Source organism: Lissotriton helveticus, chromosome 5_1 (assembly GCF_964261635.1).
Source record: "Lissotriton helveticus chromosome 5_1, aLisHel1.1, whole genome shotgun sequence".
In the NCBI taxonomy this organism is placed as follows: domain Eukaryota; kingdom Metazoa; phylum Chordata; class Amphibia; order Caudata; family Salamandridae; genus Lissotriton; species Lissotriton helveticus.
The window spans coordinates 1,360,123,476-1,360,195,564 of record NC_136065.1 but is presented as its reverse complement, the minus strand read 5'-3'; positions in this window follow the sequence as shown (position 1 = coordinate 1,360,195,564).

Here is a 72,089-nt window from a genome sequence, read left to right as displayed (position 1 = left end):
GTCCCATATCATAAGGCATGTCGTGGAGTTAAGATTAAGCTTAATAAAGTCTACAATATCTAACTTAAGTTGTGAAATAAATAAAGTATTGATAAATAAATGCCTGGGAAAAGAAAATGTACGAGGTATTGTGTGGTTCTTTTCGGTGTCGAAAATTAGTAATATAGGATTATGATCAGAGTTAATTCTAGGGCAAAGTTCAATAGTACTAATGCTCATTACTCTGTCCGATGCCCAAACCATGTCAATACGAGAACAGAGCCTGTGAGGGGCAGAGTAATATGTATAGCCAGGCGTAGTAGGAAAAACGCATCGCCAAACATCTTTAATGTTGTGAATGCGCCCTAACTCTAGAATGGCTGCCTGAGTTCTCCGCATTCGATGAAGGGCATTGCCCCTCGTGGTGTCAATCTTGTAGTCCATTATGCAGTTGAAATCACCCATTATAATTCATTCGCCTACCCACTGCAGCAGTTCTACATTCAACTGATCAAAAATATAGGCATCATCGAAATTTGACCCATAGACTATACAGAAGACATATTTAATTTTTTCAATCAATAATTGAACAATGGCCCACCTCCCTTTCTTATCGCAAGTGGTCTTTCAAACTTCTACCTTAAAACGTTTATCTTTTAGGATAGCAACCCCCCTTATTGATGCATTAAATGTCGAGCAAGTTATCACCTCATACCCCAGGTGTCCCAAAATGTTCCTATCTGCATAGGCAACATGTGTCTCAGATAAAAACCAAAATTAGGCTTATACAGAGTTATTTCTTCCCGAACCAAACGTCTTTTCCTTTTACTATTCAGGCCAGCAACGTTCCAGGCCAGACATTTTATTTGAAGCATTTAATAAAAGAAAACATTACATACATCCTGTCAATCCTATCAATCTGTAACATTATAATACATAGTACACTTCTCTCAAGCTGCTCTGAATTTTCATTTTCCTGTGATGCTTTTTTCAAACAACCCCCCCTCCACCTACCCCCCTCCCCAGTCACCCCCATCCCTCCTGCCCCCTCCCTCCTCCATTTATGGTAGGGTTACTACAGAAGGCTTTCACAGATCTCTCCGACTGGGATTGGGACTCTCAGTTACAGAGAGTCCATAGGTTACCAATAACCCAGAGAAATAAACAAAATAAATTCCCTCGCCCATTTCTAATTCACTTCGGGAATTATTTGTTAATGTAGACCGTTACTTTAAAAGCAAGGCCCAATCTACCAGTTACGGTAGGTGAAATGTCCTTTTTCGTCAAATCGGACCTTAGTAAGGCCACAATGGCCAGACGGTGGCAATTACGCAAGCTAATTGACCCATTCAAGGCTCTAGGGGGACAAGCATATCTGCAGGAACCGGCCAGGCTAAAAGTTATTAAGGGAGGGCACACTTACTTTTTCACAGATGCAAGGGAAGCTGAGGATGTATTAGTCTCATTCTCGTAACTGAGAGAGATACTATTTGAAGTAAAATATTTGTTTCTTTCCAGTTGGGCAGGGAGTGGGTGAAGCCACAGGCTGCTTCTTGGGGTAGCTGCCACTACAGTGGCAGAAAGCTGTATTTGGGGGGGGGGGGGTGCCCTCTTGATGGACAGGGTTTCATTTTGAAAGAAGAAAAAAGAAAAAGCTCAGCGAACGTCCTTTTCTAAATGGTGTTGTCCAAACTTGCCATTGCTCACATTTATAAGGTGTGTAAGATGGCCTCCATGTTTACAAGCAGCATGCTGGACATTTTGGAATGGGACAGCAATGACACACTAAGCACAATACCATTCCAAGATAGCCACGTGATAAATGTAACACTGCATAACGTATACTTTTTGTACTGTTCACAGATTTAAATATTCCTTCTAAATTTTGTGGCTATTGTAGAATGGTAAAACAATGCTAAAGTATAGCTAATACCAGTCAAAGTTGGCCACCTAAAGCAGTGGTGGGGTGGGATTTGACCCTCTCCAAAAAACCATTGGCAATGGCTACACATTTTTTTAAAAGAGACAATTCAAAAGATGGCTGCCTGTATCAGGAAACAATTTAAAAAAGATGGCCATCCTAGGCAGTGGCTGGGCAGAATACAACACCCTGTTAACAGCAGTGCACCTAGCAAGTGTTCTTGTAGCAGTGTATTGGTAGCAGCTGAACCCTAAAAACAAAGCATTGATAAAGGTAAAACATATTTTGAAACATAAACAAATAAAAGAAGACAATTGAAAAGTAAAGGGCTTGTCACCAGCAGGACGTCAAGTCCCTAAGGCCAGAACTCATCTTGAGCAGGCTGAGACTACATTTTCTCTATTTTCACCTAATCATTGGCATGGCTGCCTTTGATGCAGTGGCCATCTGTCCTTGTCTTTCCAAGTACCTGTGAAAGTGTCAAGGCACTCAGACAATGACATTGATATGACACCTGATGGAACACCATTCTGGGACAAGTGCCTTGTTAAATTTATTTCAAGGTCAGTCAATAATAATAACATGAACAATGCAGACTGGATTGACATGTTTTTACCTTGTCTGTTTATAAGAGAGCATATATGACTAACATATTCATGCTCACAGGTTATGTTAGACATTCCTACGGTTATTCATCAAAGAAGAGGGATGAGGAATTCTTGTCCCGTTCAGTTCCCCAAGGGCAATATCTTAGTAATCAATAAGAAAAGGACACTTGTATCTACAGAAACCATTGGTTCTCTTTGACAACCCTCATAGACGCTGAAGATTGTAACGATGCGGTATATTTGTTTTTCCGCCCCTCATCTAGCGTCATGGCATAGTCATTGGGTGGTCAAAGGTAAAGTATGCCTGCCTCACCCGAGGCACCTCTGGAGAATGTAGAAGTGTCCAGAGATCAAATGACACCTCCAGATGGAAAGGGTCCAAAGGCCAAACTACGAGGGTAAATATAAAAAACAGTATGTTCACCAACACGACAAATTTATTAGAAAGGGTGAGTACTGTTGACTAAAATAACTGGGTATATTCGATAATCGTGTGACGGGATTATCATATATGATATTGATAAAATGTCGACATGTTTCAGCTCCTGATGGCCCAGCCGGGTCTACAGAGCTTTCGTCAGGACAAATACAAAGGGGGGGATTTACTTACACAACTTGTGCAGTATTCATGTGCTTACAGGCAATCACAGATTCATTTTCCTGTATATTTGGAAACAAAAAACAAAACATCATATTGTTCACATATGTATATTAGGCATACTTGACTGTTCATTTGTGTCACAGTCTCTAGCACAAAATTCTAGTTGATAAGTGCCGTTTTTAAGGGTGCATAATACTAAATGCACTCAAACTGTTAACGAGCGGTGAAAAGGTGGGAAAGAGAACAACAAAGTGGCAAAGGTCTCGGTCAGAACGCGACCACTCGAGCTTCAAGGATGCTCTTGTATGTTATGTCACTGTAAAGCTCGTGATAAACTTGTGCTGCTCTGGCGTCATAAGTAACATGAATCCAGTGCAGCTAGGTTTAGTTCAAGGGCCTTCCAAGCTGTACGTTAAGGACATCGATTATAGTTGTAAACAATACCCAAATTTTTTCATAGGGCGATTTATAAGTATTTTACGTTTTCAATGCCTTCTTAGCCCGATGATAGTCATTATATGTTAGTACAATGCACCACAGACATATTAGGGTTACAGTAGGGTCAATGTGATGGAATACCTGATTGCTTAGAGAGTTCCTCCTCTTCAGGGTGCTTAGAGTCGCTATTAATCGTGATCTGGACTACAAGTAATAGAAACGATATATAAATATCATAGTGAGCCTGGGGAGCACAGCGAGTACTGCGCTCGAAGGTTTCTCACTTACCCACGTGAACGTGCCGAAATTTACTGTGCTGGCTCTGCCCCTGGAAGCGCCGAGCGCGGGCAGGTCGGCACCTTTTGACGTTGCAAAATAGACATAGACGAGGTCTGTAATGTGAAAGACAGACTCGCGTCGTGATTATAGATAATACACTAATTAGTGCACAGTTATCTTGGTCTGACTGAAATTAGATAGAGGTGCTTTAAGCGGGCCATTGAAATTTTTAGGTCAATTAAAAGAAATATACTAAAGAGATCGGGCTGATTTGTATTATTAAATTTATTTAATTAAGCTAAACATAGACGAGGTCTATAGCGTGGAGAACCGACTAGCGTCGTGATTCTAGACAGTACGCTAATTTGTGCAAAGTTATCTAGAACAGATCGAAACGCTTAAAGCGGGCCAATTATATTCATAGACATTTTAAGAAATTTATTACGGAAAAGGGCCGATTTTTATTATTAAATTAAACTGGAAGGGGTGTCTCCATTGATATACAGGACATTTCTTTACATATGGCCACTGTCTGTTAAGTTGCACCTCTCTCAAGGGGCACTAGGCATAAGGTGCTAAATCTAAATCCCAAGTTCAGACAAATTGGAAGGGTAATGATGGTGTCTGTGCTATGCGTGGTAGTGCTATTACCAGGAACAAGGGGGGATCAGTAAAAATGATGCCAAGGAATATTATCGTTCATCCCCGACACATGGGTCTTCAGTTGATTCACCCATCTTTGTTCCTTTTCGAAAAGGATTTGTTCAGCATTCGTGTCTCTTTCTTGAAGCATCTCAAGGACCGTCCACCTCAGGTCGTCACATGTATGGCCTGCTTCAACGTAATGGGCACATAATTTCGTTGTGTTCTTTTTTAATCTCACATTGCTTCTGTGTTCTCCAATGCGGATTTTAACCTTCCTACGGTTATGTCAGAAACTACCATTTCAGATACGCCACAGAATGAGAGGCCCATCAAGCAACCACTTAGGAGGAGAGGTCCTCCGCCCCAGATTATTGTGCAAGCTACAGCCAGAAGGTCCTGATCGAGACTGCCAGACTGCTGTGATGCTGCAACATCCTGTTCTACACTGAAAGCTGATACCAAGCAAAGTATGGGAGGAGAAAAGCAGATGCTGCTGAGTATTCTCCTTTCGAGGGAACACTTTCTCCTGGCTACTGACAACCACAGCTTCTTGCTGTAAAGAGGTATGCAGTGTGTTGATTCTCCCTAGGAAACTCTAGATGCACGTTACCCTACTCTATGCTCTCATATTATAGCGCATAGAAGTAGGATTTATGCCTAGATGCATCAAACAGAATTGCATTCGCAAACGGTGTGAATCGCATTTTTCGGCCGTTTGCGAATGCAATTGACTAATTTGGAATGCATCATGCATTTCGCAATTTTAGGAATCGCAACCATGTTGCGATTTCTAAAATTGCGATTGCATTTAAGAAATCGCAATTAGAGATTTCTTAAATGCAATGCATGATTATTTTTAAATTGCGATTTCGCAGTTTGGAAGGGGTAAAATAGCATGAAATTGAACTTCATGCTAATTTACCTAAAACTATCAAATATGCACAAATTGCATTTTTGGAAGTTTAAATTTACACACACACATGCCCTTGGGGCATGTGTGTGTATAAATTGCATTTGAAATTACATTTCAGGGGTGCAGGGAGGGGTTCTTTGAACCCCCCCCCTGCACCCTTGAAATTGCATTCACATTTTGCGAATTGCAATTTGAAATTCGCAAAATGTGATTGCCTTCCCATTGATTCCTATGGGCCTTTCGGCCCATAGGAATCAATGGGAAGGGTTTTCCTTAATTGCGATTCGCAAATTGTGAATTGCAATTAAGGAAAAATACCGAATCGCAAAAATAAATGCGAATTGTTCATGCATTGCCGTTTGCGATTTCTAAATTGTGATTCCTTAATTTTCGCAATTTAGGAATCGCAAACGGCAACAATGATGCATCTACCCATTAGAGTGTTAGGTTTCTAGATGATATTTCCATGAAGGTAGAAATGTTCGTATTGTCATTGTTGCTCACAACATGCTTTAGTGCTGTTTTAAAATATTCGGTGTGGTTATTTAGATGTGCTCACCAACAGGGAGAGCCTGTTGAAATTGACACTTTTAAGCATACATGACCCGATTCACAAAGAGCCTCCTCCCTCGTGGCGGAGGCTACATAGTCATGATGAAGTCTCCGCAACTGAGGAGGAATCTTATTGTGGGGATTCCCCATGATTGCGGAGGCTCATTCACAAGTGTGGAGGATCTTTGTGAATCCAGTCCAGTGTGTCTTTTCTTAGTGCATTACTTTTCTGTGATATTGTAAAGAAAGAAAGTGTGCTTTCAAGTTACCACTGTGTCCCTGAATCCCTGTTTAGGGACTGTTAGTAACCTAGAAAGCACGAACATCACATAATCTATGTATTGAATCGTGTGGGTCTATAACAACCTGATTGCTCACAGGCATTTAACTAAGTTCCCTTGTGACACCTGTGGGTGTGAAAGCAAACCTTATATAGCCAGAGTCGGAGTTTACATAACAAGCCCGTGAATGGAAGACCACTATTGTTAGGGAGGATATGCACATCTGATTAGGCAAAATGTCTTCACTTAAAACGCAATACAGCCAAAGGCTGAAGTGTGCTGATGCATGCCTTAGTCTGTTGTGTGTGGTTGAAAATGTGAATGACATATGAACACACCAGTAGATGAGGACTGACCCAAAGTCCCTCTGTGTATATAGGATTGTTTATTTATTATTTGTTATGTATTTAATTAATATTATTAGTATGCCAGGTTAATGAGTCAGCAAAAATTGTCTCTAAGCCAGACAATAAAATGACATAATGGGCTTTCACCCCTCTGCTATTACAAAGTGAGAGCCTGTGTGCCTAACACAATGGTTGGGCTCATGTACTTAGCAACAAGGAAGGGCTTAGGTGCCTGTAATAAGGGCGTCATGAGTTGCCTGCTACAAATGCAGGACCGGGCACCAATCTGTCTGCTAGAAAGCACGACTGGGGTGCCCGGTACAAAGAAAGCACTGAAAAGCCAGCAGCAGTCTCAGGGTTGATGTGCAGGGTACAAAGGGAGGATTAGGGATCTTTCAACAGGAGCAGGGCTGAGGTAACATGATAAAGGTGGGACTGGAGAGCTTTAAGTCAGCTAGTGGGGCTTCCTCAAAGATATGTCCGGGCACCACACAGCCTGCTGCACGGGCAGGAGGGGGTAGCCTGTTATTGAGGGTCATGGTGGTGTATGCCACAACTGCGGGGTGAGGTACATACTTCATAAGCAGGATCGTGGTGCGAGTTTTCTTCCAACAAGGCCACTCCAGCGGTGCCTGCTACAAAGGGAGGGCTGGGTACCTTATGCAAGAGAAGGGCTTGGATTGCGACTACATTGTGCCCGTTGGAGTGCCTGGCACAAGAGCAGGCCCCCGGTCTTATAAGTAGGGCATTGAAGGGGTGCTAGCCATTGCTGAGGCTTGACACTGATTTCTAGATTCAAGGGGTAGGTACTGAATCCATTCTGTCCTCACCCACTCATATAGAAGCACAAGTACAGGCCCCCACCCTATCCAGGCATGTAGCTAATTTTTTCATGCGGGTTACCGTATTTGCCCTCGCTTACAGGCACATGCATCAAAGGAAATAGCGGTTGCAAACGGGCAGATTCTCAGAATCTGTCCCTTTGCGACCGGTATTTTTGCATTTGGGATGCATCATCCCAAATGCAAAAATTGCAATTTAAGGAATCTCTAAATTGCGATTCCTTAAATTGCGATTGCATTTAAGGAATCCCAAATTGAAATTCCTTAAATGCAATGCATTAAAGTAAAAAAATTAGCGATTACGCTAATAGGAGTAGCAAATTCCCAGGAAGTTGAACTTCATGGTAATTTGCAAAAACTTTGAAAAATGCACTTTTGCGCATTTTTCAAAGTTTCATGTTGCGCACACACATGCCCTTAGGGCATCTGTGTGTGCAACATATGTGCACAGATCATTTTCAGGGTTGCAACAGGGTGTCATTTTGACACCCTTACACCCTTGAAATTGCATGAGCAATATGCGAGTACCTACTGATACTCGCAAATTGCTCATGCAATCTCCATTTCATTACTATGGGCCTGGAGGCCCATAGGAATGAATGGGACAGCATTCCTTAATTGCGACTAGCAATTTACGAGTCGCAATTAAGGAACGTGTAGGAATCGCTATTTTTATAGCGATTCCTACATGCATATGCTTTTGCGATTCCTTAATTGCGATTCCTTAATAATCGCAATTAAGGAATCGCAAAAGCCTACATTGATGCATGTGCCAGATAGTTGTGTAATACATCCCCTCTAAGTATGTGCTATGTATGTTGCACTACATACGATTCATACTACATACATAATGCACGCGTCAAAGAGTCTCAAAACGGCAGGTAGAGGAGAAGCGCTTCCCCGCACTGGAGATTGGCGTGTGAATGAAAAAAATCCACTGCGTAGCTATTCCAAGGCTCATGAGCACGCTAAAGTCACTCTTGGGCACATAATACGAGCAGTGACTTTAAATGAGCCGAGCTCAAGGGATTTTTTGTTGTGGTTCAAAAGTGACTATTTTTCTGTAAAGTTGTTCCTGTGTGTGGAATGTTGGGTCTAGTGTTAGCGTGAGATAGTCCTAATGTATAGAACCCCTCCCGCCCCCTGGGCTGTGGAAGGGCTTGCAGGGGGTGCGTAGCTCCTAATAAACAACACTAAAAGATAGCCCCCCAACCCAAGCGGTCACGTGACCGTCCCCGCCACGTCGCTGCCTTCGCTCCTGCACGCTGTTAATTGCTGCTGCCTCGCCGTTTCAGGGCAGTAATTGTGTAGATGGAGAGCATCTGGCAGACTATTAAAGTTTTATTAATATTTTAGTGAGATGAATGGTGAGAGGTTCTCCGTTTTATACGAGATAGAAGTTGAGCCACTTGGAATCTCCTCAAATACGATAAAGACGTGACCTGCGCGTAAAGTAGGCAGAGGCTCAGAGAGCACAGACTCATTCTGACATTCACTTCTCACTCCTCCGGGAGGGTGCGGTGGGGAAAGGTGGGTTCTGCGGCATCGTGAGAAGGGTGCACAGCCCCCGCCACATTGTGAGAAGGGTGCACAGCCCCCTCCCAGGAGTGCGCGTATAGAGCCCCTATTACCCACGGGCTGTCAGTCAGTGTGTGACACGTGCCGCTTGGGGACGGTGGTTGTGTTGTTGGGGTGGTGATAAGGGTTTTGAACAACTGCTATCTTCCCGAATAAAGTTCTCAGTAAAGGTGCATCCTCATGACGGGGAGACCAGGCGGCGACGGACACAATGAGAAACTGGCAGGTACGTCACAGTTCAGTGTGATAGGCAGAGGCAGTCATACGTGGGTATTCTTTACGTGCTACTGCATCACCGGCATCGGTTTTTTTAACTATAAAAAGTATACTTTCATTTACGTCGCTATTATTAAACAATTATTCGTTGAAACAAAATATTAATATTTTATAACGTTAAAAAACACTTTGGTTTACCTAAACATCTATATTTGTATTATTTTTTATTGACAGTTTATGATATGCAACGCACCGTTGTCTCAGTTCCAACTAAAGGTCAAATAAAATATTGAAAATTTCTGAAGGACAGTGTTATTTGCACCCCCTGGTTCATTGGGTTTATCGGGCACCCCATTCGAACATCCATACTCATTGCAACCATTGGTGCAGTTCTGGAGACTTCAACCATTGGCGCTTAAGCATCTCATGCAAAACTGGTTCAGTGTTGTTGTAAGCATCCCATGCCCACCGGCTCAGTGTTGTTGTAAGAATTCCATGTCCCACCGACTCAGTGTCGTTTTAAGCATCCCATGTCCCACCAGCTCAGTGTCGTTGTAAGAATCCCATGTCCCACCAGCTGAATGCTGTTGTAAGTATCCTTCCGGTTCAGTGTCATTGTAAGCATCCCATGTCTCACCGGCTTAGTGTTGTTGTAAGAATCCCATGTCCCACCAGCTCAATGCTGTTGTAAGTATCCTACCAGTTCAGTGTCGTTGTAAGCATCCCATGTCCCTCCAGCTCAATGCTGTTGTAAGTATCCTACCAGTTCAGTGTCGTTGTAAGCATCCTATGTCCCACCAGCTCAGTGTCATTGTAAGCACCCCATGTCCCACAGGCTCAGTGTCGTTGTAAGTATCTTACCGGTTAAGTGTTGTAGTAAGCATCCCATGTCCCACCAGCTCAATGCTGTTGTAAGTATCTTACCGGCTCAGTGTCGTTGTAAGCATCCCATGTCCCACTGGCTCAGTGTCGTTGTAAGCATCCCATGTCCCACCGGCTCAGTGTCGTTGTAAGAATCCCGTGTCCCACCAGCTCAATGCTGTTGTAAGCATCTTACCAGTTCAGTGTCGTTGTAAGCATCCCATGTCCCACCAGCTCAATGCTGTTGTAAGTATCCTACCAGTTCACTGTCGCTGTAAGCATCCCATGTCCCACCGGCTCAGTGTCATTGTAAGCACCCCATGTCCCACAGGCTCAGTGTCGTTGTAAGTATCCTACCGGTTCAGTGTCGTAGTAAGCATACCATGTCCCACCAGCTCAATGCTGTTGTAAGTATCCTACCGGCTCCGTGTCGTTGTAAGCATCCCATGTCCCACCAGCTCAATGCTGTTGTAAGTATCCTACCGGCTCAGTGTCGTTGTAAGCATCCCATGTCCCACTGGCTCAGTGTCGTTGTAAGCATCCCATGTCCCACCGGCTCAGTGTCGTTGTAAGAATCCCGTGTCCCACCAGCTCAATGCTGTTGTAAGCATCTTACCAGTTCAGTGTCGTTGTAAGCATCCCATGTCCCACCAGCTCAATGCTGTTGTTAGTATCCTACCAGTTCACTGTCGCTGTAAGCATCCCATGTCCCACCGGCTCAGTGTCATTGTAAGCACCCCATGTCCCACAGGCTCAGTGTCGTTGTAAGTATCCTACCGGTTCAGTGTCGTAGTAAGCATACCATGTCCCACCAGCTCAATGCTGTTGTAAGTATCCTACCGGCTCCGTGTCGTTGTAAGCATCCCATGTCCCACTGGCTCAGTGTTGTTGTAAGCATCCCATGCCCACCGGCTCAGTGTTGTTGTAAGAATTCCATGTCACACCGACTCAGTGTCGTTTTAAGCATCCCATGTCCCACCAGCTCAGTGTCGTTGTAAGAATCCCATGTCCCACCAGCTGAATGCTGTTGTAAGTATCCTTCCGGTTCAGTGTCATTGTAAGCATCCCATGTCTCACCGGCTTAGTGTTGTTGTAAGAATCCCATGTCTCACCAGCTTAATGCTGTTGTAAGTATCCTACCAGTTCAGTGTCGTTGTAAGCATCCCATGTCCCTCCAGCTCAATGCTGTTGTAAGTATCCTACCAGTTCAGTGTCGTTGTAAGCATCCTATGTCCCACCGGCTCAGTGTCATTGTAAGTACCCCATGTCCCACAGGCTCAGTGTCGTTGTAAGTATCTTACCGGTTAAGTGTTGTAGTAAGCATCCCATGTCCCACCAGCTCAATGCTGTTGTAAGTATCCTACCGGCTCAGTGTCGTTGTAAGCATCCCATGTCCCACTGGCTCAATGTCGTTGTAAGCATCCCATGTCCCACCGGCTCAGTGTCGTTGTAAGAATCCCGTGTCCCACCAGCTCAATGCTGTTGTAAGCATCTTACCAGTTCAGTGTCGTTGTAAGCATCCCATGTCCCACCAGCTCAATGCTGTTGTAAGTATCCTACCAGTTCACTGTCGCTGTAAGCATCCCATGTCCCACCGGCTCAGTGTCATTGTAAGCACCCCATGTCCCACAGGCTCAGTGTCGTTGTAAGTATCCTACCGGTTCAGTGTCGTAGTAAGCATACCATGTCCCACCAGCTCAATGCTGTTGTAAGTATCCTACCGGCTCCGTGTCGTTGTAAGCATCCCATGTCCCACTGGCTCAGTGTTGTTGTAAGCATCCCATGTCCCACCGGCTCAGTGTCGTTGTAAGAATCCCGTGTCCCACCAGCTCAATGCTGTTGTAAGTATCCTACCAGTTCACTGTCGCTGTAAGCATCCCATGTCCCACCGGCTCAGTGTCATTGTAAGCACCCCATGTCCCACAGGCTCAGTGTCGTTGTACGTATCCTACCGGTTCAGTGTCATAGTAAGCATCCCATGTCCTACCTGCTCAATGCTGTTGTAAGTATCCTACCGGCTCAGTGTCGTTGTAAGCATCCCATGTCCCACCAGATCAAAGCTGTTGTAAGTATTCTACCAGTTCAGTGTCGTTGTAAGCATCCCAGGCCCACCGGCTCATTGTCATTGTAAGTATCCTACCAGCTCAGTGTCGTTGTAAGCTTCCCATGTCCAGCCGGCTCAGTGTCATTGTAAGCACCCCACGTCCCACCGGCTCAGTGTCGTTGTAAGTATCCTACCGGTTCAGTGTCGTTGTAAGTATCCTACCGGTTCAGTGTCGTTGTAAGCATCCCAAGTCCCACCAGCTCAATGCTGTTGTAAGTATCCTACCAGCTCAGTGCCGTTGTAAGCTTCCCATGTCCCGCCGGTTCAGTGTCATTGCTGCAGAATCTATGCACCCTCTCAATCTTAGGGATTCAAGTGCCTGCTAGATCAAGAATTGGTCATTAATAAGACTCTGTGATTTGGAAATGACCCTCAAGTCTTGCCACTTGAGACAGTCACTTCTGTATCTCCCATTCCTCCTTTTTATAAAAAATTTAATATAAGTATCCAGAAATATCTCTTGACTCTTGAACAAGGCCAAGATTCACTTAGACTTCACAAAATTCCTAAACACCTCTTGTGTGAGCCTCCAATTGAGGAGTCTGCCTACCATATTCCTTCTATCTCTCACAAAAGACATCCACTCATCCAATAATAAAACCGACAGGAGACCTTGTCTAGAGCGGATCATTTTAGATCACCAGCTCAAAGAGATGTGCAGCTATGAGAGAAACTACTCCTCGTTTCTGGGGCAGAATATTGCTCATTTCATTAGTGAATACAAAGTTTACCTTTCAATGTACTACTGAGCACTATATTTCGGTTTTTTGAAGGAATATAAAATCTATTTTCTTAACTAGAGTAGTAGGTTGCTACTTAAGAGTCGTAGGGCTTGGTGTTAATTTTTTGGACAGCTTCATCGAGATATGTGAGTTTATAAAGTGCACATAAAGAGGTCAGGAGGTTTGTTTTAACCTGATTTTAGACCATGGACACTCTGCGTTAGGGACATGTTCTGGAAGGGGAGCTAGAATAGCCCAGGTATTTAAGGCGCTGTCAACAGAAGGCTACTTAGTGAGAAGAGGTTTGGTGCTAGGCCTATGTTGCTAACTCTGCCGGCTGTCTGAACCCTTCTGAGACCTTTAGATTCCAATGGCTTTGGGGGAAGGGTATTGATACAAGAGTGAATTAAAATTGGCCGTAGTTAAAAATGAGTTATGTAAGAGGGAAGGGTGCATGTGGCAATGAGGGTTTTACATGTGAGGCAGTTTTCCTAGGTTTGAAGACATTGTCTAGTAGGGTGATGTTTGTGAATAATGGAAAAGAGAACTGAGAAACTACATTGGAGGAACCCAAATGACAGAAAACCAATTTTAAAATTTTAAGGAAAGACAATTTTGAGAAACTAAAAAAAAAAACGAAAATGAAACAAAACATTTTAAAGGAAAGGTAATAAAAAAAAAATCTAACATTACATTAAGCTGGCATGCAGTTTAGGACTCTATGGGGTTTTTGGGTTCAGGGACGGGTAATGGTTAGGGCGATGATGCGTTTTTAGTTGTGAGGAATAAATAGAGTTCAGGCATAGAAATTAGTTTTTAGGGTTCAGAGATGGGTGGAATGTAGGGATGGTGAGTATTTTTTAGGGTTCACAGATGAGTGGTATTTAGGGGTGTGAGGTTTTTTTAGGTTTCAGGGATGGGTGGAGTGTAAAGTTGTTGAAGGGTTTCAGGGTTCATGGATGGGCAGAGTGTATGGCTGCTGAGGGTTTTTAATTAATTTATTTGAAAAGTTTTATATAGTGCGAACATGACCCCCAAGGGTATCAGAGCACTTTACAAATGGTCAAAGAGAAGAGACATACAGAATCAACAATAGCATTATCAAGGTCAATATGGGATGTGGTAGCTCCCCAGTTGAGGGAGAGACCACCTCAATGTCAAGCCCTACAAATACAAAACACAATCGTAACAAGCAAGAGTAGACATGGATATAGTGAACAAGCCATGATAGGCACGGCAAGTAGAATTCTTGTGTTTTAGGGTAGAAATGTGTTAATTACGGTTACTGTAACTAAATTTTTGAAAGATGCATTTGAGGGATTCAATCTGATTTCAGGGGGAAAGGAATTCCAAATTCTCTGGGATATGCCAGAGAAGGGTCAGTTGTAAGTTTTCTTTTTATAGATTTTCTGTGGTTTCTGCAATAAGGTGATGGAACTTCTAGAGGATTTACAGCTGCCAGAGATTTCCAGTTTCTGTGCAAGGTATTTCAGGATATTGAAGTGTATGGCTTTATGGGTCATGCAGGCAATTTCTACCTGTATTCTTGCTCTTGTTTAGAGATTTCAAATCAGGGGTGATGTGGTTGTTTCTTTTAGATTCTGTGATGAGCCTTGCAGCAGAGTTGAGAGAGACCCTTAGAGGAGCTGCCTTAGATCTGGGCAGTCCGCAGAGGGTTGCAAATTCATAGTCCAACTTGGTAATCACTAGGACTTGCACAGTAGACTTAAAGTAAATGAGTGGGAGGAAGGATTGTATTTATCTTAAGATGTTCAATTGAAGGTTCGCTCCTTTTTTGGGCGCACTGATGTGCTTCTGCATGTTCAGGTTCTTGTCAAGAGTTATTCTCAGTGATCTTGTGGAATCTATAACATGTGGCAAGCTGTTAAGAGCTGCTAGTTGCTTGATCCATTCCTTGATAACGGGTGTCTGTTTGAGGAGGGGTGATTAGCAGGAATTCTGTTTTGAGAGTGTTTAGTTTGAGGAGGTTGCATCTGATGCAATTTGGGATTTTTTTGTAGAGTTAAGTTGAGGGACCTGATGTCTTTGGGGGAGGAGACTTTTAGGAACAATTGGGTGCCATTAACGTACAGGTGATAGTGGATGTTGGATGATCTCAGAATTTCTGTTAAAGGCTCCACGAACAGGTTAAAGAGAGTGGGTGAGACCGGGGATCCCTGTGAAATCCCTAATGTGACCAGAGTGAACTTAGAGAGGGACTGATTAACCTTGAATCTTTGAGTTCTGTTGCTGAGGAGAACCAGTTTAGGACAGACCCTGCTAACCCCATCCTATGTTCCAATAGGCCTAATAGTTTATTATACTTAACCGTATTGATTGCAAACTATAGGTCGAGGAGGAATATGAAGGCAGGATTTGTTCTGATCTTACATTTTTAACTAATCGTCCACTGTGTGTGTAAGAACCGATTCGGTGATGTGACCCAGACAGAAGCCATATTGGAATTGGTCTAAAAGTCGGAATTGTTTTATGTGGTTAAAGAGTTGAATGTGCACTCATTTTTGAGGAGCTTTGCCAGAGTCATGATGTTGGCGATTGAGTGGAAGTTGTTTAGGTCTGTGAGATCTAATTTGGGTTTTTTGAGGATGTGGGAAACCTGCCCAGACTTTAGGCAGTTTAGGATCGTGCTTTGAAGTAGAGCAGCATTTACTATCTTGGTCCAAAGTGGGAGTATAGATGATTTGAGCACACTGAAGAAGTTAGAGGGTAAGGGACCTGCTCTCTCTCCCAGCAGCTCTGCTGTTGTGCCGCTGCCCTGAGAGGTTGCAGGTAGGTGATCGAGCCTTGCATCTGCTCTGTTGCCCGTCTGCCTCGTTGTGCCCATTTTGCCCTTGTGACTTTGGCTGTCTATTGTAAGTAGGTAATTGTAATTGCATTTACCTTTCTGCTGTCCGTGCCTGCGCCCTTGTTTTTCCATGCCTGTTCTCTCGTCACCCTTTTCCCGCCACTGCTCCCCTGTGGCCCCTCTCCTCTGCTGTCCTTGCTCCTGCCTCCCAGCTGAGCTTCCCCCCCATCACTATTTAATGGCGGCTGCTGCGCGGGTGAGCTAGCTCGACCTCTGAACTCTGGTCAGGGACCTGCTCTCTCAACTCAGCAGCTCCGCTGTTGTGCCGCTGCTGCTGAGAGGTGGCTGATAGGTGTTCGAGCCTTGCCTCTACTTTGTTGCCAGTCTACCTGGTTGTGCTCATTGTGCCCGTTTTGCCCTTGTGACTTTGGCTGTCTTTTGTAAGTAGTTTAGTTGTAATTGTATTTACTGTGCTGTTATCCGTGTCTGTGCCCTTATGTTTACGTGCCCGATCTCTCGTCACCCTTTTGCCGCCGCTGCTCCCCCGCGGCCCCTCCCCCCTGCCATCCTCGCTCCCATCTCCCAGCTGAGCTTCCCTTCCCCCTTCACTATTTAATGGCACCAAAGGCACGCCAATGGCAAGCCCATCTGCGCCCGTCTTCGACCCGACCACGACCAGCCCCACGGACCCAGGATCTCCGAGCATCCACCGCTATGACTCAGCTGTCTTCTTCGCACTCAACCCCGGAAGAAACAACTGCGAGCTGTCCATGCGGAACACCACCCATGGTCAATTCTCCTGCCATCACTGCAGCCCTACGCACTCCCACGAACACCACCCCCACGTCAGACGCCAACACTATCGAAGCCCTGAAATGCATCTCCTCAACGTGCTTTCCCTGCACAAAAACGCCATAGGGATCTGGGACCTCCTCGATACCTTCTCGTCAGACGTTGCCTTCTTCACAGAAACCTGGAGCTACGCCGCCTCTGCCCCCGACATCGCCTCCGCCATCCCTGACGGATACAAGATCCAGAGGAAGTGTCGTAATTTGACAGCGACTGGGTTAGCATTTGCTTCAGCTACACAAACTTTCACTGTTAGCTTGACTATATTCTGGAGGCCATTTTGTATTCCTGACTTCCATTTTAAGTGAATGCGCTGCCTCGTGGTCAGCATGCCCTTTTGTCCTTTTTCTCTCCCAATGGCCATTTGATCTGCCCAGCAACAGGCTATTTTTAGTAATGGTCAAGCCTGTACATGCCTATTCGGGCTTTCAAGGTTAATGAACGGTCACTGCTTAGGAATGTTCTCCAAACTGACCAGTGGTACTAAACTCCTCCCACAAGCTGGCTGTGTTCCAAAAATGCCCTTATATGTGCCTAAAGTTGCATAAAGTGTGTACCGCCTATTTTTCAAATTCCTGTAAACTGTATAAAAGAAGCTACGTATTCAATGTTCAGTGTGATACTTCTTGCATTGCCAAAGTTGTACCTCCACCCCATGGGGTCTTAATAAACGTGTCTTTTGCATTTTCAGTTTCCGTGCCAACTTCTATTCTAAGGTATCGAGAGTTTTTGCAGAGTATGTAGGTCTGTTGAAACCCAATACCACAAATTAGTGCCCGCATAGGGACTCATCGGCGACTCGGATGCCCGAAGGATTGGTCGTGATGAAGGATTGGAAACTCGCCCTTAGAAGCGCGCTGCCATTGAGTGACCCGAGTCTTGGCACCCACAGTGTTTTTTCCTTTCCTTCCGACGTGACCTTCCAGGTGGTTCCGGTGGTCCTCGACTGAGATCCTGATTGTTGGGTGGCCGTGCAGTGACCGTTTGGCCGATTCGAGAACTTGGCAGTTGAAACCTGGACGTTTGGAATATTTGGTAAGCTTTGGATTGGTAAGGTAGTCTACTGACACTTACTGTGGCTTTTTGGATCTGTTTGAGTTAGCTAACATTTGGATCTGTGATTTGTATTATATGTAGAGTGCACCTCACATAGGCAGGTAATGTAGAGATATTTCTCTGATTTTGTATTTGTTTGAACGGCGCACTATGTGTAAAACATTTTGAGTGCCACTTAGTGTAATAATATCGCGTTTTCATGCCTGTTTTTAGCACGCTCCGAGAAATGTGCTGTCTTGGAAATGGTACCAGTTATCGATTAAATTAATCTAGGCCGGCTCCCCCCGAAGGTACACCTAATCGTGAAATGTACATAAAATTTGGCCTCCCCCCTATTATGTATAGTACACTATGGAACAAATATACTAAGGCCGATCTTGAATTGCAATGGCCACTACATGGGTCGTTTGATTTACGAAAGGTTCAGTATGTGGAGCAGTGTTTGTTTCAGCGCAGGTCTAGACAGGATATGTTTGATTGTGTGCGTATGTGGGAGAAAGCGGTGCGTGAACGGATGAAGCGTGAACAAGCCTTGGCGGACAAGGAGCAGCGAAAGGCTGCCCACGTTAAAGCTTTACAGCTACAGGATAAGGAACTACAGGACCAGAAAGAGAGGGAGATACGGGAGCATAATTTACAGATTAACGGTCAGTTTCCTATTCAACGCCCTCTTTATCCTGTCCTTACTAATGAATCTGATGATTTTTCATTGTTAGATCGTTGCCCGCCTCTGTATATTATGCCTACGGCTCCGGATGTGGATTCTGATTCACCTACGGACCAGGATAAAAAAAGAGATACCCGTTCTATGCTTACTACTGCTCGATCTGCGGAATTACGTGGGATGGCTCGTAAACTTAACGTTGATGCTATTTCTATTTCAGAGGTTGACTGTTAGATCTGGGGGTCTCTAGTTGGCAGAGGTAGGTACCACTGTCCAAATAGGGACCCTTGCTTCTAGTCAGGGCAAGGAGATAACCCTCTGAGATAACCCCTGCTCACCCTCTAGGTAGCTTGGCACGAGCAGTCTAGGCTAACCAGAGGCAATGCGTAAAGTATTTGTACCAACACTCACAGTAACACAGTGAAAACACCACAAACTGACTCCACAACAGTTTAGAAAAATAAAGGTATTTTAATCTAAACTACACAAGACCAAAACGACAAAAATCCAACATACACAGTTCAAGAATATGGTTTCAAAAGAGTTCTTAAGGTTGCATTAAAATTCATTAGGTTGCGATAGAATTCTCTATGTTGCGATAGAATTCTCTACGTTGCGATAGAATTCTCTACGTTGCGATAGAATTCTCTACTGATGCGTGAAAAGTTCACAGATGCGTCACGTTTACTCACAGTACCTTTTAGTTGCAACAAAGTTCCAAAAGCAGAAGCTGGTGCGGTGGAAAACAAGCGATGCGTTGCTCCTGAGACCCTGGGGAGGCGATGCAACAGCCCCGCTGCAGCAGCGGGCGTGTTGCGACGAATCCGGTCTGTATGGGGAGGAAGGCCACTTGTATGGATTCCGGTGCGTAGGTCCCGTAGGAAGTTTGTTTTCGCAAAGGCACGATGCGACGATCTCGTAGGGGCTGCGACGATCTCCGGGGCGACGATGCGCAGTCCAGCGGTGATCCTCTCTCTCGCAACTCCTCGATGCGATGGTTCTGCGATGATGCTTGCAGGGCCGTGATGCGGTCCGCAAGCGGTGCGGCGATCTCACCCAGCGATGTTCGATTTTCCGGCACCGGTCTGGTGCGTCCCGCAAACGAAGGATGCAACGTCTCTGGCAGCGGCGTCAGGTGCTGCGACGATCTCGACCTCCGTAGCGGCAGGAAACTTCTCGCACTGTCAGGGATGTGCTCCGCAAGCGAGCGATGTGACACTTTTCAGTTTCAAAAGTCTCTCAAGCTTAGTTTCAAGCTTCCCAGCACAGGTACCACTTCCAGAGGCCCCACAACTGGATCAAGCACTCTAGGAAGGACAGAACTCTCTCAGCAGAGTTCAGGGAAGCTGGGAGTGAAGTCCTTTTGTTCCTGGGACTTCAGAACAGGGAGCCAGCTCTTCTCAGGCCCTTGGAGATTCCTTGAAGACAGGGGACACAGCACAACAGCAAAGTCCTTCCTCTCTCCTTGGCAGCAAAGCAACAGGTCAGTCCAGCAGAGCAACAGCAGGACAGTCTTTCTTCTTCAGTTTCAGCTTTATCCTTGGCAGAGGTTCCTTCTTGATTCCAGGATGATCTAATTTTCTGTTGTCAGGGGTCCTGTACTTATAACCCTAAAGTCTTTGTTCTCTCTGTGCATGTGGGCCCTGAGCCCGGTCTGAACCAGTTCTGGGTGTTTCCAGAGTACTTTGTTTTTGCTGGCTTCTTCTTTCCTTTCAAAGTGAGGGGCAGGGTCGTCAGCCGCCCAGCAGGAGGTGGAGCCAGCATTGTGGAAGGCAGGCCCAGCCCTATTCAGGCCCAGGTGCTAACTCCTCCCACCACTCCAGTTGCAAATGCAGTCTTTCAGCCTAGGGCTGACTCAGCCAGCATCCTGGGGAATCCCCAGCCCCTGTCACTCTCAAACCAAACAGTCAATACACAAACAGGCCCAGGCACACAGAAGGGTTAGACAAGAGAACAGCAACTTTCTAAAAGTGCTGTTCTCAAACACAGGATTTAAAAACAACCTTTCCTAAAAGATGTGTTATTAAATTCTGAGTTCAGGGATACTAGATACTTATGTCCTATCTTGTTCCTATGGGAAGAAATACTGGAAGCCACTGTAGCCAGCTTCCCCTATGTTAATCTATGGAGCAAGATAGCCTTACGATAGTGAAAAACGAAAATGGCTGCCATTCACTACCAGAGCATGTCACCTGCACTAGTACACACTCTACCTTTTACCTACACTGCACCCTGCCCAGGGGGGTACCTTGGGCCTTCCATAGGGGTGACTGATGTGCACAAAAAGGGAAGGGTCTGGCCTGGTCAGTGGGGACACTGACCAGGAGGACATGGACGTTTCTAAACTGCACACAGGCACTGCAGTGGCAGGCCTTAGACACTGTTTTTGAGCTACTCCTGTGGGTGGCACAATCAGTGCTGCAGGCCCACTAGTAGCATTTGTCATCACCAGCCCTGGCACACCTAGGGCACTTTACTAGGGACTTCATGGTGACGCAAATATGCCAAACATGTATATCCAATCAGAATAACAATTTACATAGGGAGTATTTACACTCTGGCACTGATCAGCAGTGGCAGAGTGTCCAAAGCATCTAAACCAGCAAAAACGAAATCCAGCACAGCATCAAAAATACAGGAGGTAGAGGCAAAAAGATAGGGGGAAACCACGCCAAAGATGCCAGGTCTAACATTGACGATTGTATGCGTACGTGGTCTGAAAAAGAGAAATTGTATTTTCTGGACTATTTTGGGCAAGAAGTTGTTGAACGGTTTAGAAAGTATTCATCTGAGTTGGAATCTAAGGATATAGCAGTTGGGTGTGAAAATTTACGTAAAGGTGTTTTTTTTCTCGCAGAAGCAGATGGTTTCTTCCGGCAACTGGTTCAGCTACGGGACGAGACATTACGACTACGGACGTTGAAAAAGACATCGGGTTTGCCAGCGTCTGGATCGACGGTTGAATCCAGGGAGTGCCCTATCTTTGGAGCAGATAAGAGTGATACAGTTCATGTTATGCCTATGCGAGAAGCTGCGCCTTTGTATGTTCCTCCCAAAGGTCAAGGTGCAGATGATAATAGGTTGTCTGCGGATTCGAAAGGTTATTTCATATATAATTGGGTTTATACTCCTTGGAATAGAGCGGATGTTATGGCGCTTAAAACAGCTTTACCTGACCCGCGCAAAAATCCGGCAGCTTTCTATGAGGGAGTGGACGGAGCTATTTCTTCATGTGTCATGACATTAGTTGACATTGATCTTTTCTTTGGGTTAATATTGCCTCCTGATATATGGAGGGCAATTCGTAAGTTTGATGATCAACAGATTTTAGGTGCAAATTGGAAGGATCTAGTACAGGCCGATTCGGATAGAGAACCCGCGTGTAAGCCATGCCAACTCATTTTAGACCTCTCGGCGGCTATTTTGAATAAATTAAAAACGCTCATTCCCCCTAAAAAGATTGATTGGACGATGTTGGCCTCTTGAAAAACAGAAGCTAGATGAATCAGTCTCTGATTTCTTTACACGCTTCGAGGAAGCGTTTCATGATTACTGTGGTCAATTATTAACAGAGGACACGGGCAGGCATTTGTTTGTTGATAAGTATGTAGCTAATCTCCTACCGGAGATTGAAAAGCGTTTAAAGGCTAGTGAAAGTTCATGGACCACTGCAACTCCTGCTTCTCTCCTAACTATGGCTCAGTATTATGAACGACAGGAATTGGAGGCTAAGGAAAGTAGTGATAAAAAGACGAAAGATTTGAAGAAGAAGGTGATGTTGTCTCAGGTTTACGCTACGCAGCCGAGGGGAAATGATAGGGGTAGACGTGGGTCTTCTGGCCCGCCTTTTTCCCGTTCTGATATCTCTGCAGATCAGTGTGCATACTGTAAACAGTCTGGACATTGGCTTTCAGATTGTCCGGTGCTTCGAGAACAGCGAATTCAGTGTGGTCGAGGAAATAATAGGTTTCGGAATAGTTATTCAGGACCAAGGGGTGGAGTGAGTGATCGCGGTAGGTTTGAAGCTAGGGGTCGTGGTCAGGCTGACTATAATACTTTTGATTGACGGAATCAGTATCAGATAGCTGAGGGTGAGTCTTCTGAGTTTCAGGATAATACGTACTCATAGGATTGCGTAGGATGGGGTATGGAATCTGTTGAAGTACCAGTAGATCAAAGGAGTCCATATATTTCAGCGCATGTTTTGGGTTCTACTGATCAGTTTTTGGTCGATACAGGAGCTACTCGTAGCACTCTGTCCAAACAATTGGTTCCAAGGGCTCCCCTGTCTGGCGAAACGATTACATCAATAGGGTTCGATGGAACACCTTCCCTTAGCCCATTGTCTCAGTCCCTTCCATTTCACATTGATAAGTTCACTGCCCCATGTCCATTTTTGTTGTCTCCAAACACACCAGATAATATTGTGGGACTTGATATGCTCAAGTATTTTCGAGCAACCATACGCTGCGCCCCTGAAGGAGTGCGGGTTATTTTGAATGAGAATTACCCAGAGATTGAGAGATCATGTCTTCTTCAGATAGCCGATGCGTTAGCCCTCTTCCAAGTACCTTATGGGCCACTTCTGATACTGATGTAGGACAGATGATTATCCCTCCCGTACACATCATTGTAAAGGAGGGAGCACTTTTGCCCCGTGTACCACAGTATAAATTCCTAGAGAAGGTAAAGTTGCTTTGACGAATATAATAAATGACTTAATTGCTGTAGGAGTGGTGGAGGAAGTTCCCTATAATGTTTGCAACAGCCCTATTCTTCCGATTCTAAAGAAATATACAGACACTAGGATTTACCGTTTTATTATTGATTTGAGGGAAGTTAATAAGATAGTGGTGCCCCAATATCCTGTGGTGTCCGATATTACTACCTTACTTACTTTGGTAACACCCACAGCCACCACCTTCTCTGTCATTGATTTAAAAAACGCTTTCTTTTCGATCCCCATTCATCCTGACAGCCGATATCTCTTCGGCTTCACTTTAAATAATAGATCATCCAGATTTTGTCGAGTTCCTCAAGGCTATACAGAAAGTCCTAGTATTTACAGTCAGGCTTTGAAAAGACAGCTTGATTCTTGTAAGCTACAGTCTGGAGTGGCTCTTATTCAATATGTTGATGATATTTTGTTAGCAGCAGATACGCATGAACAATGAGAGTAGAGTACTCTCTCCCTGCTTTCTTTCCTTGCCGAGAATAATCACAAGGTTTCGAGAAAGAAATTACAATATTGTAGACCGAAGGTGACCTACCTCTGTCATCTTCTGTCTAAGGAAGGACGTGCATTGACATCAGATCGAATTCAAGCAATTTTAGACACACCACTTCCTTGTACTCCGAAAGATATTCGTGCCTTCATAGGTCTGGCGTCTTTCTGCAGGCAGTGGATATTAGGATTTTCACACATTATAAAACCTTTGTTAGCGTTGTTGTCCAAAAATACACCGACTCCTCTTGAATGGACAGATGAATGTCAGAATGCTTTTGAACAATTGAGACAGGCCCTTTGCTCTGCACGAGTGTTAGGTACACCAGATTATACAAAGATTTTTACATTATATGTACACGAGAAGGATGGGTGCACATTATCAGTTTTAGTGCAGACCCACAGAGACAAACAGCGATCTTGTGCGTACTTCTCAGCAGTACTTGATCCTGTAGCACGAGGTTTACCTGGGTGCTTTCGAGCAGTTGCAGCGACAGCAGTGTCTATCGACAGAGTGAGGGAATAGTTTTGTCACACAAATTGTTGGTGTTAGTGCCCCATGCGGTAGACGCTGTTGGAAAGGCGACCCCAGGGGAGACAGAGGGTGTCTGACTGTCAGCCCCGAGGCCCACCTCTCTGTATGGAATAGGCCGAGCGCCGTAGGGAGGCCTCCTGGGCGAGGCTCCTCTCCTACAATCGTACCAGCAGAGCAATCACACTACTTACAGATAGACACCACACAGGAAGGATGTTCACAAGAATCTTTATATAAGTTTTCAAAGCAAGTTCTTGGCAGGGTAGCGGCAAGGATCGAGGGATCCGTAATGTCGTGGTCTCGGGGGAAAGGGGGTAGCGGGACAGTCTCGGCACCCACTGGTGCGTGGATAGTTCAAGGGTTCAGGCCGCGACAGCGTCAGCAGGGCCTCGGAGGTGGTTCAGCTTGGACAGGCCGCGACAGTGTCAGCAGGGCCTCGAAGATAGTTCAGCTTGGACAGGCCGCGACAGCGTCAGCAGGGCCTCGAAGGTGGTTCAGCTTGGACAGGCCGCGACGGCGTCAGCAGGGCCTCGAAGATAGTTCAGCTTGGACAGGCTGCGACAGCGTCAGCAGGGCCTCGAAGATAGTTCAGCTTGGACAGGCCGCGACAGCGTCAGCAGGGCCTCGAAGATAGTTCAGCTTGGACAGGCCGCGACAGCGTCAGCAGGGCCTCGAAGCTAGTTCAGCTTGGTCAGGCCGCGACGGCGTCAGCAGGGCCTCGGAGATAGTTCCAGGTGCAGGAGTTACGATCAGGATCAGCCGCGACGAGGTCAGCAGGGCTTCGACTCCAGATACAACTGCTGTCTTGATCCGGGGCTGGCCCAGATATAGGACTGGAGGGCTTTGATGTCCGGACCCTCGCGCCTGGGGGTCAGAGGGACCGGGATGACGGTGTCCAGACACCCAGCAGGGGGGCGGAGCCAGCGCCCAGGGAGCCGGGAGAGTGATCGATACCAGGCGTCCGGGGCGGTGGCAGGCCCATCGAGACTCTCCTCCTCCGGGGTCTGGTCGAGTGACCACTTTACCACCTGGGAGGATCCTGGTGCCTCGATGTCTGGGCTTCGCTGGGGTCGGGCCCGGGATGGCTGCGGCCACGTGTTCCGGGCGTGAGGGACCCAAGATGGAGTCGGGCCGGAAAGGGTGGCCTGGTCAGGGTGCCAGGCTGGCAGCGTTGGCGAGCAGGTCCTGCCGGGGTACCAGGGAGGGGGAGAGCTGTAGGTGGCCCGGGAGGCGCTCGCGCCGATGGTTCATGGAGGTGCGTGTCAGGGGGGTCGATAGCCGGTGAATGGAGGGCCGATGTCGTCCCGGGCCCTCCATGCGGACGGGGCCGGACCACGCCACGAGGCCGTGTCCAACAGACGCCTTATTGAACCAAACGAAAACACAGCATCTAACTAGTGCTCGTTTAACAGGATACGAGGTAACACTGTTGGTGCCACATATTACACTGAAGAGGTGCGCCACTTTGAACCCTGCTACTTTACTGCCATTTCCTGTTTCTGAGTCCCGAGAGGAAAAACAACATGATAGTGTTTTTTTGACTGAAGAACAAACAAAGGGCCGTATTGACTTACAGGATACGCCACTTCTAGATGTAGATGGGGAACTGTGGGTTGATGGATCATGTTTAAAGTTGCCGGATGGTGCGACTTCCGCAGCCTATGCAATCACGACACTTAAGACAGTGGTAGAGACAGCTCGCATACCGCAAAAATCGTCCCAAGCAGCTGAACTAATAGCTCTGATGAAAGCATGTGAGCTAAGTGCTGGATTATGTGTGAATATTTACACTGATAGTCGTTACGCTTTTGGAGTAGTGCATGATTTTGGCCTACTCTGGAAGGAACGAGGGTTTCTGACTTTGCATGGAGTGCAAATCATGCATGGAGAGTTAGTACATGATCTCCTGAATGCACTATTATGTCCAAAGAAAGTAGCGATAGTTAAATGCAGTGCACATAAAAAGGTGACAGATAAAATAGGACAAGGAAATGCCTTTGCAGATCGTACAGCGCGAGAGACTGCAATGTTAAAGAATGTCTCTCCCATGTATGTGGTGAAATCACAGGTTGAGCGATGGCATGACTCCAGAGAGGAAATGTTAGATATACAGAAATCAGCTTCCGAAGCAGAACTTGCAAGCTGGGCAACAGAGGGAGTTTTGGATGATGAGGGCTGTTGGCGTAGCAAAGATATGGAGAGATGGAAATTGCCTGCTGCTTATTTGCAAGCAATGGTTCAAATGACACATGGGCTGGCACATGTTGGAGCTCTTGCAATTACCAAATTGCTTACACGAGTTTGGGAGCATCCTGAGATTGCCAGCACGGCTAATAGAGTAGTGCAGACCTGTTTGATATGTTTACAATACAATCCTGCCAAAGGGACTTATACTCCTAAAGGAGGGTTCGCTCTACCGACTGCACCATTTGAAGTACTACAGATGGATTACATCCAGCTTGAACGCTGTAATAATCTTAGGTATGTCTTAGTGGTGGTGTGTGCCTTCAGTAAATGGGTAGAGGCCTACCCCACGAAGGACAATACAGCGTTGACAACAGCTAAGGTGTTACTCAAGGAGTACTTTCTGAGATAATGGGGTTGATTCCGATCCGGTAAAAAGCGCTCCGATTAGCGGTTCGGAGCGTTTTCCCCCAAATGAATCGTACCCGTAGGCGTCCCCGTACGATTCAGCAAGTACGATCACAATCTTAAGCGTCACTCCGTACGGCTCGTAAAAATCGCCGTACGAATCGAAAGTCCATACGAATTGCAGTCGGCTGATGCTCGACGCTACGTCCGAACGTAAAAAGAGCACGTCTCCCGAAACAGGAAGTACGATCCGTGTAGAACACACTCCGTATGGCTCTTTTTCTACGAGAGCTCAAAACTACCATAAAACCACACTCCGGCACGAACCGCACCCCGGTACGCAACAAGCAGGACATGAACGCCATCGTCCGTCTCATCCCTATCCTGTACGGCCACCACCTCGTACTTAGAAAACGACGACGGCGCAGAAGGTGAGTACAACGAAGTCCAACATACCTGTACGTGTTGCCACACGCGCACATCTCCATTGCACGACTGTAATGTCTGGGTACGTTGGTCCACACACTCCCGCACTTCACCAGTGTAACACGGAGACGTACCGCACCTACGTCATCGACCTCGTGGTACGGTACGTCACCGCACAACACCAGTGTAATACGGAGACGTACCGCACCTACGTCATCGAAGTACGTCACCGCACTTCACCACTGAAATATGGAGACGTGCCGCACCTACGTCATCGAAGTACGTCACCGCACTTCACCAGTGTAATACGTGCCGCATGTACGTCATCCAGCTCGGGGTACGGTATGTCACCGCACAACACCAGTGTAATACGGAGACGTACTGCACCTACGTCATCGACCTCGGGGTACGGTACGTCACCGCACAACACCAGTGTAATACGGCGACATGCAGCACCTACATCATCGAAGTACGTCACCGCACCTCACCAGTGTAATACGTGCCGCATGTACGTCATCCAGCTCGGGGTACGGTACGTCATCGACCTCGGGGTACGGTACGTCACTGCACAACACCAGTGTAATACGGAGATGTGCCGCACCTACGTCATCGAAGTACGTCACCGCACTTCACCAGTGTAATAGACGTGTGGGACATACGTCTGCTATGTCATTGTAAGTGTAAGTATCAGAGTGTGTGTGTATACAACACCCCCACCAGTGCCCACCAGTGCCCACCAGTGCCCAGCATCAGAGTGTGTGTGTGGCTGAGACCCCCACCACTGCCCACCAGTGCCCAGCAGTGCCCAGCATCAGAGTGTGTGTGTGGACAACACCCCCACCACTCCCCACCACTGCCCACCAGTGCCCAGCAGTGCCCACCAGTGCCCAGCATCAGAGTGTGTGTGTGGACAACACCCCCACCAGTGCCCACCAGTCCCCACCAGTGCCCAGCATCAGAGTGTGTGTGTGGCTGAGACCCCCACCAGTGCCCACCAGTGCCCAGCATCAGAGTGTGTGTGTGGCTGAGACCCCCACCACTGCCCACCAGTGCCCACCAGTGCCCAGCATCAGAGTGTGTGTGTGTGGACAACACCCCCACCACTCCCCACCAGTGCCCACCAGTGCCCAGCATCAGAGTGTGTGTGTGGCTGAGACCCCCACCACTGCCCACCAGTGCCCAGCAGTGCCCAGCATCAGAGTGTGTGTGTGGACAACACCCCCACCACTCCCCACCAGTGCCCACCAGTGCCCAGCATCAGAGTGTGTGTGTGGGTGAGACCCCCACCACTGCCCACCAGTGCCCAGCATCAGAGAGTGTGTGTGGACAACACCCCCACCACTCACCACCAGTGCCCACCAGTGCCCAGCATCAGAGTGTGGGTGTGGCTGAGACCCCCACCACTGCCCACCAGTGCCCAGCATCAGAGTGTGTGTGTGGACAACACCCCCACCACTCCCCACCAGTGCCCACCAGTGCCCACCAGTGCCCAGCATCAGAGTGTGTGTGTGGCTGAGACCCCACCACTGCCCACCAGTGCCCAGCATCAGAGTGTGTGTGTGGACAACACCCCCACCACTCCCCACCAGTGCCCCCCAGTGCCCAGCATCAGAGTGTGTGTGTGGCTGAGACCCACACCACTGCCCACCAGTGCCCAGCAGTGCCCAGCATCAGAGTGTGTGTGTGGACAACACCCCCACCACTGCCCACCAGTGCCCAGCATCAGAGTGTGTGTGTGGACAACACCCCCACCACTCCCCACCAGTGCCCACCAGTGCCCAGCATCAGAGTGTGTGTGTGGCTGAGACCCCCACCACTGCCCACCAGTGCCCACCAGTGCCCAGCATCAGAGTGTGTGTGTGGACAACACCCCCACCAGTGCCCACCAGTGCCCACCAGTGCCCACCAGTGCCCAGCATCAGAGTGTGTGTGTGTACAACACCCCCACCAGTGCCCACCAGTGCCCAGCATCAGAGTGTGTGTGTGGCTGAGACCCCCACCACTGCCCACCAGTGCCCAGCATCAGAGTGTGTGTGTGGACAACACCCCCACCACTCCCCACCAGTGCCCAGCATCAGAGTGTGTGTGTGGCTGAGACCCCACCACTGCCCACCAGTGCCCAGCATCAGAGTGTGTGTGTGGACAACACCCCCACCACTCCCCACCAGTGCCCACCAGTGCCCAGCATCAGAGTGTGTGTGTGGCTGAGACCCCCACCACTGCCCACCAGTGCCCAGCAGTGCCCAGCATCAGAGTGTGTGTGTGGACAACACCCCCACCACTGCCCACCAGTGCCCAGCATCAGAGTGTGTGTGTGGACAACACCCCCACCACTCCCCACCAGTGCCCACCAGTGCCCAGCATCAGAGTGTGTGTGTGGCTGAGACCCCCACCACTGCCCACCAGTGCCCAGCATCAGAGTGTGTGTGTGGACAACACCCCCACCACTGCCCACCAGTGCCCAGCCCTTACATCATAAACATACCATTGTTAACCACATTACCATCATGAGAATGACACATGTCAACATTACTATATTTGAACATCACACCAGCTCCGAGGCACACAGCAGTCACAGACATCATCACACAAACTAAAGTTCAGAAAAAGAAATGAATTGCTTTATTCAGCTGGTTCGAAATAAAAATCCAAATAAGAGTCCTTGCTCATTAAAGGCCAATGGCCAGTCCAAATAAGTCTGAGTAACATTTTGTGCCTCCATGGGTGTGATCACACCCAAACTTGCCTGCACATGACGTTTAATCCGCTGTGGGAACTATGGGGGCACCATCTGTGGAATCCTCCGGCACCGCTTGGACAGGAGAGGGAAGGACAGGTGGAGTGGGTGCAGGTGTAGTGGATTCATCCACACTGGTTGGTGCATCGCCGAAAGTAGCCTCAAAAACCTGGCTGCACACCTCAGCCAGTGCGGAAAAACTACCACCTGAACCCGGGGACACATTGGGGGTGGAGGTAGAGGGCTGTGAGTCTGTTCCCCTGGGTGTGTGGATGCGTGTGTGAGGTGTCTCCCCTCTCCCTGTGGGTGTGCCTACATCCCCTTGAGATTGGGTGCGTGGAGCGTTGAGCTTCTTATGCTGTGTGTGTGTGCTGGGTGTGTCTGACCTGTGGCGTGTGCGTGTATGCTGTGTAGGTATGTGAGAGGCAGAGGTGGATGGGTCTGAAGGATGGGGGGGGCAGATGCTGGTGAGTGTACAGAGCTGCCATCAGTGTTGACTCTATGGCAGCCAGACTCTGACGTAGATCAGACAGGGCCGATGACATGCCCTCCATGAATGACACCAACTGTGTAATCAGTTGTGTATGTCCGTGGAGGACAGTCAGCATGGATGTCTGACCTACTGCTATCTGCCGGAGTAGGTCCACAGTCTCAGCACTGAGGGCAGCAGGGGACACAGGGGCAGGGGCTGCGGTGCCGGGAACAAAGGAGACACGGGGGCTAGCACGGACCCTAGGGAGACTAACGACTGGGACGGTGGAGATGGTACTGGATGAGGGGCGGCCAGACAAAGATGAAGAAGTGACCATTGCTGCATATTCCCCCTCCTCCTGAGAGTCAGACTCGGAGTTGTCAGCATGGTAAGATGTGTCAGTCACATGTCGTCCGGCCTGCAGACTCTCCTCACCCTCCGCGCCACTGCCTCCCTCTGACCCCTCAAAGCAGGTGGCACTGTCGCTGGGTCCCTCTGCCTGGTCCGTGCCTGTGTCTCCTCCTGATTCAGATGATGATGCTGTGGGCAAGGAGAAGAATAAAAACATATCAGTCACCTGTACACATCAGACATATCACCTACAAATCATTTGGGCTCATTTCTAAACATGGCATGCATCATGAGTCACATGACACAGAACTCTGCACAATGATAAGTCTAGTTTTGGCCAATTGTGAGAGACACAACGCTCAATGTATAGTAGGATACAAGCAACAGGCAAGGCAAAAACTTGTATGAGAGACACAATGATCATCCACTGCCTGACAACAGGATAGCTGATGATGCATCACATGCTCATTTACCCACCCTGCCACCCAAACCCAGACCTGGACATGTTTGATTTGCTTAGACCTTGTGCCACATGGGAAAAGTCCTTCCTGAACTGAAATGTGATGCCATCCTTGGACCTGAACCAACTGTAACAACACCTCACACTGGCATCACAGCTGTTGACACCCAAGGCCTCATTGTATGGCTGACCATCATTATTAGTTAGAAACAACATTCTACTTAATTGGCGAATATGCACACACGCACTGCCAAGTGTGAGTATGCATAAGCCCAAAATGTTGGACATGAACATTGTGCACCTGTAGCCAACACATGACAATTCGAAAGAGTACCATGGAGAAAGGCCACTGAGGCTGACTTGTGCAGAAAACACATGTTGACACTCAGGATCCGTGCCAAAGTATTAAGAATGGCAGACACAGTGCACATGTGGTGCTACATGTAATGTACCAACAGGTGTCACAGACCCCCCTCCAACATGATGATGTGCAAAGGAATATGCATACTGAGACATTGCACCATAGGAGTACATGTGAAAAACAAACATCAGCCAAAGCGCAGGGCTAATGTTGAGTAGGGCAAGGCATGTAAAGTAGCAGCTGCAGAAACTGGGACATTCTAATGCCAATGCATGGAGTGCCTGTCTGACCACACCACTCAAACTATGGGAGTGTTACCATGCCTTGAAGCACTGCAGGGAGCATGTGACACACATGACAACAAACAGACATGTACCTATCCCCTTCTTGCTGCTGTCCCTCCTGCAACTGCCTATGGAGGTCTGGGAACACCACTTCCAGGACCCGGAGCATGTGGGGGGTGAGGTGGCGGGTGCCGCCATGCCGGCATGGAGCTTCCAGCTTCAGCTGTACTCTGGCGATGTGGCAGGTCCAGCACCGGATGTCCTGCCACCTCTTCTTGATGTTTCTGAGCCTCCTGCGAGGCCCCCCTCACTCCTGACAGCCCTGGCGATGTCCACCCAGATTTCACCCTTCTCATAGGCAGATACCTGTCACAAATGTAAAGTAAAAGAGCATCAGTACACCTGGTCCATGTTCTAAACACACACATATGTGCACAAAAAGCTTGATGACAACAGGGCACCGTAGGCTCCACACATTAGCATCATTGTCCAGGAGTATGTGGCCTGTGAGCAAACACTACTGCATTACATGCCATTGAAAGGCTACAGATGACATGATGGGTGCTAAACACTCTTAGAGCATGGCACTCACAGAGCAATGTATGCTACATCTGGGTGCACTGCAGCACGTGACACGCTGTCACACACCCCACTACAACAAAGAACCCTCTTGAAACAACAGTGTACACCTTGGCACTCACTCCTAACAACATTGCATCTATACACTATACATACACAGTGGCTGAAATGTCACACACACAACAGGTGCACACTCCAAGGTATTGCACACATCACTCACCTGATCCCCTGGTCTCCCATACAGCTTGCTGTAGTTTGGCAGGAGGGCATCCAGCAGGGCCTTGTTCTCAGCATCAGTGAATGCAGGTGCCCTCTCCATGCTCAGCTAATCAGGGTCCACAGGATTCAGAGACAGCAGCTGTGGTTAACACACCAATGTTGTGCAGGCAAGTGCCCTCCCACAGCCACATGCTGCCTTATATTTGTGCTGCAGAGGGTCTGTGAGTCCAGTGGCGTCACTAGGGGGGTGCGGGGGTGCGGCCCGCACCGGGTGACACCAACACATGGGGTGACACCAATCTGCACTGCAGCCTCGCCTCTGCTCTCACCTTTACTGTCTCTCCCTGTGCAAGCTTGTTCCATCCTCATGCTGTTCACACTCGCCAGCGTCTGACTCTCGCAGGAGATCTGCAATGCATGACTGCAATTTTCTTTGCTCACAAGGCAACTCTATAGCAGCCTAGCTCATCTGAGGGTGCATGGTTTCCTATTTTTCAGTATCTTCCAGTCTTAAGTTTTCCAGTGAACCAGTTCCAAATTTCAGCTTGCTCTTCACTACAGTGCCACCTGTTTCTCGCACTCTTGTTTATACAAATCCAGGGAAGACAGATGGAGTAAGAGAGAGAGGGAGACAGAGGGAGCTAGAGGGAGTAATACAGAGAGAGGGAGCTAGAGAGAGCAAGACAGAGAGAGAGAGGGAGCAAGAGGGAGTAACAAAGGGAGAGAGGAGGCTAGAGCGAGTAAGACAGAGAGAGAGGGAGATAAAGGGAGTAAGACAGAGAGAGAGGGAGCTAAGGGAGTAAGACAGAGAGAGAGAGCGCTAGAGTGAGAAAGACAGAGAGAGAGGGAGCTAGAGTGAGAAAGACAGAGAGAGAGGGAGCTAGAGGGAGTAAGACAGAGAGAGGGAGACAGAGGTAGCTAGCGGAAGTAAGACAGAGAGAGAGGGAGCTAGACAGAGAGAGGGAGCTAGAGGGAGTAAGATAGAGAGAGAGGGAGCTAGAGGGAGCGAGACAGAGAGAGAGGGAGCTAGAGGGAGTAAGACAGAGAGAGGGAGCTAGATAGAGCAAGACAGAGAGAGAGGGAGCTAGAGGAAGCTAGACAGAGAGAGGGAGCTAGAGGGAGTAAGACAGAGAGAGAGGGAGACAGAGAGAGAGAGGGAGCTAGAGGGAGCTAGACAGAGAGAGGGAGCTAGAGGGAGCAAGACAGAGAGAGAGGGAGCTAGAGGGAGTAAGACAGAGAGAGGGAGCTAGAGAGAGCAAGACAGAGAGAGAGGGAGCTAGAGGGAGCTAGACAGAGAGAGGGAGCTAGCGGGAGTAAGACAGAGAGAGAGCAAGACAGAGAGAGAGGGAGCTAGAGGGAGCTAGCAGAGAGAGGGAGGTAGAGGGAGCAAGACAGAGAGAGAGGGAGCTAGACAGAGAGAGGGAGCTAGAGGGAGTAAGATAGAGAGAGAGGGAGCTAGAGGGAGGAAGACAGAGAGAAAGGGAGCTAGAGGGAGTGAGAGAGAGAGAGAGAGGGAGCTAGAGGGAGGAATACAGAGAGAGAGGGAGCTAGAGGGAGTACGACAGAGAGAGAGGGAGCTAGAGGGAGTAAGACACAGAGAGAGGGAGCTAGAGGGAGTAAGACAGAGAGAGAGAGGGAGACAGAGGGAGCTAGAGGGAGCAAGAGAGAGGAAGCTATAGGGAGCTAGACAAAGAGAGGGAGCTAGAGGGAGCAAGACCGAGGGAGAGGGAGCTAGAGGGAGTAAGAGAGGGAGAGGGAGCTAGAGGGAGCTAGACAGAGAGAGGGAGCTAGAGGGTGTAAGACAGAGAAAGGGGGAGCTAGAGGGAGTAAGGCAGAGAGAGAGGGAGATAGAGGGAGTAAGACAGAGAGAGGGAGACAGAGGGAGCTAGAGTGAGCAAGACAGAGAGAGAGGAAGCTAGACAGAGAGAGGGAGCTAGAGGGAGTAAGACAGAGAGAGTGAGCTAGAGGGCGCTAGACAGAGAGAGAGAGCTAGAGGGAGTAAGAGAGAGAGAGGGAGATAGAGGGAGCAAGACAGAGTGAGAGGGAGCTAGAGGGAGTAAGACAGAGAGAGAGAGCTAGAGGGAGCAAGACAGAGAGAGAGGGGGCTAGAGGGAGTGAGAGAGAGAGAGGGAGCTAGAGGGAGTGAGAGAGAGAGAGGGAGCTAGAGGGAGTAAGAGAGGGGGGCTAGAGGGAGTAAGAGAGAGGGGGCTAGAGGGAGTAAGACAGAGAGAGAGGAAGCTAGAGGGAGTAAGGCAGAGAGAGGGAGCTAGAGGGAGCAAGACAGAGAGAGAGAGGGAGCTAGAGGGAGCAAAACAGAGAGAGGGAGCTAGAGGGAGCAAGACAGAGAGAGAGGGAGCTAGAGGGAGTAAGATAGAGAGAGGGAGCTAGAGGGAGTAAGAGACAGAGTGGGAGCTAGAGGGAGTAAGAGAGAGAGAGCGGGAGCTAGAGGGAGTAAGACAGAGAGGGAGCTAGAGGGAGTAAGACAGAGAGAGAGGGAGCTAGAGGGAGTAAGACAGAGAGAGAGGCAGCTAGAAGGAGTAAGAGAGGGAGCTAGAGGGAGCAAGACAGAGCGAGGGAGCTAGACAGAGAGAGGGAGCTAGAGGGAGTAAGACAGAGAGAGAGAGGGTGCTAGAGGGAGTAAGACAGAGAGAGAGGGAGCTAGAGGGAGTAAGACAGATAGAGAGTGAGCTAGAGGGAGTAAGACAGAGAGAGAGAGAGAGAGAGAGGGAGACAGAGGGAGCTAGAGGGAGCAAGAGAGAGGAAGCTATAGGGAGCTAGACAAAGAGAGGGAGCTAGAGGGAGCAAGACCGAGGGAGAGGGAGCTAGAGGGAGTAAGAGAGAGAGAGAGAGCTAGAGGGAGCTAGATAGAGAGAGGGAGCTAGAGGGTGTAAGACAGAGGGAGGGGGAGCTAGAGGGAGTAAGACAGAGAGAGAGGGAGATAGAGGGAGTAAGAAAGAGAGAGGGAGACAGAGGGAGCTAGAGGGAGCAAGACAGAGAGAGAGGGAGCTAGACAGAGAGAGGGAGCTAGAGGGAGTAAGACAGAGAGAGTGAGCTAGAGGGCGCTAGACAGAGAGAGGGAGCTAGAGGGAGTAAGAGAGAGAGAGGGAGATAGAGGGAGCAAGACAGAGTGAGAGGGAGCTAGAGGGAGTAAGACAGAGAGAGAGAGAGCTAGAGGGAGCAAGACAGAGAGAGAGGGGGCTAGAGGGAGTAAGAGAGAGAGAGGGAGCTAGAGGGAGTAAGAGAGAGAGAGGGAGCTAGAGGGAGTAAGAGAGAGGGGGCTAGAGGGAGTAAGACAGAGAGAGAGGAAGCAAGAGGGAGTAAGGCAGAGAGAGGGAGCTAGAGGGAGCAAGACAGAGATAGAGAGGGAGCTAGAGGGAGCAAAACAGAGAGAGGGAGCTAGAGGGAGCAAGCCAGAGAGAGAGGGAGCTAGAGGGAGTAAGAGAGAGAGAGGGAGCTAGAGGGAGTAAGAGAGAGAGTGGGAGCTAGAGGAGTAAGAGAGAGAGAGCGGGAGCTAGAGGGAGTAAGAGAGAGAGGGAGCTAGAGGGAGTAAGACAGAGAGAGAGGGAGCTAGAGGGAGTAAGACAGAGAGAGAGGCAGCTAGAAGGAGTAAGAGAGGGAGCTAGAGGGAGCAAGACAGAGAGAGGGAGCTAGAGGGAGTAAGACAGAGGGAGAGTGAGCTAGAGAGAGGGAGCTAGAGGGAGTAAGACAGAGAGAGAGGGAACCAGAGGGAGCTACAGGGAGTAAGACAGAGAGAGGGAGCTAGAGGGACCTAGACAGAGAGAGGGAGCTAGAGGGAGTAAGACAGAGAGAGAGGGAGCTAGAGGGAGAAAGACAGATAGAGAGGGAGCTAGAGGGAGTAAGACAGAGAGAGGGATACAGAGGGAGCTAGAGGGAGCAAGACAGAGAGAGGGAGCTAGACAGAGAGAGGGAGCTAGAGGGAGTAAGACAGAGAGAGAGTGAGCTAGAGGGCGCTAGACAGAGAGAGGGAGCTAGAGGGAGTAAAAGAGAGAGAGGGAGCTAGAGGGAGCAAGACAGAGTGAGAGGGAGCTAGAGGGAGCAAGACAGAGAGAGAGGGGGCTAGAGGGAGTAAGAGAGAGAGAGAGAGCTAGAGGGAGTAAGAGAGAGGGGGCTAGAGGGAGTAAGACAGAGAGAGAGGAAGCTAGAGGGAGTAAGACAGAGAGAGGGAGCTAGAGGGAGCAAGACAGAGAGAGAGAGAGGGAGCTAGAGGGAGTAAAACAGAGAGAGGGAGCTAGAGGGAGCAAGACAGAGAGAGAGGGAGCTAGAGGGAGTAATATGGAGAGAGTGAGCTAGAGGGAGTAAGAGAGAGAGCGGGAGCTAGAGGGAGTAAGAGAGAGATAGCGGGAGCTAGAGGGAGTAAGACAGAGAGAGGGAGCTAGAGGGACTAAGACAGGGAGCGAGAGGGAGTAAGAAAGAGAGAGAGGGAGCTAGAGGGAGTAAGACAGCGAGAGAGGGAGCTAGAAGGAGTAAGAGAGGGAGCTAGAGGGAGCAAGACAGAGAGAGGGAGCTAGAGGGAGTAAGACAGAGGGAGAGGGAGCTAGAGGGAGTAAGACAGAGACAGAGGGAGCTAGAGGGAGTAAGACAGAGAGAGAGGGAACCAGAGGGAGCTAGAGGGAGTAAGACAGAGAGAGGGAGCTAGAGGGAGCTAGACAGAGAGAGGGAGCTAGAGGGAGTAAGACAGAGAGAGAGGGAGCTAGAGGGAGGAAGACAGATAGAGAGGGAGCTAGAGGGAGTAAGACAGAGATAGGGATACAGAGGGAGCTAGAGGGAGCAAGACAGAGAGAGGGAGCTAGACAGAGAGAGGGAGCTAGAGGGAGTAAGACAGAGAGAGAGTGAGCTAGAGGGCGCTAGACAGAGAGAGGGAGCTAGAGGGAGTAAAAGAGAGAGAGGGAGCTAGAGGGAGCAAGACAGAGTGAGAGGGAGCTAGAGGGAGCAAGACAGAGAGAGAGGGGGCTAGAGGGAGTAAGAGAGAGAGAGAGCTAGAGGGAGTAAGAGAGAGGGGGCTAGAGGGAGTAAGACAGAGAGAGAGGAAGCTAGAGGGAGTAAGACAGAGAGAGGGAGCTAGAGGGAGCAAGACAGAGAGAGAGAGGGAGCTAGAGAGAGTAAAACAGAGAGAGGGAGCTAGAGGGAGCAAGACAGAGAGAGAGGGAGCTAGAGGGAGTAATAGAGAGAGAGGGAGCTAGAGGGAGTAAGAGAGAGAGCGGGAGCTAGAGGGAGTAAGAGAGAGATAGCGGGAGCTAGAGGGAGTAAGACAGAGAGAGGGAGCTAGAGGGACTAAGACAGGGAGCTAGAGGGAGTAAGAAAGAGAGAGAGGGAGCTAGAGGGAGTAAGACAGCGAGAGAGGGAGCTAGAAGGAGTAAGAGAGGGAGCTAGAGGGAGCAAGACAGAGAGAGGGAGCTAGAGGGAGTAAGACAGAGGGAGAGGGAGCTAGAGGGAGTAAGACAGAGACAGAGGGAGCTAGAGGGAGTAAGACAGAGAGAGAGGGAACCAGAGGGAGCTAGAGGGAGTAAGACAGAGAGAGGGAGCTAGAGGGAGTAAGACAGTACCTAGCACCGTACAATTCTGACAGAGGTGGTCCATGCGGTAAGTCGTGAGGGGGTGACTCCATGAGTTACCCGCACCGGGTGACACCAACCCCAGTGACGCCACTGTGTGAGTCCAAGGAGTAGTGTGTGATAGGCCACCATAGTTAGCATCCTATGTTCCATCACATCACACATAAGGCCATTACACACATATGCATGGTTTGAAAACTGAGCCTGAGCTGAACAACAACATTTGCAACATTGTATACTTTTGCCCAACTGAATTTACTAGAACACCTGTAGGAGGCTCAACAAACTCTGTATTAAGCATGGGCGGATCTAGCGGATCTCGCGTACGCATATTTGCGAATTTACGGATTCGCAATCCGCAAAAATACGCGAACTCTCGCGGATTTGCGGATTTTTACGTTTTTTGTGTTGGCGAGCGTTCGCGAGGATTTGTGGACCATTTCGCAATTGCGAACTTACTTTTCGGCTCGCAACGGCCGCGACTATGTTGTTTCTACGTCTGGTTTACGATCACAGGTTCACAGCACCCTCTGTTTCACCACTGCCACCCTCTGGTACACCCATGCCACTCTCTGGTACATCCTCACTGCCACCCATTAGGTTTGTTTATCACTGTAGATTATGGGGGTGAAAAAAAGCAGGCACACCTGCCCTGCTTCAACTGCCATGAATTAATTTGGGGTTGATTAATGTGTCAGTGATTTTGAAAATTCCAGTCTGGCTGGCACCTGCTTCCTTCCTTATCTGTAATTTGCTTTCTGTTGCAGTGAAAGCAAGCACACCTGCCCTTCTTCAACTGCCATGAATTAATTTGGGGGTGATTAATGTGTCAGTAATTTTGAAACTTCCAGTCTGGCTGGCACCTGCTTCCTTCCTTATCTGTAATTTGCTTTCTGTTGCAGTGCAATTTTTTTTCACAGGACCTTTATGGTCTACTTGTAGCTTTTCTATGAGCCTGCTGTTTGGGTCATAGCAGTGTCATGGAATAGTTGCAAATAGGCAACTGAACTCTGGAGGGGCCCCTCAGGAAGCACTAGAGTGAATGGTTACTAATGTTAAGTTTGAACTTTTGCACCTGCTGATTGCTTTCAGTTTAGCAAAAATCGTTTTTCTGCAATTTCGCGCGATTTGCGGGGCGCGAATCCGTGCGAATACAATTTTTTTTTGCGGCGTGTATGTTCGCGTGATTTTTTGCGTGTTCGCAAGGCGCTTGTAGCTATACGTTTGTGAAGTTACCCTAGCGATCGTACACGGGCGCGGCCATCTTGTTTGCGTGACGTAATTCCGTTTCCGGCCGCTATGTGTAATCTCGCTAAGTGTGCTGCTCGCTAGTACAATTTCGCGCGTGATCGCGAGGAAAATCTCGCACGAACTTACCCACGCGGTCGTGAATGGGCGCGGCCATCTTGTTTCTCATTCATTGCTATGGTTCTGGGCATGCTTTCTGTATCCTCTCTGAATCTCTGCCATCCTTTGCTTTTTTGAAGTTTATTTGATCTATTTTACTTATTATCCATCCCTCTATTTTTCTAGCTCTATATTTTTGTGTTTTCTGCTACTTTTTGTTAATTTTAAACTACTTTTTTAAACTCTTTTATTTTCTTCTTCCCTATTCTATTTCTTCTTTATTATTTAACTAATTTCTGCCCAGACCATGGTAAAGGGAGCCGGGAAGCACCCTGAGAAGGGGAAGAGTCCCGCATCCCGTGCCCGGCTCCCGTGCGGGCGTTTGAGGGGGGAGCAAGTGATGCCACGGGAGATCTTTAGCACGGAGGAGGTGGCCGCACTCATCTTCCACGTCCAGCGCCGCCTCCCCAAGACGATCCTGGGAGGCGGCAAGATCGCAACCGGCTATGGCATCCGGGAGCGCCGGAAGCGGTGGGAGAAGGTGTGCCGGGCCATGTTTAAGCTCTCTGGGGTCCGGCGCACCTATAACCAGGCCACCCACCGCTGGACGGATGTCATGGACCGGGAACGGGACTTGCTGGACGCGCTCGGCGTAGAGGTCCCCGGGCTTGGTGAGTAGTAGTAGCCATTTCTAGCTATTTCATCACTAATCTGTTTTATCCGGCTCTGTTATTTGCAAATGTTTGTTCTTTACCAAGAGCAATAATGCTGCCGATTACATTAGGTAAATTATATTTCAAAATCTTCTATGCATTTCAGGTGCACTGCTCTCCTTCTCAGTAGCCTTGCTTGCTACTATGCCTATTTGTTTTGTATTTTGTGTTCATTTCATTGGCCTGAGAAATTATGTATGAGTGTAGTGTAAAGAACTGCGTAATGCTAGACACTAAGGGTCATATTTTCAATTACCGGCGCATCCCTGCAAAGTAGCAGGGATGCGGCAGTAATTGTGCGCCATGCCACCACCACCCATTGGCCCAAAACGTCACAGAAGCCTTACGCATCTGTGGCGTAAAGGCGGCGCATTGCTGGAGTTGCATGCCAATGATGGCGCAGCTCCAGCAATGCTCTGGGGTGCCCTATCTCCCCAATGCTGCATCAAGCCGTACGTCGGCTTCAAGCAGGCGCAGGGTTTGAGTCACGCATCATTGTCCTAAAAGTAACTGATTGACATCTTGTAGATTTCCCTCAGCCACTTTTAGGATTCGTTCCTGCGCAGGAACGCCCTCCCTTGCGCCGGAACGCCCCCTGATGGTGCAGGGCTTTACAACGTGATGCATCTCCCATATGCGTTTTTTTAAAATATATACGTCGCACCATGGCGACTCTTTTGTTCTGCCGCTGCGTCACAAAAGTCACGCAACAATGGAGGAAAATGAGCCGCAAGGGACTTCTAAATCAGCCCCAACAGACTGAAGTCCAGTCCTTCCTTTAGACACATGGCTATAAGAAGAAATAGTGGTGGTGGTCGGTGGATTGATAGTTTGAGTATTCACTGATCTGCAAGCAGGGTGGACTTTGTCTGTCACTTTGCGTGCTGCGTACTTCTGCCTGCCAGGCCTAGGCAAACCTTTTTAGTAGTCTGTTTATTGAGTTACATAGGAACTTTGAAAGTCAACGGTCCGCAAATCAGGCAATACGAATAACGTAGTATACCACATGAGATAGGTCAATATATCCCGTGGAATAGTTGTCTATCTATTTGCTATTTCTCCAAAATATTTTGTTATAGTTCTTTTGAAATGTTTGATTTGGTTGACAAATCTCATCCATGTTTTCTGGTCTTTCTTTCTTTCATGTTGTACATCAGCTCCCCCCAAGGGCAAGAGGACACAGGAGGAGGGTGCTGTTCAGGAGGATGCAGGCCAGGAGCGGGCAGGCGAGGGCTCCTTTGCTGGCCCCAGTAAGTTTTAATTTTAATAAAGAGTACCTATTTTTTCCTAGCGTTCCTCATTCGATTTTTTCTAAATCGTCTTTGATCTTCTTGTAGACTGGATCTAAATTCTTATCCTGCCTCGACTATGACTCCCTGTGGTATTACTAGATTATTCTTATTAGTCTGTGTGTGTAGCTAACTAAGATTGCACATTTGGCAATTCCATTGGACTCCCATTCTAGTCAGCAATAGCTCTATGCACTGAGTGCAGTCCTCTGGGATTGTCCATAATGTCTTTTCAAGTCTTCTAAATGTTTATGCTTTGACAATTGCCAACAATAAAAAGGTGAATGACCACCAAGAAAGAATAAGATACTACTTTACTTTTGTTTTGGATAGGAGGACAATCCATTCTACTACTGTTGCAGGGACAAATCTGCACAAACCGAACTATGAACACTAAATAGTGCATTGTTTATCAATTATAATAGGCGCAGGTAGACTTTCTTTCCACATACCTCAGTGATATCAGACTTTGAAGAACCCCCAATCTCCTTACTGACTAGATAGTGTGGCAGAGTCATTTAGCTCCCTAAGTCACCGATGATTGATCCCCAATGATCATTAGATTATCCTACGCAGGGCAAGAGTACAGAGTCACAGTCAAGAAGTGTCAGAGGCACTCATGCTTGCAAAAATTCCAAAACCTTTAGCTCATCCACTCTAGTCTGGAGGACCAAAAACCACAGAGTCTATTTAAGTTTAAAAGCTTTATTAAAACTAAACACATTTATTAAAATCAACTTTGTCATAAAAGTAAACGTTTAACTGAAAATGGAAAAGTGCTTAGTGCTAACGATTAATTGGACACATTTCTTGTGGTCGAGCTGAGCTCTCACCTGGTTTGAACTTGAGCTTGACCCTGATCGTGTTCTTAGAAGTCAAGCTTCTGTTAGGAGAAAAAGTGTTGTGTGTTAAAAATAAAAAGCAAGCATTCATCAGTTGTGCCAAAAAGTGCAGCAAGACAACAGCCTTCCCTGGAAAAAGGGACATTTTTAGTGTAGAGTATACAGTTACAAATTATTACATTGTATTTCGTTTTTTTTAACTTTCTTTATTCCTCCTAGACCAAATATTATACAGTAGTGAGTGGTGTATTCTAACATTCTAAAAATGTACTTTGTAGGTGGAACATCTGGTGGCGGGGCCAGCTCGGAGGTGGTGGATGAGGAGGACAACACTTCTGGGGAGGAGGCGGTGCGAGTGCCGGACGACACCAATGTGCCTGTGAGGGTTGACACGGTGGTGGCGGGCACAGGTAAGCTATATATTCGAAAAGCGAAAGAAGGGTGTAAGTAAGTGTGGAAGGACGAGAAATTTTATGATGGCTGGCAAAGAAGAATGACATGTGTTTGCTTGGCCCCCGAGGTGGCTGGGAAGGAAAGAATATGGTATGGTGCATGGCTGGGTCAATGATGAAGCAAGGATGGGTGGAAGGACAACAGCCTGGGTGGGTGAAACATAAACTGTATGTGTGCATATACTTTGAATGGATGGATGCCTGGAGCATGGTATTATCTGACTCTTAGATAGCACATGTGTATCTAGAGAGAGTAGATGGTCACTGGATGAACTAAGTGTTACCTTGAAGAGCATGTAACACCGCACCCGAACGTCCGTTCCAGTGTAGGGAAGGCAAGGAAAAGAAATTGTAAATTTGTCCAATACTACCATGAATAGTAGCAATAGTTTGTATTGCAACTGCAAGCACAGCATATATCCGGTTATTACGGTTGACACTCCGTACCTCTCTTAATAACTTTAGTTTAGTAGTAGTACGTCATTCATGTGTGGGTGTATCACTGTTCACTCAATAATAAGCAAACCACCTAAAGTCATCCCATATGTCATCAAATACATCCCATGTGAAGTGATAGATAATCTAATTATTTAGCTTCTTCATTTTCCTTTTCTACTACTCATTTGCACTGTAGGGTGAAAGGTAAATTAATTAAGCAGTAGCCCTTGTAACCGAGTATTCTCAGTGCCACCCGTAATAGAAAAGTAATAGCTTCACCACCTGTATGTACTGGACCGGTACAGTAACGCAAGTCTGTCTCACTCATCATGGTGTCCGTCTGTTTTTCTCGGGTGCAAGTTCACTGCGCTGGCATTCTGCCGGCTTGCATAAGATAACGTACCAATTTTCCGAAACAAGAGAGAAGAAGAAGAATAAGACTGGTGTACTGTCATAGTTGACTGTAATGGAAGTCCATAGTGGTCGTAGAATTTGTTCATTAAACTACCACTAATGTTAGAGCAAGGATGCAGAAGTGGGAGGTTAGATAGATACTGTACTCAATAGTTATGTACTGTGCTTTCAATCTGCTACTTGTACTGTGACACAACTTTCGGCTCAATCACTTTGTGTTATTAATGTTAAGGAGCATTGGTTACAGACTATGTCTTTCTTTCTTCATATAGTTGCTCCTTCCAAATCGACATCACGGAGGGAGCAGGCTCGAATGGCCCGGCAACGGAGGCTGGATGCCACTGTCGCGGAATATCGGCGGCTGGTGGCCCTGGAGGAGTCGGAGGACACGCAGTCGACCGGTGCAACCACAACATCCTCGACTGGGACAGCTGCATCCTCCTCCGTGACCCCACGGGCTGCCAGCCAGCGCAGTGCTCCAGCGGTACGGAGCCGGGCTAACAAAGCCAACCACCACCGCCAAGCAGCAAAAAGACCAGCTGCCCCCCACAGGAGCTGCAAGGCACGCCAGCGCCGCCTAGGAGTGAGAATGTCCTACCTGGAGCAGGAGGTCCATAGGTACAAGAACTTGGTGGAGGGCCTCCGCTTCGAGCATGCCACCCTCCGCAAGGAGTATGATGCCATGGCCGCAAAATTCACCAGCACCCTCCAGTAGTGGAGTGTCCCTTGCCCTTTTTTTAGAGACTTTTGGGGGGTGGGATTTGGGAGTTGGGTGCTTTTTGGGACTTTTCAAAGACAATCGTTGGGGTTAGGGAGGGTCTTGAGGGAGATAATTTGGTTAGGGCTACATAAATATACTTTTTTAAACTTTATCTGACCATACCTGTTTTTTACTGCTTTTCAGTCTGGTGGGTGGGGGTGTAACAGTAAGTTTGTTTTCCTGAAGAGTCCTAGGACTTTAGTAGTACTACCGTCAATCTCTCGTCTAGTCCTAATACTCCATTATACTACCTCCCACCAAACGCTTATCTTACCTGTAATTTGTGTTAGAAATTAGGGCTAGGCCCAGGGCTGGCTCCACGTGAAATTGGGATTAAGGTTGGCAATCCTGGGCGGATGAAATTTCCTCATTGCGGTGGTACTAGTGGTGTGACACAGTGGCAGTTGCATGCCTATGGAAAAAAAGAAAACGAAACCTGGTTTGTCCTTACTGTAGCATTACAACGGTTACGGTACACTCGAGAATATAGCAGGTGACAGTACACTAGAACAGTGCCACAATGTAGCCTAACAAATGGTAAAGTATTGCAAGTATAACTAGTACTTGCGTAGAATTTATTTGACATTGGCTCCTACTACTACAAGAAATAATACTGAAGCTGAGTAAGTCTAGAATATATCCTCGTATTCCTTCACCAGCCTGTTGCTATGACCTTATCCTCCCCAGCAAGTGTGTGGAATTATTGATGTCATTTAGTCAGACATCAAGCAAAACCACACAGCCCGGGGGAAGAGGGTTAGGGTTTGGAAAATGGATGGGAATGGGGGTTTCTTTTTGGATAGGTTTTGTTGAGAGAAGAAAAAAAAAGCACAGCATGGACAAACAATAATTGAAGATAAAGAAATCTTTGAGTACAAACTAAAGCTAACCACATGCAGTCACACTCATAGAAGAAAACAATGGATACTGTATCTGTATTCTGTATGTTGTTGGAGTTGTCCTGTTGAATTTGGTAAGTAAGTTGCATGCAGCAAACAATTCCTCTTATTAGCGGCACTCCTCCATTCCAGCTGACGCTTCGTCCATCAATGTTGGTGACCACTGACAGAAGACACCCTGTCCACTGCCTGCCTGGCGGCTGTTGACTGAAACCAGGCCTGTAATTATTGAACGGAAAACAGGAAGTGCTATTACAATACCACTGATAAATAAATATAAGGTATGTACGCTGTGTGGTGCAAAAAGTCACACTTTGATTTGCCTAATAGACAGTACAATATTTTTGAAATTGCGTACTCTGTCTGAGTCACCTTTTTAAGGATAAATAAGTATGGCCAAAATATTATAGCGGATCTTTCCCCTCAAGGTAGGTGTACTGTAAACTGTGTTTTAGAACAAAATTTGACCTTCCCAGCAATGCTCCCACCAAGACCCTTACTAAAGCCAGTCGCAAATGTAGAAGACCCCCAATCAGATCTCAAAAAACGAGGCCTAGCAGAAAAATGGTGACAAAACGTACTTTAAAAGTAAAAGTAGGCCCAAATACACCCTTACCCACCGTGGATTGTATTCAAACCACTTGCAAGCAAGCAAAAGTATCCATAGCCAGCATCGCTCCAAGAGTGCTCTAAAACCCCAGAACTGAGTTGCAATAGAACACCCCGAAACACATGCAATCCTGCTGCTAGGGCTAACCCTAACGAACCCTAAGTTACAAAAAGTGCCAAAAGGTTTTGCCTTATGGATTTTGTCCAAAACACTTCTATCCGGTATTAGACCTTCCCAGGAATGCCCCAAGACCCGCCAACCCACCCGCAAAAAAGCACGCGACAACACCCCCAACCAGCCAAAAAGCAAAATCTCATACTTACAATATCTCTCGGCCTTCGGTCCAAACGCGCTGTGCAGCTAGGTCATCATCATCATAACTCCTGTTTTCCACCACGGATTTCCTGAAAAGCAAATGCAATCAAGATTAGACTGTCGCAGCAGTGCTTCGACAGAGACCCCGCAACCCACCCACAAAAACCAGGAAGCCCCCCAAAACGCTACATTGAGCAAGATGTCAGAAGAAATAGCAAAAAAAAGGCTTTTCCTTATGGATTTTATCCAAAACACTTCTATCCGGTATTAGACATTCCCAGGAATGCCCCAAGACCCGCCAACCCACCCGCAAAAAAGCACGCGACAACACCCCCAAACAGCCAAAAAGCAAAATCTCATACTTACAATATCTCTCGGCCTTCGGTCCAAACGCGCTGTGCAGCTAGGTCATCATCATCATAACTCCTGTTTTCCACCACGGATTTCCTGAAAAGGAAATGCAATCAAGATTAGACTGTCGCAGCAGTGCTCCCAGACCCCAAAACTCACCCACAAACACCCGGAACCCCGCCAAAGAGCACCTCAAAGGCAAGCAAGTCAGCAAAAACGGCAAGAAATTTCCGCCTCATATTTGGTCCTAAACACTTTTATCCGTTATTAGAGCTTCACAGCAATGGGCCCAGAGCCGTCAACTCACCCGCAAAGAAGTAGAACACCCCCACAAGTGCTGAGTCTTTCTTCATTGGGTGTAATCCAGCCCTCTGCTTTGAGGGAAATAGGAGGAGGAGGATAGAGGAGCATGTTCTTCTGAACTTGTGAACCTGAGGAATGTAGACTGCGGCACCTTCATATCAATAAGCCAACAAGTGAAGACAGTTCTGCTGATGGGCTTGTTTTTGGGATTAGGTGATTAAAGTTTGAATTAAATTAACTGTGGAAAACAAAGAAAGACAGACACACAGGAATAAAAGTGAATAAGGACGAAAAAGAAAGTTATTGATTCATTGTCTCATTTTCAGGGCTCGGTGTCAGAGAATAAGAAGAAGATTTCGTCATCATACTCTGCGAATTCAGGCAGGATGAGGTCAGTGTCACCGAACAGAGAACAAATCCCCTCATCTACGTTGCCGTCCTCCTCGTCTTCATGCGGCGTGCTTTCTCGTACTTTGTAATCTGGTGGTATGAGGTGCTGATTCATCTTGATCATTGTCAGCCGCTCCACATTTTTGGGCGAGAGGCGGCTCCGTTTGGGAGTTACAATGCCACCAGCAGCACTGAAAACACGTTCAGAAGACACACTTGCGAGTGGGCAAGACAAATAGTTTATAGCCAGGTTGGAGAGCTGTGGCCACAATTGTTTTTTCCCATGCCAATACTGCAATGGCTCATCATTAAGAAAGACCTCTGTTGAGTCATTCAGATAGTCCTGCACCATCGACTCAAGGTCCTCAATGGTTCCTCCACTTTGCTTACTTTTTGCTGTGCCTGTGACATTTTTTCGAGAACCATACCCAAGCAAAGTTAGCCAATCCTCTACAGCAGCCACTGTTACTGTTGTGTGTGGTGCAGATGATCCGGTTGCCGGTGTCTTTAACGGCTGAGAGGTCACTTGTGCCACAGCCACAGGTGCAGAAGTGGATTCTTTTGACTGGGGATGGCCTGCTGATGCTGATGCTGATGTACTGCCTGCTCCTTCAATATCCTGCCGTTCTTTTTCAAACCTCTTGGCTGACCAGGCTAGCCAACGTTTGTACTTTTTAACATCTTCATCAGCAAAAGGAAAGAATGCTTGGCCTGCCAGCGCCTTTTTGTAGCGTGGATCCAGAATAGTAGCACAAATGTAATGCTGTTCTGAGTTGATCTTTTTAAGACGTTCATCACCACGTAGGCGGTCTAATAATTTCTCCGACAAAATAAAAGGGTATTTTTTTTTTTCATCTTTTTCTAACTCAGAAGACACCGCCTTCAGTTGGTGTTCCAGCATGCACAACAATGGGATAGCTTGTCCCAAATTACAGTCCTCCTGGCTGACTGCACGCGTGAAGAACTCAAAAGGACGAAGCATGTCTGTCAGGCTTTTAACTATGTCCCATTGCGCCGCACCCATCCGCAGGTCCTTCTGAGCTGTACCCTCTGTTAAGAAATAGTGATCGAGTACCGTATACTGCTCATACAGACGCTCAAGCATGTAGAAGGTTGAGTTCCAACGTGTTGCCACCTCCTGGATGAGTGCTTTCACTGGCATTCGACGTTCAAGTAGCAGCCTCCTCAGATGCTTCCGGGCCTTAAAAGAATGGCTGAAATGGTTGCACATTTTGCGGCAGGTGGCCATTACCTCGAACGCTGTACTGTCTCTATCACTCAAGAATTTTTGAACTACCAGGTTGATACAGTGCGCCAAACACGGCACTCTGAAATATGCACCCATCGCCATGGCCTTAACTACATTGGCGCCATTATCCGTGGAAACATAACCAATCTGGCGTTTTTTTGGGGACAGCCAGTGAAAGACCTTTTTGTTAAACTCGTCCAAAATGTTTTCTGCTGTGTGACTTTTCTCCAAGCCAAACATGGCTAGTGTTGCATGTTTCCGAGCAGCTTTAAAAACTTGGTCCAGGTCAACACCTGCGTTTAGCTTTGCTTTAACACCTGAAAAAGAGACCCAGTGTGCAGTGATGCACATGTAATCAGCGCCTGCGCCACTGGTCCACATGTCTGTTGTCAGATGTATAGTGTGAACAGCACTCTTCTGCAAAGCTGCCCCAATCGCCTCCAGCACATCTTCATGTAGTGCTGGAACCGCAACTCTGGCAAAATAGAACCGGCTAGGAACCTTCCATTTAGGGCAGAGTGTTGCCACTAATTCTAGAAAACCTACCGCTTCTACAAAAGAAAAAGGGAGAAGGTCCACAGCTAGCATTTTAGCCAGCTTAGTGTTATACAGACGCGTCAGTGGGTGGTTGCGTTCATATGGCGCGTCTGAAGAAAACATGGTTCTAATGTTGCCCTGGACCAAGCATTTACGGGATGATAATGACTTCGTTGACGCAATTATGCTCGCTGGTGAACTTTTGCGCGTTGGTGTCTCACTCGCTCCAACACTCTTAGTGTGCCTCTCATGGGGTGTGCTGCTGACAGGGGTACTGGGTGTAAGTGAAGTGTTTGACACGTCTTCTTCCTCCTCGTCATCATCAGATGAAACATCAACGTTTTCTTGACTTCCAATTCGGGCTTCCTTGATCGCCTTTAGGTGCGCAAACCATTGGACAGTGTGCTGTCTCTTAAGATGACCTCTCTGGCCTCCGGTACCATAGTTGGTACCTGACTTACCACGACTAACTGCAACCTTACAAAGGGTACAAATGGCGAACTTTTCCCTTTTTGGGCAAACAGTAAAGAAGTCCCAAACTTGTGACTTGAAGTGTCTGTGGGGCCTGGAGGAGGCGGCGATACTGGTGGTGGTGGTCATGCTGCTAATGCCAGATGAAGTGGAGGATCTGGATTGCCCAACTTTTGTACGTTGTGCACTTTCACCGCCACTAATTAAGGTCGAGGTGGATGGAGGTCCCTTCTTGCCAGAAAGAAATATGGAAGCGGTACGAGTTGGTGTACTACTTAACTCCAATGATTGTGGTGGTGTTTCCACTGCCTCCTCGTCGACAACATCATCATCATCACGCTCAGCAGCTTTTCGGGCTAGGGTCAAAATGTCTGTTTGCTGCATGCCCGCTGGGGCTGCAGTGACCTTTATGATGACTGGGTCATCGTTGTCAGAGTCTTCATCAGCAGCAGTATCCGCCCCTTCTTGCTGAGCCTCATCATCACACTCCATAACTCTGAGACTTTGGACGAGCTTCCTTTTACGCTTAACTACCTTTGTCAGATCATGGTGTGCCTCACTCTCAGACGGCAGTGGTGCTGGTTCCCAATTTTGATCCGTATCATCAGAAGGAGGTGTGCTTGAAGAAGATGTAGACACCACCCTTGATCTCTTCCTTGCTAGGGGTGTGGAAGACAATGAATGATCATCAGGAGGAGTGTCTTCCTCAAATGATACCTCGCCTCGATTGTCGATTTCCTGATGTGCCCCTACTTCGGGAGGAACAACTATTGTGGGCACTTGTGACCCTCCATGCACCTCTGCTTGCGCATCTCCTTGCGCTGCCTCTCCTTCCACATGTACTTGGGCTTGTACTTGCACATGTGATAGTTGTTGCGGCTGTGGTTGTTCAACACTCGTCAGATGAGCTACAACAACCTGTGTTGATTGAGGGACATTGCTGCTGCTTTCTTGCGATGAGCCAACATCACTGGTCGATGGTGATTGAACAACTATACTGGCTGCCTCTGCAGCACTCAAGGGCTTGGACTTAAGTTGGCGTGGTGGTGGTGGTGGCACTGAGCCCAATGGAGTGGGGGTGCTGCTCCCAGCTTGGTCCCCAGCAGATCCCGCTGCTGCTGCAGGCATACTTTTTTTTTTACTCCCAAAAAAAGGGGCGGCCGGCACACCAGTCTCCTTGGTAACTTGCTTCTTCTGCTCCTTACTGGCACCTTTCTTGCTAGAGGAGCTACGGGTAACTTTTTTTGGGGCCATCTTCTTCAGAGCAGGTCAGAACAGCAGGCAGCAGTTGCACGAGTTGCAGAGTTGTCTGTGTCCAGACGTGACTTCGCGTGATGTTATGCTGCACACACACACACCGCTGCAGGACTTCTTCCTGGCACTGGTGGTTCTCTTGAGTCTTGTGCACCTAAAAGCAATGGAAGACAGAGGAACATCAGTTCAGTTATACACCCCAAAAAATCGACAAAACACAGAAAAATCAGCACAATCCCATGCCATCCATGATGTTTACATTGAAGACACTGTCGTGTAGGCATGGTTATGCAGCTACATCCCCAATGGAGGCACAACGATGTGGTTCAAAACAATGATTCAAAAGTTTCGGTTGTATATTTCAAATGTTTATTTTAAGTGCTTTTCATTTTCTCCATAGATATTTAATTCATATCTAGTATCAGCTTAATGAAGCATGGTAGAAAGCGGGGAACGCCTCCGATGCATTTCGGGCTGGGTAGCCCTTTGTCAAGGAGCGCTGTAAGGAAGACGAAAAGGCGCTGTGAGCACTAGGGTATTGTGGCTGCTAGTACTTTGAAATATTTAATGGTGCCGATCAATGGGGTGAAATATTTAAGCAAGTGGAAAGGCGGTGAGGGAAGTGCAGCGTCTAGCGTCAGCGCGTGACCGATCCGGTAGGTAGTGAAGGGTGGGATGGTGGAGGGTGGGGTTGTATTGGGGAGCCGGTCTCAGCGGTACTTACTTCGCAGGTGGGTTCGAAGAACCTCTAACGCTTCCAGTGTGGGTTCGAGCGAGGTGCTTAGTAGGAATGAGGACGCGGGAAGCTTTAAAGAGACGCGAGGTGACGAGATTAAAAGAAGGACTAGGGTTGGGATCTGAATACTGTGTGGGCGCCATCTTGGAGCGGTGTTAGGGTTTCAGTTTGGGGTGAAACGCAAGCGCGAACAATGCAATAACAGGTGTATAAGAAAACGGTACAACAATACAAGAAAAAAATATGAACATGGTAAATTACAGATGACAACTAAATTCAATACGGTCATTAAGACCGTGAGGCTTAAGGGTATGTAAACGATATATCCAGTACAGTTCTCTCTGGAGTAGGAATTTCCGTATGTCTGTTCCTTCTTTCTTTGAAACAGTTTCCAAAACGATGAATCGCATTTGAGCGATAGAATGTCTGGCTTCTGCGAAATGCATGGCAACAGTGGATTTCTCATATTTCAATCTGATGTTCGATTTATGCTCGTTTAGGCGTATTTTGATTTTGCGTTCAGTCTTACCTATGTATAATTTGCCGCAAGGGCATTTGAGGGCATAAATTAAGTTCGAGGTGTCACATGTGGCGTTGACTTGAAGTTTTATAGGATTGCCTTGCATGGGATGTCTGATGGTGTTTCCTCTTATGATAGAATTACAGTGACTGCAATTCAAGCACGGTAATGTGCCTTTATTTACAGTGAGTTTGGGAGTCGGTTTGTTGAGTATTTCTTGTATATTCTTACTCCTAGAGTATGCAAATAAAGGAGGTTGTTGGAAAATGTCCCGAAGGTCTGGGTCCACTTGTAAAATAGACCAGTGCTTGAGAATTATTTTCTTGTACATCGTACTTGATGTAGAAAATTTGGAGACAAGTACGTTCCTTTGATTGTCTGGTTTAGGTTGTTTAGATAGAGCTTGTTCTCTAGTGATGTTCGCCACTCTGGTTTGTGCCTCGGTGAGGATGGATTCCGGATATCCTCGACTTGAGAAACGTTCTTGGGTTTCTTTTATGCGCTCAGAAGCGGTCAGTTCATCGGACACTATGCGTTTAACGCGTAACATTTGTGAATATGGCATGTGTTTTTTGAGAGCTCCCTGATGGAAGCTGGAAAAATGGAGAGTGTTGTTGCGATCAGTTGGTTTTCTGTAGAGATCAGTGCTGAAGCCTTCCGGTGTTGTGGTGACATTCACATCAAGAAATGGGATGGTATGATTGCTGATGTGCCAGGATAGTTGTATGCGTTCATCCTTAGAGTTCAAATCAAGTAATGCCGCATTGAGAGATTGTTCGGTGTTACTCCAAATGAAAAAGAGGTCATCAATGTACCTAACGTACATAACAGTATTGTCTTGGAAGGTGGCATTAGCATAAATGTGACGTTTTTCGAAATGTTCCATGAATATATTAGCGTATGTGGGAGCTGCGCAGTTTCCCATCGCCATTCCGGATAACTGCAAGTACCATTGGTTGTTGTTTTGGAAGTAGCTGTGGTATAGGGTGAAACCCATAAGTTCCAAAATGAATGTTTGCATCTCGGGGTCAATATCACTGTTGAGAAGGGGCGCTTCTATTGCTTCAATGCCTCCTTGGTGTGGTATAGAAGTATAGAGTGAACTGACGTCAGCCGTACATAAGACATAGGACTGTTGGTCTTGTGTGTGGATTTTAGATAGTTTGAGCAAAAAGTCTGTTGTGTCCTTAATGTAGCTAATAGATTTGGTGACAAGTGGCTGAAGGTATTTATCTATAAATTTGCCTGTAGGTTTGTGTAATGATCCTCTGGTCGAAACGATGGGCCTAAATGGCGGGTTCTGTAGATCCTTGTGAATTTTAGGACTCATTTGGATGGACGGGCTTCTAGGAAATTCTGTTAAGAGGAAGTTTTTTGTTCGTTCTTCAATGATACCATTGCGTTGTGCCTTGATTATAATTGCTTGAAGTATGTTATAGAATTCCCTTGTGGGATTGGTGTCAAGTCGCATGCAAATGGAGGTATCTAAGATATGCTCTTGGAGTCGTTGGATGTACATTGTAGAGTCCATTATAACCAGGGCGCCGCCCTTGTCTGCCTTGGTGCACTTGATCGAGGTGTTGTTGGCTAGAGATTGTAAAGAGTCTCGGTCTTTAATGGTCAAATTTTGGTATTTAAACTTTTTCTTAAAGTTCATTTTCGACAGGTCGTTACGAACAAGATTTTCAAACAAATCTATACTTTTGTGGCTACATGGAGCCTGAAAAGTGCTGATAGGTCTTAATCCTCGTAATTCGTCAGTTCGGGATGTGTTGGTCGGTGGTAGGACGTTTTCAAAGAAGTTGCGTAGTCTCAGTTTTCTAGTGAACTTGAATGTGCTCACTTCAAGTTCCAATAAGTTGGTAGTGGTTACTGGAACGAAGGATGTGCCCTTCTCAAGAAGATCAATTTGATGTTTGGGTATGTCGATACTAGAGATGTTGATTACGAGACGTTCTTTTTGCCTTTGGTGTCTTTCTTGGTCACTGTGCTTCTCGTGTTGGGAGGGATTGTATCTTTTTCTTTTGATCTTGCTCCTCCTGAGTCTTCGGCTTGGGTTGGACCTGATTCTAAAAAAGGAACCGCAGAGGATGTGGCGGTTTGTTCTCGATCCGATGGGATGGTAGTGGGCTTATGTGGAGGTCGTGCTGAGAGATCGCTGTCTGAAGATGAAGTGTCGGTTTGAGCGTTTGGTGGTCTGTTGCGTCGACGTTGAGCGTAGACGTCTGCCCACGAGTATACCTCATCAAGTTTGTAATCGAGTGTATCTCTTCTAAATTTCCTTAGTTTACGCTCATTAATTTCCTTGCGATGTTTATCAAGTGTATTTTTAATATCCTCTAGGGTCTGATTTAGTTCCTCAGCAGAAAGCATGTTTTTTAGTTCGTCATCCACTTCTTTAATATCCAATTCTAGTTCTTTGAGTATTCCAGACAGTTCTTCTACAATTAAAAGAATCAGGTCAAGGCTGCATTTGTTAAGAATGGCGTCCCATTTGTCTTTAAATGATTTGGAATTCTTACACAGAGATGGTCTTAGAGAAATCCTTAGGCCGCGTGGGATCCTGAGAGCTCGGTGATATTTGAGTAAAGTGCTCGCGTGGAGCTTCTGATTAATGTGTCTTTTGGACAAGTAAAGCAGTTGCTTGATGCATTGTTCTTTGTTGCGTGTGGTGGAGGTAGGGTTAACGTCTTCCTCGATCAGCGAATAGATTCGGTTGCGTTCTTCATCATCATATGCCAGAGTTTGGGCTCTGGCTTGGGTACTTTTGCTTATTTCATCAAATTGCATTTTGTGATGCGTGCTCCCACCGTGTTGGCGGAAAAGATTCAATGAAGATATGGGATTAGGCGGGGCACAGCTGTTGTTTGTAGCGGTAACAGGAAATGTGAAAGGTTACGTGTGCACTCTTGGGTCGTGTTTCCGTCGAAGCACGTACTAATTAATGTACTGTCGTGTAGGCATGGTTATGCAGCTACATCCCCAATGGAGGCACAACGATGTGGTTCAAAACAATGATTCAAAAGTTTCGGTTGTATATTTCAAATGTTTATTTTAAGTGCTTTTCATTTTCTCCATAGATATTTAATTCATATCTAGTATCAGCTTAATGAAGCATGGTAGAAAGCGGGGAACGCCTCCGATGCATTTCGGGCTGGGTAGCCCTTTGTCAAGGAGCGCTGTAAGGAAGACGAAAAGGCGCTGTGAGCACTAGGGTATTGTGGCTGCTAGTACTTTGAAATATTTAATGGTGCCGATCAATGGGGAGAAATATTTAAACAAGTGGAAAGGCGGTGAGGGAAGTGCAGCGTCTAGCGTCAGCGCGTGACCGATCCTGTAGGTAGTGAAGGGTGGGATGGTGGAGGGTGGGGTTGTATTGGGGAGCCGGTCTCAGCGGTACTTACTTCGCAGGTGGGTTCGAAGAACCTCTAACGCTTCCAGTGTGGGTTCGAGCGAGGTGCTTAGTAGGAATGAGGACGCGGGAAGCTTTAAAGAGACGCGAGGTGACGAGATTAAAAGAAGGACTAGGGTTGGGATCTGAATACTGTGTGGGCGCCATCTTGGAGCGGTGTTAGGGTTTCAGTTTGGGGTGAAACGCAAGCGCGAACAATGCAATAACAGGTGTATAAGAAAACGGTACAACAATACAAGAAAAAAATATGAACATGGTAAATTACAGATGACAACTAAATTCAATACGGTCATTAAGACCGTGAGGCTTAAGGGTATGTAAACGATATATCCAGTACAGTTCTCTCTGGAGTAGGAATTTCCGTATGTCTGTTCCTTCTTTCTTTGAAACAGTTTCCAAAACGATGAATCGCATTTGAGCGATAGAATGTCTGGCTTCTGCGAAATGCATGGCAACAGTGGATTTCTCATATTTCAATCTGATGTTCGATTTATGCTCGTTTAGGCGTATTTTGATTTTGCGTTCAGTCTTACCTATGTATAATTTGCCGCAAGGGCATTTGAGGGCATAAATTAAGTTCGAGGTGTCACATGTGGCGTTGACTTGAAGTTTTATAGGATTGCCTTGCATGGGATGTCTGATGGTGTTTCCTCTTATGATAGAATTACAGTGACTGCAATTCAAGCACGGTAATGTGCCTTTATTTACAGTGAGTTTGGGAGTCGGTTTGTTGAGTATTTCTTGTATATTCTTACTCCTAGAGTATGCAAATAAAGGAGGTTGTTGGAAAATGTCCCGAAGGTCTGGGTCCACTTGTAAAATAGGCCAGTGCTTGAGAATTATTTTCTTGTACATCGTACTTGATGTAGAAAATTTGGAGACAAGTACGTTCCTTTGATTGTCTGGTTTAGGTTGTTTAGATAGAGCTTGTTCTCTAGTGATGTTCGCCACTCTGGTTTGTGCCTCGGTGAGGATGGATTCCGGATATCCTCGACTTGAGAAACGTTCTTGGGTTTCTTTTATGCGCTCAGAAGCGGTCAGTTCATCGGACACTATGCGTTTAACGCGTAACATTTGTGAATATGGCATGTGTTTTTTGAGAGCTCCCTGATGGAAGGCAATCCTATAAAACTTCAAGTCAACGCCACATGTGACACCTCGAACTTAATTTATGCCCTCAAATGCCCTTGCGGCAAATTATACATAGGTAAGACTGAACGCAAAATCAAAATACGCCTAAACGAGCATAAATCGAACATCAGATTGAAATATGAGAAATCCACTGTTGCCATGCATTTCGCAGAAGCCAGACATTCTATCGCTCAAATGCGATTCATCGTTTTGGAAACTGTTTCAAAGAAAGAAGGAACAGACATACGGAAATTCCTACTCCAGAGAGAACTGTACTGGATATATCGTTTACATACCCTTAAGCCTCACGGTCTTAATGACCGTATTGAATTTAGTTGTCATCTGTAATTTACCATGTTCATATTTTTTTCTTGTATTGTTGTACCGTTTTCTTATACACCTGTTATTGCATTGTTCGCGCTTGCGTTTCACCCCAAACTGAAACCCTAACACCGCTCCAAGATGGCGCCCACACAGTATTCAGATCCCAACCCTAGTCCTTCTTTTAATCTCGTCACCTCGCGTCTCTTTAAAGCTTCCCGCGTCCTCATTCCTACTAAGCACCTCGCTCGAACCCACACTGGAAGCGTTAGAGGTTCTTCGAACCCACCTGCGAAGTAAGTACCGCTGAGACCGGCTCCCCAATACAACCCCACCCTCCACCATCCCACCCTTCACTACCTACCGGATCGGTCACGCGCTGACGCTAGACGCTGCACTTCCCTCACCGCCTTTCCACTTGCTTAAATATTTCACCCCATTGATCGGCACCATTAAATATTTCAAAGTACTAGCAGCCACAATACCCTAGTGCTCACAGCGCCTTTTCGTCTTCCTTACAGCGCTCCTTGACAAAGGGCTACCCAGCCCGAAATGCATCGGAGGCGTTCCCCGCTTTCTACCATGCTTCATTAAGCTGATACTAGATATGAATTAAATATCTATGGAGAAAATGAAAAGCACTTAAAATAAACATTTGAAATATACAACCGAAACTTTTGAATCATTGTTTTGAACCACATCGTTGTGCCTCCATTGGGGATGTAGCTGCATAACCATGCCTACACGACAGTACAATAATTAGTACGTGCTTCGACGGAAACACGACCCAAGAGTGCACACGTAACCTTTCACATTTCCTGTTACCGCTACAAACAACAGCTGTGCCCCGCCTAATCCCATATCTTCATTGAATCTTTTCCGCCAACACGGTGGGAGCACGCATCATAAAATGCAATTTGATGAAATAAGCAAAAGTACCCAAGCCAGAGCCCAAACTCTGGCATATGATGATGAAGAACGCAACCGAATCTATTCGCTGATCGAGGAAGACGTTAACCCTACCTCCACCACACGCAACAAAGAACAATGCATCAAGCAACTGCTTTACTTGTCCAAAAGACACATTAATCAGAAGCTCCACGCGAGCACTTTACTCAAATATCACCGAGCTCTCAGGATCCCACGCGGCCTAAGGATTTCTCTAAGACCATCTCTGTGTAAGAATTCCAAATCATTTAAAGACAAATGGGACGCCATTCTTAACAAATGCAGCCTTGACCTGATTCTTTTAATTGTAGAAGAACTGTCTGGAATACTCAAAGAACTAGAATTGGATATTAAAGAAGTGGATGACGAACTAAAAAACATGCTTTCTGCTGAGGAACTAAATCAGACCCTAGAGGATATTAAAAATACACTTGATAAACATCGCAAGGAAATTAATGAGCGTAAACTAAGGAAATTTAGAAGAGATACACTCGATTACAAACTTGATGAGGTATACTCGTGGGCAGACGTCTACGCTCAACGTCGACGCAACAGACCACCAAACGCTCAAACCGACACTTCATCTTCAGACAGCGATCTCTCAGCACGACCTCCACATAAGCCCACTACCATCCCATCGGATCGAGAACAAACCGCCACATCCTCTGCGGTTCCTTTTTTAGAATCAGGTCCAACCCAAGCCGAAGACTCAGGAGGAGCAAGATCAAAAGAAAAAGATACAATCCCTCCCAACACGAGAAGCACAGTGACCAAGAAAGACACCAAAGGCAAAAAGAACGTCTCGTAATCAACATCTCTAGTATCGACATACCCAAACATCAAATTGATCTTCTTGAGAAGGGCACATCCTTCGTTCCAGTAACCACTACCAACTTATTGGAACTTGAAGTGAGCACATTCAAGTTCACTAGAAAACTGAGACTACGCAACTTCTTTGAAAACGTCCTACCACCGACCAACACATCCCGAACTGACGAATTACGAGGATTAAGACCTATCAGCACTTTTCAGGCTCCATGTAGCCACAAAAATATAGATTTGTTTGAAAATCTTGTTCGTAACAACCTGTCGAAAATGAACTTTAAGAAAAAGTTTAAATACCAAAATTTGACCATTAAAGACCGAGACTCTTTACAATCTCTAGCCAACAACACCTCGATCAAGTGCACCAAGGCAGACAAGGGCGGCGCCCTGGTTATAATGGACTCTACAATGTACATCCAACGACTCCAAGAGCATATCTTAGACACCTCCATTTACATGCGACTTGACACCAATCCCACAAGGGAATTCTATAACATACTTCAAGCAATTATAATCAAGGCACAACGCAATGGTATCATTGAAGAACGAACCAAAAACTTCCTCTTAACAGAATTTCCTAGAAGCCCGTCCATCCAAATGAGTCCTAAAATTCACAAGGATCTACAGAACCCGCCATTTAGGCCCATCGTTTCGACCAGAGGATCATTACACGAACCTACAGGCAAATTTATAGATAAATACCTTCAGCCACTTGTCACCAAATCTATTAGCTACATTAAGGACACAACAGACTTTTTGCTCAAACTATCTAAAATCCACACACAAGACCAAAAGTCCTATGTCTTATGTACGGCTGACGTCAGTTCACTCTATACTTCTATACCACACCAAGGAGGCATTGAAGCAATAGAAGCGGCCCTTCTCAACAGTGATATTGACCCCGAGATGCAAACATTCATTTTGGAACTTATGGGTTTCACCCTATACCACAGCTACTTCCAAAACAACAACCAATGGTACTTGCAGTTATCCGGAATGGCGATGGGAAACTGCGCAGCTCCCACATACGCTAATATATTCATGGAACATTTCGAAAAACGTCACATTTATGCTAATGCCACCTTCCAAGACAATACTGTTATGTACGTTAGGTACATTGATGACCTCTTTTTCATTTGGAGTAACACCGAACAATCTCTCAATGCGGCATTACTTGATTTGAACTCTAAGGATGAACGCATACAACTATCCTGGCACATCAGCAATCATACCATCCCATTTCTTGATGTGAATGCCACCACAACACCGGAAGGCTTCAGCACTGATCTCTACAGAAAACCAACTGATCGCAACAACACTCTCCATTTTTCCAGCTTCCATCAGGGAGCTCTCAAAAAACACATGCCATATTCACAAATGTTACGCGTTAAACGCATAGTGTCCGATGAACTGACCGCTTCTGAGCGCATAAAAGAAACCCAAGAACGTTTCTCAAGTCGAGGATATCCGGAATCCATCCTCACCGAGGCACAAACCAGAGTGGCGAACATCACTAGAGAACAAGCTCTATCTAAACAACCTAAACCAGACAATCAAAGGAACGTACTTGTCTCCAAATTTTCTACATCAAGTACGATGTACAAGAAAATAATTCTCAAGCACTGGCCTATTTTACAAGTGGACCCAGACCTTCGGGACATTTTCCAACAACCTCCTTTATTTGCATACTCTAGGAGTAAGAATATACAAGAAATACTCAACAAACCGACTCCCAAACTCACTGTAAATAAAAGCACATTACCGTGCTTGAATTGCAGTCACTGTAATTCTATCATAAGAGGAAACACCATCAGACATCCCATGCAAGGCAATCCTATAAAACTTCAAGTCAACGCCACATGTGACACCTCGAACTTAATTTATGCCCTCAAATGCCCTTGCGGCAAATTATACATAGGTAAGACTGAACGCAAAATCAAAATACGCCTAAACGAGCATAAATCGAACATCAGATTGAAATATGAGAAATCCACTGTTGCCATGCATTTCGCAGAAGCCAGACATTCTATCGCTCAAATGCGATTCATCGTTTTGGAAACTGTTTCAAAGAAAGAAGGAACAGACATACGGAAATTCCTACTCCAGAGAGAACTGTACTGGATATATTGTTTACATACCCTTAAGCCTCACGGTCTTAATGACCGTATTGAATTTAGTTGTCATCTGTAATTTACCATGTTCATATTTTTTTCTTGTATTGTTGTACCGTTTTCTTATACACCTGTTATTGCATTGTTCGCGCTTGCGTTTCACCCCAAACTGAAACCCTAACACCGCTCCAAGATGGCGCCCACACAGTATTCAGATCCCAACCCTAGTCCTTCTTTTAATCTCGTCACCTCGCGTCTCTTTAAAGCTTCCCGCGTCCTCATTCCTACTAAGCACCTCGCTCGAACCCACACTGGAAGCGTTAGAGGTTCTTCGAACCCACCTGCGAAGTAAGTACCGCTGAGACCGGCTCCCCAATACAACCCCACCCTCCACCATCCCACCCTTCACTACCTACCGGATCGGTCACGCGCTGACGCTAGACGCTGCACTTCCCTCACCGCCTTTCCACTTGCTTAAATATTTCACCCCATTGATCGGCACCATTAAATATTTCAAAGTACTAGCAGCCACAATACCCTAGTGCTCACAGCGCCTTTTCGTCTTCCTTACAGCGCTCCTTGACAAAGGGCTACCCAGCCCGAAATGCATCGGAGGCGTTCCCCGCTTTCTACCATGCTTCATTAAGCTGATACTAGATATGAATTAAATATCTATGGAGAAAATGAAAAGCACTTAAAATAAACATTTGAAATATACAACCGAAACTTTTGAATCATTGTTTTGAACCACATCGTTGTGCCTCCATTGGGGATGTAGCTGCATAACCATGCCTACACGACAGTACATCAATTAGTACGTGCTTCGACGGAAACACGACCCAAGAGTGCACACGTAACCTTTCACATTTCCTGTTACCGCTACAAACAACAGCTGTGCCCCGCCTAATCCCATATCTACATTGAAGACACCCCACAGAAAGACTAGGGCCATGCAAGTATGCAACACTCACTACCCCTGGGCATAATGGATGAAAGGTAGGCAAAATAAGTGCAGGCCTCAGACACTGCCTCTCTTCAAAATGGCCCCCTACACCCCAAGCCAGTCCACATCAACAGTACACTCCAAAAAAACAGAAAAACAGCCAAAAATCACCACAATCCAATGCCATCCAGGATGTTTACATTAAAGAGAGTGAGACCCCACCGGCACACTCAGTCCATGCATCACTACCCCTTGGCAAAAGGCCACACCAGCAGCTCCAAAAATACGACAAAAAACACAAAAAACAGCACAATCCCAGCCCATCCATGGCCTCAATGGTGTTTAACTTCAAGAGGACACCCCACAGAAAGACTAGGCCCATGCAACACTCACCACCCCTGGTCAAAGTGCCCCACCAGCAGCCCCAAAAAACGACAAAAACGACAAAATTCAGCACAATCCCAGCCCATCCATGGCCTCAATGGTGTTTAAATTCAAGAAGACACCCCACAGAAAGACTAGGCCCATACAACACTCACTACCCCTGGGCATAATGGATGAAAAGTAGGCAAAATAAGTGCAGGCCTCAGACACTGCCTCTCTTCAAAATGGCCCCTTACACCCCAAGCCAGTCCACATCAACAGTACACCCCAAAAAAACAGAAAAACATCCAAAAATCACCACAATCCAATGCCATCCAGGATGTTTACATTAAAGAGAGTGAGACCACACTACAGGCACACTCAGTCCATGCACCACTACCCCTAGGCAAAAGGCCACACCAGCAGCCCCCAAAAAAAGACAAACACAACAAAAAACAGCACAATCCCAGCCCATCCATGGCCTCAATGGTGTTTAAATTCAAGAGGACACCCCACAGAAAGACTAGGCCCATGCAACACTCACCACCCCTGGGCAAAGGGCCCCACCAGCAGCCCCAAAAAAACGACAAAAAACAATAAAATCAGCACAATCCCAGCCCATCCATGGCCTCAATGGTGTTTAAATTCAAGAAGACACCCCTCAGAAACACTAGGCCCATGCAACACTCACTACCCCTGGGCATAATGGATGAAAAGTAGGCAAAGTAAGTGCAGGCCTCAGACACTGCCTCTCTTCAAAATGGCCCCTTGCACCCCAAGCACATGTTGCCTGTACCAGCCAGCACTCAAGATGGCCACCACCACCACCCACATGGTCAGTCCACATCAACAGTACACCCCCAAAAAACAGAAAAACAGCCAGAAATCACCACAATCCAATGCCATCCATGATGTTTACATTAAAGAGAGTGAGACCACACCACAGGCACACTCAGTCCATGCACCACCACCCCTGGGCAAAAGGCCACACCAGCAGCCCCAAAAAAACGACAAAAACAATAAAATAAGCACAATCCCAGCCCATCCATGGCCTCAATGATGTTTAAATTCAAGAAGACACCCCACAGAAAGACTAGGCCCATGCAACACTCACCACCCCTGGGCAAAGGGCCCCACCAGCAGCCCCAAAAAAACGACAAAAACAACAAAAATCAGCACAATCCCAGCCCATCCATGGCCTCAATGGTGTTTAAATTCAACAAAACAGTTGTATCATGCACCCATAACCAACCCTGGTCCTACTGGATACTGTGGCTACCCACAATATAATTTATTTAATGTTCTGAAAAAGTTCCAAAATTGTAGTTGCAGCAACTGTAATGCCCCAAACAAACTTACTTGTGAAAGTTTATTTCTAATCCAAAAGTGATCCAAAGAAAGTCAAAAAGGCCTCAAATCCAAATATCCAGCAGCACCCACAAAAAGTAATCCTTCCAGCTCCAGATCCAAATGAAAGTGACCAGGAGATGGACAAAGCACTGGGAGGAGCCTGCTGGACAGGAACAGGAAGTTGGAGACTGTGGGGCACTTCCTTCCCTCCCCCCCCCAAAAAATGGACTCCTTGCAAAAAAAAGGCCATGCAAATGTAAACTTGAGGAGTGATTCTGATAAAAATCATCATTTTCTGAAGGTTTATCCTGTTTGCTGGTGGATTTCTTGTGCAGAATTGCAAAATCTCTATTTCGCGAGTGCGAGATTGTTCCTTTTTGCCGCAACTACGTGTTCGCAATTGCGAACTCTCGCGAGGTGTGCTGTGCAAGGTGGCAAGCCGCGATTACGTATTCGCGGGCGCCAAACTCCCGCGGGAACACGCAGCAAGATCCAAAATGGCGCGGCACTCGCAAAATATGATCGAGAAAAACAACTCGGCAAACGCTTAATGACGGAAAGTGAACGCCGTGCACCACGCCGCGCGCCGCAACCAAGCAAAAAATCCGCCGCGGATTTTCGACAAATTCGCGAGAGTTCGCGGATTGCGAATTTGCCGAAAATCCGAAAAATACGCGAGCGGAGCGGATTTTACGCCCATGCTTGCTCTGTATCCATGACAACCTGGTTGCATTTTGATCAGTAAATTGTTCCCCTAGATGTTGGCTATGTATTTATTCAAATACCCACACAAGTACGGTGACATTGCCGTTGCGTATGCAACCCATTCAATGGTGTAACGAGGCGTACACACGCACGTATCATTGGGGTACGCTAGGCTCGCGTATGGCTGAAATGCAATAGGGAAACGAGGCGTACACATGCACGTACCATTGGGGTACGCTTGGCTCGCGTATGGCTGAAATGCAATAGGGAAACGAGGCGTACACACGCAAGTACCATTGGGGTATGCTTGGCTCGCGTATGGCTGAAATGCAATAGGGAAACGAGGCATACACACGCACGTACCATTGGGGTACGCTTGGCTCGCGTATGGCTGAAATGCAATAGGGAAACGAGGCATACACACACACGTACCATTGTGGTACGCTTGGCTCGCGTATGGCTGAAATGCAATAGGGAAACGAGGCAAACACACGCACGTACCATTGGGGTACGCTTGGCTCGCTTATGGCTGAAATGCAATAGGGAAACGAGGCAAACACACGCACGTACCATTGGGGTAGAGTGCGTCAGACATGCTCAAGTGAACGCTTGTGTAGGCTGCGTCCCTGTCCTCCTCCATGTCACCATTGGGAGAGTGACTCCAGGAAATCACATAGCAGGGATAGAGTCTACACTCATGTCGAGGATGTGGATGCATACATCAGCATGGCATCCATACATCAGCATGCCCCAGGTGTGGTAGACATAGAAGAAGCACAGGGACTGTGACCTTGTGACTTAGTTGATGTGTGAAGAGCTGGCGAGACATGTCATCCACCATATTGCACATGTGCATCACATGCATTCAACACTTCACACCGGAGTAAAGTCTGCAACATATTGTGATGCACATCAACACTGGAATGGCACACCATTCAGTACAGGGAACTGGCACATGATGACAGCAACATGCCCACTGTCACAGAGGTGTAATAGCCGCACAGCATGACCCTGTGTGACCACGTCATGTGTGTGCCATGTGCGACATTGTGCATGCTGTTAGCATATGAAATTTACAGGTCAGTATCATATTACTCACCTTTGAATATCCCCAAGTGTCATCCTGGATATGGCAATTTCCGCTCAGCACTACACTTGTGTGTCGGTAGGCATGTCCTACGGCTATGCATGTGTTGTTGGCGTTGTGTGTGCCGTGATGACGTTGTCTGAGTACTCAGACGTCACCTCTGCGTGCACACGTCAGAAACTCTTTTTTCACAACACAAGCGCCGGTCCCATATGAGTGTAAGCTTCCTCATTTTTGCACCAAAATCATAGTACGTTCACTTCTGACCATTTAACTTGGATTGCCTGACTCCGGACGGTGCCAATATGGATGTCCATTTCAAAGCCTGTGAGGAATGCCAACGACTCATGTTGGTGACTGACCCTCACCGTTGGTGTCTCCACTGTTTTCACGTCAAGCACAACAACAAGAGCTGCTCCGACTGCCGGGAACACACATATGAATCCAGGTGTGATTGGACCCACAAGCCGCTCAGACTCCAGCAGTTGGCCCTGCACCACTATAGCTCATGGTCTAGACGTAGGACGAGTGCCTGGGCGTGGGTGTTGAGACATCAGAGCCCCTGAATTAGACATCAGTCCTCCAGGGCTGAGTCGTCAGGTATCCCAAATAAGTCAAAGATATGTCATCGCACTTCCAAATCCCCACAATGCACGTGCAATGCTGCATGGGATTCGGGTGACACCGCCCACGCGGCTCTGTCAGATTTGCAGCCGTCGTAGCCTGCACCACGACCTCCGGGCCCTGCCCTGCATGTGATGCAGGAGGAGTCAGTGCACTTCCTCATGTCCATGATGTCCCTCACTCTGGGGGCACAAGCGCGTCTGGTGAATTGCCCCTGACGCCATCACTCGCTTTGTCTCTGACGCAGGTCGCGCATACATCCCGAAACCGCTGGGACAGACAGGATGTGAATGGTCATCCTGGTCCTCACTGGTTCACCTCACAACCTCACTGGCAACAGTCCCCCAGGTGTCAGCCTTGGTGCCGTTCTCGGGTGTTGCTGTCCCCGATACCACACACTGTACGGCTCCAGTGTCCCAAGACGACAGGACAGGTGGACTGGGGGATGCGAGTGGTCTGGACACCTAGCCTGACACTGGTGATGTCTCTACTCCAAACGTGTTTTTGGATGAGCGGGCAACGTACAGCGTAGTGTTTACGTGGCCGGCCGGAGCCTTGCCCCTTCATCTCCCCGTTGCCACCGTGAGGACCAACCTCCTCACTGAGGTCCTTCAACTCCACTCACGCTCCGCTGAGCCTCTGCAGGCCTATCTTCAGGAATGTACTGTATCTATATTGGCCAGCATGTACAGGCACGCTGCATGTTTGGCTGTAGATAGGCACGTTGTCAGACGCCCACACCCCTCCCCGGGCTGACCATGTTCCCTATTCTCCCACCCCACCGCAGAGAGCATGGGCATCCAGGCCCCCAAATCACAGACCACAATCCCGTTAGCTCCGCTGTAGAGGGTATCCAAGAGGTATGAGCACAACGGAAACATGTCATCATCCTCCCTGAGTCTGGGAGTGGGGTCTTCCAACATCACATGCCTCTTTGTCCGCTACCCACACTCTCTGTGGGACATGGTTGTGTAACTGCTGGCAGAGTGTGCGTTGTAGGTATGGGCAATACTTGGCCATGCCCTTGTAGGATGCCAATCAGCGACACTGTCTTTTTGCCGGTGTGGCCTGGATAGCCCCGACTCACTGGGCAGATCGCTGGCATCCAGGGAGGGAAATTTGTCAAAAGCTTGTCATGTATTCAAAGTCGGGATTATGCTACTAACTACTGTTCCTTACTGATATTTTGTTACAAAAGGTAAGTAACTAGTCCATACAGTTCAGTACATCTGCTGTAGGAGCATCTATGTTGTGCCCTTCGGCATGATGACCTGGTTTCTAATGTACGCACACCATGCTACGTGTGTTAATTACCCGCTCATATCTGTGATGGCATCACAGACCATTTGTCACTAATCAAAGATTTATGCTGTATGATGATGGTCATGTAATAGTTAGGGAAAGTACACGCCGCAACATGACTAAGGCAGAACTGTGCAAATGATGGCACATGTGGTGTGTGTGTGTGTATTGCTGTCAGCTGTCTGGATGTGCAGACAACCTCCTACTGACATTCACATGACGTGTGTCACTGACATGATACACTGTCAATGCTCACTAAGACCTTTCCATCCGATCATTTGTATGCATGTCATATCCATTCCACACACCACAGGTCTTTTACTTTTCACGGAGGAGTGGCTGGGAGCTGGCACATGTTACATCAGTGTGTATCCCACGCCACACTCCAAATGGTCTAGATTATTTGAAGCAGTGTTGCTTGTGCCATGTACATTGTTATTGTCGTAGTCAGACAGTTGAAGACATTTTCGATAAATTGTGTATTTCAGGGCACCCCCTCTGGAAAGGCCGTTGCCTGACTTGGAAGCCATGAGGGAGCGGAATTGCATCCGTCGTTATCGCTTCAACAGACAGATGATCAAGGACCTGACGGACAGGCTGGAGGCTCACCTACAACCACGCCACAGGTATCCAACTGCGCTGACACCCAAGGTAAAGGTGATGGCAGCCCTCCATTTCTTTGCCACAGGTACGTTCCAATTCACCATAGCTGATGTGGGAGGGATGTCTCAGACAATGTTTAGCCGGGTATTGGGTGATGTATTGGCAGCTATGTTGCTGCACATAGATGAATTCATTACATTCCCTACTCCAGAAGAGTTGACAGATGTCAAGGGGGAATTCTATGCCCTGGGCCGCATGCCACATGTAATTGGTGCAATTGATGGTACACATGTTTCTCTGGTGCCACCACAGACTCAGGAGCAAGGAAACACTACCACTCGATAAATGCCCTGGTGGTGTGTCTTGCCAACATGATTATCTCACATGTTTGTGCACGTTTTCCAGAATCGTGCCACGATGCTTTCATCATGAGGCGTAGCAGGGTACCACAGATGATGCTGCAGCTGCACAACCACCGGGCATGTCTTGTTGGTGAGTATACCCTGTCAGCTATGTATGTCAGTATGTCACAACTTCATGATCTGCATCATATTACACACTCATTTCCATGATGTCAATTTGCAGGAGACGCTGGATATCCAAGCATGCCGTGGTTAATGACTCCACTACGCAACCCCAGGACAGCTGCAGACCAGCAGTACAACAATGCTCATGGGAAGACCAGGCGGGTGATCGAGCGAACTTTTGGACTCCTGAAGAGCCGGTTCAGGTGCCTGGACAAGACAGGCGGAGCCCTCCAATACAGCCCACGCAAGGTGTGTGACATCTTCACCGTGTGCTGCATGCTACACAACATGGCAGTGGAGAAGGCCGTAAAACCTTATCTTAAGTGTGAGGAACACTTAACCTCTGCGCACTGTTGCTTTTTGCGGTTCCCTAGAGATCACACCGCTATATATTCATAAACATTTCACAACTTATAAACTTCAAAGAAAATGTTTATCAAGTAACATTCAACAGAAAATCAATCCTAACATTTTACAATGTTGGTCTGATGTATTATTGCTTTCAATACATTGTTAGACAGATACATAAAATCAAAAATTGATTATTTCAAATCTTTCACGTAGACGACTTGTCTTTAATGTATTAAAGACAAGTCGTCTACGTGAAAGATTTGGAATGTTGGAATGTTCCTCACACTTAAGATAAGGTTTTAAGTTTTGGCGCGGTCAGGACAAACGTGCCACCTCGGCAGCGCGCTTGGAGGAAGAAAGAGAAAAAAACCATAAAGCAGGTTTTACAGTGTAAAATTCGAGTGCTCCTCTCATCTTTTCATTCAGTGGAGAAGGCCGTGCCACTCTACCTTGATCCTGATGAGCTGGAACATCCGCCCGTTGAGGATGAAGGCCTTGCCCAGGATGCCAGCGACGAGGAGGGTGAAGATGATATCCGGAGTCACCTCATCCGCAACTTCTTTTCATAATGGTGAGTCATAGCAGCTGTAATGTGAAACATGTACTATAGAGTTGCATGGGTAGCATGCTGTGTATGCAACAGACTGTATGCAAGGTCACTTGGATGTTTGTTGTGCAGTGTCACACAGGTGCAGATGTAATGCAACACACATACGTGCTATGTGTGTATTTTGAATGTACAGGTGTACTACAACATCTGGATATTCAACAGGACATTGTCAAAATGACATTATACAGAACTTGACCCCTTGTGTGCCACTCTCATCCACAGCTCGCCCTGCCTGTTGTCCGTTGGGGTCATCGTGGTAATCCTGCTATTGCTCATCATGATTGCAACGTCAGCCAAATCAACGGATCATGCATGGACATGTGGAGAAGTCAATTTGGGTAAGGACTCATATGAGGCTGTTTAGCGTTGGTATGTTTTGAAACGTGTGGTACATGTTCATGTGCATGTAGTGAGACCATGCATACATGCAACAACAAAATGTTACTTATTACATGTATGCCCACTCCCATGACAGGATAGTCACCCCATCTGACTGTCATCTGTTGTAGTTAGAGACTCTGGTGAATGCATCTATGTGTGTAGACATTGACACTGCAACATTGCATATACCGTGGCTTTACATTGTGTCAGAGGTCACAACCACGGACTCTGTGGGGGATTGCAGCCTCACTGTGTGCATTAGAATGTGAGTGGATCCTCACCTCCAGCTTGTGGGCCAGTCCCGTTTGATTACCATCAAACCATGTGGTGTAGGTGTGGCACAGTCTATGTTCCATATGTTGAGATAACTGTCCTGTCATTCTGTTTACATGGATGCTTTGCCCCTTGTTGCAGTATATCATGTCACTGTCATGTCGTTACCGCAGTGCAGGTCAAAAATACTGCTACGCCAGCCTTCACAGTGAGTAGCAGTTCTGTTTTGATTCACATGATGCCATGAATGTTTAGCATGAGAAATGACAATGTTGGGATGATGCATATGTGATTTATTGTGTAGCACCAGTGGAGTGCGGTCATTCACATGAATCTCTAGTCCCGTGCAGCATTACTGTGCAATGCTAGGGTCTCATTATGTGGCTTGGATCAACATCACTTGCACTTTATATTTCTTCAACCTGCATATCATGTTTAGCATAGTAATGCAAACTTGACAGATCAAAAGACTGGCTACTGAGTGCCTTCATTGCATGTAGAACATTAGCTTCCTCATCATATGTGATACTCACAGCTGTTGTGGGTGAAGTCAAGTTTGTGTACATGGCCCTTATGGGTACCCATAATCACATACAGACATTACAGTTAGCATAAGTAGCATTGCCATATGTTTCCATTTGTTTGTAAGGTCACCCTCATCTGAGCCAGTGAATGATTTTTAACAACATAGATCTCATTGCATGGTAGCTCACTTGTGAGCTTTACACATGACTCGAATGGATGACAGACTGTCCTAGGTTTTATGTGTCCATGTCATAGCATCGGATCTCATGTGATAGCATGATTACTCATCAAAAATTGTCTCCAGTCAGTACACTTCACCTGTGTGACTGGTACAGTGTAGCTAATGATGTTTTTGAAGTGTCAGTGACATGAGAATGTACTCCTAATGGTTATTTACCTCTGTTTCAGGTCTCCCTCCCAGCAGTTCCCATCCTCTCCTTCCCTCGCCTGATCACCCTTTTGTGTCTGTCGTTTGTACTCAGACCAAGGGGCTATTTGGAGGTGGAACCCTTTGAGCATCACACCACTCTGATGAAGAAAGGTACCGCCAGTCCTTGACAGGCTTGTAATATGAAAAACAGAAAGGGACCCTGAACCTAATAAAAGGATAAGGGGAACAACCCACCAGGGAGTTCAATCACAACAAAAACATGAGAGGGATGTTCCCATAACTCTAAAGGACTGAGGAGTTCAAAAACATTTTGACAATTCGCGCTCCCGGACGAAGAAGGCAGTATTTCATTTGGATATCCCGTTCCACAACTCGGAAATAGCGTGTCAGAGCAGGAGTCTGTCTATTTTATACCAGCAAATTTCTATTCAGGACGCTACTAAACCTCAGAAAAAGCAGTTGTTTGCAGTAGGAAAAGTTTGGGTCAACACCTGCGATCCCCATTTAAGATTCACACACCAATATGATTCCAATTCCATTGTCTTCCTTGATGTCACACTCACTAAAACTGGGAATCGACTAACGAGTAAAACTTACTATAAACCAACAAGCAGGAATAGCCTCCTACACTTTTCCAGCTTTCATCCGCGTTCATTACGTGAAAATCTCCCATTTGGGCAATATCTACGAGTACGTAGAAATTGTAGTAGTGTTGCGGATTTTAACACACAAGCGGATGACCTCACAAAAAAACTAGAACATAGAGGTTACCCCAGAAAAATCCTACAAACTAGTCGGAAGAGAGCTAGAAATAATAATAGGGAAGCACTGCTGGAAGACAATGTGAAAGCAAGTGAATCTCAGGTTCCCCTGACCTGTGTTACTACTTATAGTAACATATCTAACTCTGTAAGTCGTTGCATTGGAAAACATTGGCAAATCCTGACGAGCAACGGTAGAAACTGGCAGAAACCATTATTCTCGTATAAAAAAGAAAGAAGCTTGCAAGATGCCTTGGTGCACACCCGCCCAAGAATTAACCAACCTAAACATGATGATACTGTTTTGAATGCCTGGGGTTTGCCCCCCATTACTGGTCATTTTCCCTGCGGGGGATGTAGTGTGTGCCACCTTACGTCCCCTACAAAAATACTACAACTAGAAGAAGGCAAGATATGGCACTTACGAGGCCATACCAATTGTAATTCAATTAATGTCATCTACTTGATTACATGCCCCTGCGGACTAAGATACGTAGGGATGACCACCAGAAAAATTAAAACACGAATAGGAGAACACCGCAGCAATATCCGGTGTGGCAGAAATACTACGAAGCTGACT